This window comes from Triticum urartu, chromosome 3A (genome assembly GCF_056163025.1).
Source record: "Triticum urartu cultivar PI428250 chromosome 3A, HENAU_Tu73, whole genome shotgun sequence".
Lineage (NCBI taxonomy): Eukaryota > Viridiplantae > Streptophyta > Magnoliopsida > Poales > Poaceae > Triticum > Triticum urartu.
Window position 1 is genome coordinate 676,840,281 of NC_141875.1, and position 72,089 is coordinate 676,912,369.

Genomic DNA, 72,089 nt, shown 5'->3' on the forward strand with positions numbered 1-72,089 from the left:
CTATCTTCCCTAAAGTTCTGCCTGGCATAAGAGATACGACTCTGAAAGAGAAACAAGAAGACACGTAACAGGTTTCACAATCATATAAGCAAATAAATGGATCTATTCTGCAAAAGGAACATGTTTTTACAACTACAATTTAAAACTGGTAGTTGTTGCAAACATCCAATCAGATGTAAACAGTAGTGGAGGAATGATGCCTATCCAAATCTATACTAGAACAAAGTTTGAAGGCTTGAGAGGGATGAACTTACATTACATGTTAACACGAGCTGGACAAAGCCCTTCTCCATGTTGATGGAAGGATAATTCAATAAATTCCCCAAAGAAACTTCTTTATAAGTGTTGCCATTATTCTACATTTTGCAAAGAGTAAATATAGTTCAAATAATATTGGAAGAAACAGAGGATAATGAAGCTTAGGTGCAGACTGATGATAGATAATCAAATAGCAATTAATTAAGTACAACGTTACAAGGCAAAACGTACTGACAAGAGGAATGCAGACATCAACGTGTGCAGTGGCATTGGCTTTATTCAACATTTTGGTAAGAGTAAATGTAGATATGATAATTTGGAGAAAGTGGAGGGCAGGGCAGATAAGATGCAGAGTAATGCTAGACAATCAACTATCTCGCGATGCAAGTACAGTAATACCACCATCGTCCATTATTACTTGTCGCTCAAATGATGTATCTAGCACTATTAAGTTATAAATACGTCCAATTGATCAACAATTAATTCGATATAGAGGGAGTACATGACAACATGTACTTACATGAGCAATCCAAAACTTCATAACCATCGTGTTAATTCTACATTTATCTAAGAGTAAATATAGATCTTATAATTTCAATCAAAGGGAGGATAAAGAAGGGAACATTTACAGTGATGCTACATAATCAAACAACAATGAGTGTAAGTATGCTGACAAAGGGCAAGAGGTACTAACAAGAGCAATGCAGAGCCCAGTATTCTTGTGAGATACTATGATCCTTTGAGCAAGGAGATCCATCTGAAATTAGTTTTCATACAAGAGAGAAGGTAAGGCACATGCAGAAATTTAGGAGTTCAAATTTTGAATTGATATCATAGACACTACTTGACGCTGGCCTCTCAGCAGTTCTAATAGGGGTTTGGCCAGTGGATTAGGGATAAAGTGTGGTACAGTTGGGCCTGTGTTTTCTGTGGCTGCTGATCTATCTGATTTAACAAGTATCACTACCTTTTCCAAATACCTAGTTTGTACTCCTTGAGGATCTGCACTCACCCTCTTCCTTTTGGACATCTATTACGAAAGAACAACATTTGACTGGAAAAACATAGTATGATGACACATGGAATAGGTACATAAAATGGATAGGTATGGCATATACTCATATATGATGCTTAAACTAAGCAGATGGTACCATATCCGTTTTCAATCTTTTCTCATCAACTTTTGGAACACCATAGTTTCCAGTTCCATTACCCTTGACTATAAGAACAAGCGTAGGTTTTCTTGCATGCATACTTTAGAGACCTTTCTTAGCATGTCCATGCGACATTCCGAATACCCCCTTTTATTCTTTTCTTGGTGAATCTCGATAATTATAACGAGAGACACTCTACCGAGAACATTCTTTTGAACTTTGAGGACAAGAACTTCTTTTCTCCTCCTGCAGTAGATTGACATGACCACTAGCAAGTAGGACGTCATCCACATGCACAGGATTAGGATGAATTTCCTATTCTATAACTTTCCACCAATACAATTGTCCTCTCATTTTCTTTAACCAAAATAACATCTAATTCTTTTAACTTTAAATGCCACTTTCTAGAGACTTTCTCTAGTCCATAAAAACTTCTTGAAGCAGTATCCCTTGTGTTCTTTACTTTCATCTGATGTAACTCAGGTCATGATGTCGATCATGATGTGCCACTAACACTCATTGTAATCTATTCATTCTCTTTGCACAAAATCTTTCCTTTGGAAACACATTGACCTTGTAGACCCTTTATAGCCTACTGTTTATGCTCCATTGGAAATTACTTATGAGTCCCAAACATCATTGGGATTCACCAATTTTATTTCATCTCATATAGTCTCTTATCATTTAGACAAACACACACTTCTCAAAGCTCGATTGAGCACTTTAAATGAGGTGGGATCAATCTCCATTTGAATTTCGCTAACATAGACTTTATAGTAATCAGAAGTATCCGATTTCTCATTCCTTGAGACCATCTGTGTCTCAGGTACTGGCACTTCTTTCATATGTGGCTGTTGTTGCTCTGTCATTGCCAAGAGGCAAATTAATTTTATAGTCTTTCATTTCCAAGAGGCAATAAGTTTTACAGGGACCTGTGTCACAAGATCCATGTGTACCCATTCATCCTTTATAGAGCTAGGATCAGGTGTTGTATAGGTCATACAACATGCTCCCCCAGATTACTCCATCTTCACTAAAAATGGCGTATCTTTAAACTTTATTATTTGGGTTTATTCTGTTAAAACTTTCTTCTTTATGGCACTTTAAGCACCGTCTTAGTATTCCTTAGTCTGCTTTCGGAACTATAAAAGATCCAGGAATATAGCTTTTTGTTTTCGTTAGGGGTATTATTATGATCGTCGTACTCCCCCAGACAATCACATTGTTCATTAATGGATATCTCATATTTCTTTCTTCCCTCGAAATGTGGCAAGAACTTTTCTGCCACAATTTCAAAAAACCATTCACAATTCTTGTGAATTGAGGAAACTTTGAGTATCTACTTCATTTATCTGATTACTTCATATGTAATGAAGTTATCTGTTAACTGGTATGGCAGTACGTTTTCCTTATTCCATTTAAAAAACTCAACAGAGTTCTTTATCATTAGTACTTTTGCAAGTCACACTTGCATATCATTCTTATCTTTAGGTTCGTCTGTAACTTTTATTATCTTTGGATTTATTGAGTGTTTAATGATAGTTACACATAAGGTGTATGGTCGATACTAGGAAAGCATAATAGCTACTCCATACTTTCTCTCCCAGAGTGGGACACATTAAACGCACATGAGTCATCATATCTCTCTCCTGTCATACATGATAAGTCCTTAGCCTACATTTCTCCTGCCATACAAGATTTTTGACATAATACTATGTCAACTTTACCCAGTTACGCAGGTATTTTCCCAGACTTTTCCCACCATGCTGTTTTAATCATAATCATCTTTTCCCGCTATGTGGGTAATTCCCTATAAGGGACATACATGTCAGAAGTGGCTCTTTTGACTGCATTTTCAATCATCAAATTCAGAAATAAATCCGAATGCTCTTTGAGACACATGCTTGATCCGATGTTCGTCAAATTAAACACGCATGTTGCTTGTTTCATTTCAAATCATGTTGACTGAAAAGTTTTCTTCATAGAGAGAACATGAAAGACATTCGTCAACCAAGACTCTCAATAATCTATCTCTTTTCTTCTGAAGCCATTCTTTAGAGAGAAGATACTCCCTCACGTTATGACCTTTCTTGGTCATCTTTCAGGTCACAAGCACCCATCCATTCGCTTTCATGAATGAAAGCATGGAAAACTTTTTGTCTGAGAAAACTTAGCCAATAATCAACAATAATGAGCATAAAAATAACCCTATGTTGGTCTGGTTAAAAAATATGCGCATTAAACTTTTTAAAACGTTCTTTTATATTCTAAATCATCGTTGGGCAGAATTAGAATAAAACATCATCCTTCTACATTAATTCCATATCACCGTTGGGTGGAAATGTAAATAATGCATATAACTCATAAACGATGTGATGATAGTATAAACTTTCTTTCATAGTGTGTCTATTAAACAATTTTGCTAAGAAATAACCACCATCATCAACTTTATTACAATGGGAACAAGAAATATACATTTCTCTGATTCAAGAGCATTTCTTGATCTTTATCTGTTCTCTGAAAATTGATCACTATGATACAAAATTTATCAGAGATTTAAGCTTTGAACATAAGACTCATAAAATTATAGTACTGTTATCATCAACGTTGGTCAGAAAATAACAATACCATATTTTAACTTTAGAACAAATATCTTTCTTTTGTCATAGCAGAAACTATCTGCATCTTATTTCACCTACAGGGGAATAACATTGCTAAGAACAATTCTTCCAATTAAATTTTTCTGTTGGTTCCAATTTAATTGGAGGATACATTTTTTAATTTGCGGCAGAAACTTTACAATATTCTATTCAGAAACAATTATGTACTCTTATATTCTCTAAGCAATTTAAACCGATTGGTTCAAAAATGCATTAAAGAAGCAACAATTTAATCTTTTACTTTAGTTCTATTCACTTTTAAAAGAGCACTTTTATTTTTATTTGCAGCGGAAAAACATTAATAAAAATTCATGAACTTTTTCTTTTTTTTTACAGAAAGTTTTCTTTGACCAAATAAAGATTCATGAACTTTATTATTTTCTTTGTAAAAATTCATGAACATTTCTTTTTCTGAAATTTTTCTATTTTCATTTTCGGAAACTTTTTTAATTTTCTTTTTAGAACATTTTCTTTTACTTTTCTATTTTCTTGACAAAAAAGAAAAACTGTATAAAGTTTGCCCAAAAACCTGGACAATAATAATAATAATAATAATAAAGAACGAAGAAAACAAAGAAGGAAACAGCCGCGCGCTGGGCCACCACGGCTGCGCCTCCTCTACTTTTGGCCCAAAAGGCCCGGCGCGGGCACACGCCTCTCTGGCCTGGTCCGCCGGCCAATGGCCCATCAGGCTTTCGGCCCAAAGGCCCGCAGCCACTCTAGGGTTTCGATCTGTGCCGTTCAATTTGATCGTGCGGTCTACCTCCTTTTTCGCTTGAAGTAAACCTGGGAGCGAGACCCCTCCGGCAGAAACCTAGCCCCATTCTTTCTCGCCCCGCTCTGCACTCGCACGGCGTTCTCACCGGCCGCTCGGCCACCGCGCCGTGCCGGTCGCCGGCTACGGCGTCGACGCCCACAACACCGCACCGCGCCGCCCTTTCCTTTCCTTTACTTTCCTCCGTTCTCCCCTTTCCCCCGCCTTTCCTTTGACAGAGAGAGAGAGGGACGCCTGCCGCGCCCTCATCTGCTCCCCTTGCGCCTCAACGGCGCCCTTCTCTGTGGAGTAGTGGCGGGGCACGGCTGCGCCGGCCGTTGCCATCGGCAGCGAACCACCGCGTCGCGTGAGCGGCCTCCCCCTTCCCTTTCTTCTTTTCTTCTCATCTACTACCGCATACAGCAACACACACACACACACACACACACACACAGAGAGAGAGAGAGAGAGAGATCCTGCGGGTTTCCGATGCGGCGCCCCCGCTGACCCCTTTGCCGGCGTGCGCGAGCACCTCGAGGGTGAACGCGCCGCCGTCAAACGGCTCGGTGGTGGTGCCTGTACTTTGCCCCTATGGGGTGTGTTCTTCGTCCCCACACCTTGGCTTGCCGATGCGTGTGGGGATCGAGAGGAACATGCACGGCCGGAGTGGCGGCGCACTTTGCCGGCGAGCCCAAGGCCTTGATCCGGTGAACTCTTTTCTTTTCTGTTCTAGGGTTCGTGGGGAAGGCTCTGTTTGATTTGATCCGAAGAATCCCACACTAATCTGGCTGATACCATTGATAGATCCATGGGATCGTGTACGGTAGGATTTCCGGTAGCCCTACCTTCTTGAGCTCCTGGCGCCAGCCATAGTGCCGGTGATGGCAGAGAGGGGTGGTGGTGGTGCTTCCCGTCAGCACTGCACTAACCCTAGATCGGTAGGAAATGTCGGTGGGGTGTACGGCGTCGCGACAAACCTCGTGGTGCGAGCCGCTGACCCCCATCTCTTTATATAGTGCAGGTGACAGGGGCCCGTCAACCATAATGGATTGAGCACCCCCAATCAGAGCGCGGATCTAAAGGCCTGGTGGGCCGTTGGGCCCACACGGTGGAGATCATCCTAAAAGAACCATGTTGCTCCATGTGTGTCGCGTCGGAGACACTTCAGATGAATGTGCCTCCGAACCCGAGGCTGACCCAGATCGCTATTTGGGATTGGCAATAGGACCTGCCTAACAGGCGAGTTTTCCGGTTCCATTTGCAATGGCGTCAAGATTACTCGGTTGATTTAGACACTGGTGAAAAGCATGACTGCTGGTACTGCTAGAAATGCCATGCCGGACTCTGTTTTTACTGCTATGTTTCAGTACACATAGTATAGCGTACATGATTCTGGGTATGGATGTGATCGACTTTTGCACCGAAAACAGGGTATATGCATGATTGACTCGGCAAGTAGCGATTACTCTACGTCAAATTGGGTGATGCTACGCGCATAACTAGCACTTCCGTCGAGAGCCACTTGTTGTCTTTGTATGACCTTGATCGGGTCATCCTTCACCACGATTAGGTCAGGTCAGGTCTCACTCCTACCAGACCTGACCTGACCTTCAGTCCTGATGTAAACAAAGAGCAATGGGAAGATGGCAACGCAACTCCCGGTGCATCATCCCCGCAAAAAAACTCCCGGTGCATCATCTATTTGCCATGCATAGTCATTTTCATTATATCACAACCTAACGTGCACCGTAAAAGGTACACGCCTGCTTGGATCCGGAATTTGCCTCTCTCCTTTGTGTGTGTGTGTGTGGCCTTCAACTTTTTCAGCGGCAAATTGATAGTGAGTTTCACTTCTACTCTCTAATAATATTGAGTTCGTGACACCTTTTACCCCCATCTATACCTGCCATATGTTGGGCCGGGCCGGGCCTAACAAAGCCCGTACCAGAAAACTTAGGCCCAGGCCTGGCCTAGCCCGGTCGTCAGGCCTAGATCTCAGGCCCAAGCCCGCCCCATCAGTGGAAAAGCCATCTAGGCCTCAGCCCGCCCCTTCCCTAAATCGCAAATATGACAAGCCCAAGCCCGACCCGGCTTGTCCATCGGGCCTAGATCTTAGACCCAGGCCTGGCCCATTGGCAAGCCCGGGCCGGGTCGAGCTTTTTTGGGCCAGACGGGCCGGGTTTCCCATGGCCAGGTATACCCTCATCAAGCACGTATTTTCAGATAGACCCTATTTAAGCAAATTTGTTCATTGTTTACCCCTTTTGATGTTTTGCTTTGTTCTTTTCGTCGGGGCCAATCACTCAGTCCCAGTCTCACGTGGAGAGATGACTGAGATGCTACATCGGTGGCATGCTCATCCGAGATGCGTCTGACATAGTAGATGGGATGCAGGGTGACTAGGTTAAGCTCGACTAGCGTGCTCGACTCAAGTGCGGTTCGACTAGCTTAGTTAGGGATTTGGAAGCATAAAGCTCGGGCTGCGGTGACTTGTCCTTGAAGGAACTGGCAAATGGTAGCGGTAGATACTGAAGCAACCCTAAAGTACATGCCAACATAAGACCCTTGCTAGGGTCCTTCTCCTCACCCCGCAATTCACCTCTGCTCCTGAACTGCCACATGGCGAAACAAGGATGGTCATCATTGACTTGGGGTGAGTCGTGTGGCCTGTTCGGCCATAACCTTGTTGTCCCGCACCGTGTTTTGTGTTAGAGACGCCTCGAATCAATGCGCCTCCAAACTATTGGTTGATCAGCTCACCAATTAGGACGATCAATGTGGTCCACCCTGTTAGGGCATAATTTTCCCTGGTTTGTTTTGGTGATTGATGACAATACTTTTGTGGACTAATCGTGTGCATTAAGCTTTACAGGTTATCTAATATAAGGGCACTATACGATTGTTTCCCCTCGAGGACTTCACTTTAGACGGATTATTTTCCCTCATTTCTTTTCGGTGGAATTGAGTCGTAGGGATAACCGTACTATCAAGAGGGGATCCGTTTCGGAAGAGTATGGGTGGAATCATCACGTACACACTCTCCTTGCACCCCCGCCTTCTTCCTGCTTCTTTGGAGTATCTGTGCTGTGCAAAACAAGGGGTGCTGAGTGCTAAGCGGTAGTACCACGGTCAGCGCGGTACTACCGCCGCCTAGCGGCGGTAGTACCGCTGGCACTATCGCCCCTGCTGTGGTCTCGATTTTTCATGTCGGGTTTCCGTAAAGGACCACGCAGGGGAGCGGTAGTAGGGACAGCAGTAGGGCGCGATAGTGCCGCTTATATTAGCGGTAGTACCGCTCCTACGTCCGCTCCAACTGCCGCTCAGCTCGCTGCCCTCCTCTGTTTTCCAGCGGCTGTAGGGAGCGGCAGTACTGCTTATCGGCGGTAGTACCGCCCACAGGGAGGTAGTACCGGCCTAGTGCATGTATTTCTCCTCGCTCAGCCCTGGTTTCCCTATGCCTGCTTGCCACAGCGGTAGTACCACTGTGGCAATGGTAGTACCGCTCCGATAACGGTAGTACCGCCCAAATGCGGGCTGCGGGCTGCATAACGGTTGGATGTGTCCGCCCTCTATATATAGGGGTCTTCTTCTCCAAGAAGACTTACCCCTTCTTCCCCAAAACTCCATTGTTGCTCCACAAGCTTATTTTCGCCTGATCTCTCTCCATAGCTAATCAAACTTGTTGATTTTCTAGGGATTGCTTGAGAAGGCCCAGATCTACACTTCCACCAAGATAAATTTGACACCCCACTAATCCCTTGCGGATCTTGTTACTCTTGGGTGTTTGAGCACCCTAGACGGTTGAGGTCACCTCGGAGCCATATTCCATTGTGGTGAAGCTCCGTGGTTTCGTTGGGAGCCTCCAATTAAGTAGTGGAGAGAGCCCCAACCTTGTTTGTAAAGGTCCGGTTGCCGCCTTCAAGGGCACCAATAGTGGAATCACGACATCTCGCATTGTGTGAGGGCGTGAGGAGAATACGGTGGCCCTAGTGGCTTCTTGGGGAGCATTGTGCCTTGACACCGCTCCAACGGAGACGTACTTCCCCTCAAAAGGAAGGAACTTTAGTAACACATCCTCGTCTTCACCGGCTCCACTCTTGGTTATGTCGTGCCTTTACTTGTGCAAGCTTATTTGTATTATATCCCTTGCTTGCTTGTGTGCTTGTTGTTGTTGCATTATATAGATTGCTCACCTAGTTGCATATCTAGACAACCTACTTTGATGCAAATTTTAAATTGGTAAAGAAAAGCTAAAAATTGTTAGTTGCCTATTCACCCCCCTCTAGTCAACTATATCGATCCTTTCAATTGGTATCAGAGCCTCATCTCTTTATTAAGGACTTCACCGCCCGAAGAGTATGGTTGACAGCGTAGACGGTGATGAGGAGCACTCCGGTGCGAATCCGTTCTCGTCTACGGCCAATGGGGGAACCACGGTCTCTCGTGAGGAATTCAATGTGGCTTTGGACACATTGAAAACCTCCATGATGACCGAGGTTGAAAGCATGTTTAATAAATCCTTAGAAGGGCTTAAACTATCTACCACACCAATGTAAGTGGGTGATCCCACTAACAAGGTGACAAATGCTAACTCCGACAAGGGGGAAGCTACTAGTGAAAAGGCTCCTTCTTCTAGTGGTAAAATTGGCAACGACATCTTTGCTCATGTGGAACCTCCACTTACTTATGGTGGACCGATTCCTTCCACTCATTTGAATCATGCCGGTCCTCCCCCTAAGATTGTGAAAAATGAGGACTTTGATTCTTGGGTTTATCGCTTTAAGCGTCATTTGAACCATGTTAATACTAACCTTTGGAGAATCATTGAAGAAGGTTTTTATCCGCATGACCGAAGCAACTTCACACCTAGAGAAGCTGCGGATAACCAATTCAACGAGAATGTTCTCTTCATCATCCAAGATGCTAGATATTGCGCATCTCCGACCATTCACCGTGGCAAAGGAAGCATGGCACCATGTTGTTTCCCTTTACAAGGGAAGCGCAAGCATTCAACGCTCCAACTATGAAGTGGTGCAAGATGAAGCCGATGAATTTTCTATGAATGAAGGTGAAGAACCTCGTGAGCTCTACCGGAGACTAACCACACTCGCGGTCTCACTCCGCGATCATGGGAGCAAGGATACAAATGACAATTGGATCAAGCGAAAATTTCTCAAAGCCATGACGCCTTACCATAAGGCCGGAATTCCACACCTTGTCCTCAAGAGAAGTGTTGGATGAGTTTGTGGCAATGAATATCTTGGACAAGGCCGCCGACAATGCGGTATTGCATTATCAAAAAGCCAAGAAGCCCAATCTTGCTTTGAAGGCCAAGGCTAGTGTGGAAGAAGAGGAGGAAGAGGAAGAAGAGGAAGAAGAGGAGAGCAACCCCGAAGATACAAAATATGATTATCATGAGCACATGGCTCTCTCTTCAAGACAATTTTGGAGCAAGAAGAACTCAAGGCCCAACTTCAACAAGAGCAACTCAAGTGGCGTCAAGAGCAAGCTACGGGTGAGGACTTGCTACAATTGCCGCAATGTGAGCCACTTTGTTGCGGAATGCACCGATGTGAAGAGGGAAGACAGTGGTGGCAAGCTCATCTAGAAGGACAATGCCAAGTCTTTCCCCAACAAGAACCACTTCACTAAGAAGACTCCTCCCAAGGGATTGGTGGCACAAGAAGAGTACAATGAGGATGATGATGAAGATGGCGAGATGGTTTCCATGGCCTCTGTGGCCATCGCAACAACACCCCGGGCGTCCCTCTTCATCACCCAATAAGAACATCACCGCCAAATGCCTCATGGCTAAAGCCACCAACAAGGTAAACCCCAACATCAAAACTACAATCATTACTTATCCTTCTTTGACGGATTGCATTGATGAAAGTGTGTGTGTGTGGGGGGGGGGATCCAACATGGAGGAAAATGAATTTGAGTCTTTTATGAGTAAGCTTAAGGGTAAATCCAAGAAGCACTTAGTTGCTCTCTTGTAACAACTTGGTGAAGCCAATGACATGATCGAGGCTCACGAAGACACCATCTCTAAGATGGAGGGGCATAGTCGTGACTATGCCGATGAGATATCGGATCTCTCTAATGCTCTTGAGGAAGAGCGTGGTCATCGCTTGGCTCTTGAGGAGTCACACAACAATGACCATGCTAAACTAAAGAAAGTTCTTGATCATGCTCTTGTTGTGTCTCGTGTGCTAAATTCCGAGAAGGCCAAACTTGGTGTTGATCTTGCTAGACTCAAGGAGGAGTTTGATTTCCTTGACAAGGCTCACAAGGCCTTGAAGAGTACTCACGCTAATCTTAAAGAGTCTCATGATCAACTCCAAGTGAGGCTAACCAAGGAGAAAGCCACTTTTCCTCATATGGTTTTAATTGATAATGCAAATTCTACTAGCCGTTGACGAGGAGTCTCAAAATGGTCGAGACGTAAAGATCGATATACTGGACGACTATATTCAGACATCGGAAAGGTTCCGAGTGATTCGAGTATTTTTTGGAGTACCAGGGAGTTACGGGAATACGGGGAAGAAGTATTGGGCCTCATGGGCCAAGTGATGGAAGAGAGGAGGCAGGGCGCACGGCCACCCTAGCCCAAACCGAATAGGACTAGGGGGGCAGACCCCTTTCCTCCCTCTCCTTCCTTCTCCCCTTCCCCCTTCCTTTCCTCCTCCTAGTAGGAGTAGGAAAGGGGAGTCCTACTCCTACTAGGAGGAGGACTCCTCCTCCTAGCGCGCCCTTGGAGGGCCAGCCGACCTCCCCCTTTCTCCTTTATATACGGGGGCAGGGGGCACGCTAGAACACACAAGTTGATCATTGATCCCTTAGCCGTGTGCGGTGCCCCCCTCCACCATAATCCACCTCGATCATATCGTAGCGGTGCTTAGGCGAAGCCCTGCGTCGGTAGCAACATCATCACTGTCATCATGCCATCGTGCAGACAGAACTCTCCCATGAAGCTCTGCTGGATCAGAGTTCGTGGGACGTCATCGAGCTGAACGTGTGCTGAACTCGGAGGTGCCGTTCGTTCGGTACTTAGATCGGTCGGATCGTGAAGACGTTCGACTACATCAACCGTGTTCTCATAACGCTTCCGCTTACGGTCTATGAGGGTATGTGGACGATACTCTTCCCTCTTGTTGCTATGCATCACCATGATCTTGCATGTGTGTAGCAATTTTTTTTGAAATTACTACGTTCCCCAACACTTCGGGTCCATAGTTATTAGCCAGATGGCTTCTTCTCTCTCTTTGGATCTCAATACAAAGTTGTGCTCGATTCTCTTGGAGATCTATTCGATGTAATTCCTTTTGCGGTGTGTTTGTCGAGATCCGATGAATTGTGGGTTTATGATCAAGATTATCTATGAACAATATTTGATTCTTCTCTGAAATTTTTTATGCATGATTTAAATATCTTTGCAAGTCTCTTCGAATTATCAGTTTGGTTTGGCCTACTCTATTGATCTTTCTTACAATGGGAGAAGTGCTTAGCTTTGGGTTCAATCTTGCGGTGTCCTTTCCCAGTGACAGTAGGGGCATCAAGGCACGTATTGTATTGTTGCCATCGAGGATAAAAAGATGGGGTTTATATCATATTGCTTGAGTTTATCCCTCTACATCATGTCATCTTGCCTAATGCGTTACTCTGTTCTTATGAACTTAATACTCTAGATGCATGCTGGATAGCTGTCGATGTGTGGAGTAATAGTAGTAGACGCAGAATCGTTTCGGTCTACTTGTCGCGGACGTGATGCCTATATACATGATCATGCCTAGATATTCTCATAACTATGCACTTTTCTATCAATTTCTCGACAGTAATTTATTCACCCACCGTAGAATTTGCTATCTTGAGAGAAACCGCTAGTGAAACCTATGGCCCCCGGGTCTATTCTCCATCATATTATTTTCATATCAACTTACTATTTCTATTACCGTTTATTTTACAATCTTTATTTTCCAATGTATACAACAAAAATACCAAAAATATTTATCTTATTATCTCTATCAGATCTCACTCTCATAAGTGACCGTGAAGGGATTGATAACCCCTTTATCACCTTGGTTGCGAGGTTCTTGTTTGTTTGTGCAGGTACGAGGGACTTGCCTGTAGTCTCCTACTGGATTGATACCTCGGTTCTCAAAAACTGAGGGAAATACTTACGCTACTGTACTGCATCACCCTTTCCTATTCAAGGGAAAACCAACGCAAGCTCAAGAGGTAGCATGCCCCCTCTCCTGGTGCGCCCAGGTGGGTTATTACCACCTGGTGGCCCTGCAGACCCTGAAACCGACATTATAAAATCCTATTTTTCCAGAAAAAATCAGGGAGAAAGAATTATCGCGATCCACGAGAAGGAGCCGCCATCACCTCCTGTTCTTCATCAGGAGGCCAGATCTGGAGTCCGTTTTGGGCTCCAGAGAGGGGGATCTTCGTTCTTCGTCATCACCAACCCTTCTCCATCGCCAATTTCATGATGCACCCCACCGGGAGTGAGTAATTCCTTCGTAGGCTAGCTGGTCGGTGAGGAGTTGGATGAGATTCATCACGTAATCGAGTTAGTTTTGCTAGGGCTTGATCCCTAGTATCCAGTATGTTCTAAGATTGATGTTGCTATGACTTTGCCATGTTTAATGCTTGCCACTTTGGGCCCGGGTGCCATGATTTCATATCTGAACCATTTATGTTATCACCATTATATCCATGTTCTAGATCCGATCTTGCAAGTTATAGTCACCTACTACGTGTTATGATCCGGCAACCCCGGAGTGACAATAACCGGGACCACTCCCGGTGATGATCATAGTTTGAGGAGTTCATGTATTCACCATGTGTTAATGCTTTGTTACAGTTCTCTATTAAAAGGAGGCCTTAATATCCCTTACTTTCCTATATGGACCTGATAACCCACAAGTATAGGGGATCACAACAGTTTTCGATAAGTAAGAGTGTCGAACCCAAAGAGGAGCTAAAGGCAGAAAAAATATTCCCTCAATTTCTATCGACCACCAATACAACTCTACGCACGCTTGACGTTCGGTTTACCTAGAACAAGTATGAAACTAGAAGTACTTTGTAGGTGTTGTTGGATAGGTTTGCAAGATAATAAAGATTATGTAAATAAAAAGTAGGGGCTGTTTAGATAAAGAAACAATAAAGTAAATATAGCGAGTATGGAAAAGTGGTGGTAGGAGTTGCGAAATTTCCCCTAAGCAATTGACTACTTTACTAGACCAATAGCAAGTATTATGTGGGAGAGGCCACTGCTAGCATGTCATCCCTAACTTGGAATTCTATGCACTTATGATTGGAACTATTAGCAAGCATACGCAACTACTAACGTTCATTAAGGTAAAACCCAACCATAGCATTAAGATATATTGGCCCCCCTTCAATCCCGTATGCATCAATTTCTATGCTAGGTTGAAGCTTCTGTCACTCTTGCCCTCCAATACATAGTCCTATCAACATACAACTAACCCTAGGGTGTGATCCACGCGCGCTCTCATATGATGGGCACCAAAGGACAGCAACATAACCACAAGAAAATTAAATCAATCATAGCAATTCGTCAACCACCGATAGGGCAACGAAAATCTACTCAGACATCATAGGATGGCAACACATCATTTGATAATAATATGAAGCATAAAGCACCATGTTCAAGTAGAGGGTACAACGGGTTGCGGGAGAGTGGACCGCTGTAGATAGAGGGGGGAAGGTGATGGAGATGTTGGTGAAGATGGCGGAGGTGTTGGTGTAGATCACGGTGATCATGATGATGGCCACAGTAGCGTTCCGGCACCACTGGAAGAGAAGGGGAGAGGGGGCCCCTTCGTCTTCTTCTTCCTTGACCTCCTCCCTAGATGGGGAAGGGTTTCCCCTCTGGTCCTTGGCCTCCATGGCGTGGGAGGGGCGAGAGCCCCTCCGAGATTGGATCTGTCTCTCTCTATTTCCACGTTCCCAGATTCTTCCCTTTCACCATTTCTTATATTCCCGGAGATCCGTAACTCCGATTGGGCTGAAATTTTAACACGATCTCTATCCGGATATTAGCTTTCTTGCGGCGAAAGAAGGGCATCAACCTCCTTACGGGTGGCCCACTAGGGTTAGGGGCGTGTCCAGGGGCAGGCGCGCCCCCTGCCTCGTGGCCACCCCGGACACCGTCTCGCGTGGATTTTTCTTCCCCAAAATTATATATATTCCAAAAAAATCTCCGTCCGTTTTTATCCCGTTTGGACTCCGTTTGATATGGATATTCTGCGAAACAAAAAACATGCAACAAACAGGAACTGGCATTAGGCACTGGATCAATATGTTAGTCCCAAAAATAGTATAAAAAGAATGGCTATGGAAATGCCATAATAGGTAGGTATGGTGGCTGTTTTGAGGAAGGTATATGGTGGGTTTATGGTACCGGCGAAAGTTGCACGGTACTAGAGAGGTTAGCAATGGTGGAAGGGTGAGAGTGCGTATAATCCATGGACTCAACATTAGTCATAAAGAACTCACATACTTATTGCAAAAATCTATTAGTCATCGAAACAAAGTACTACGCGCATGCTCCTAGGGGGATAGATTGGTAGGAAAAGACCATCGCTCGTCCCCGACCGCCACTCATAAGGAAGACAATCAATAAATAAATCATGCTCCGACTTCGTTACATAACGGTTCACCATACGTGCATGCTACGGGAATCACAAACCTCAACACAAGTATTTCTACAATCCACAACTACACACTAGCATGGCTCTAATATCATCATCTTTATATCGCAAAACTATTGCAAGGAATCAAACATATCATATTCAGTGATCTACAAGTTTTATGTAGGATTTTATGACTAACCATGTGAATGACCAGTTCCTGTCATCTCTCTAAATAGATATAAGTGAAGCAAGAGAGTTTAATTCTTTCTACAAAAGATATGCCCGTGCCCTAACAAATCTAAGTGAAGCAAAAGAGCATTCTACCAATGGCGGTTTTCTATGTAAAGAGAAACATGCATTCCGAACTTCAAATGATATAAGCGAAGCACATGAAGCATTCTATAAAGCCATACTCAAAAGATATAAGTGAAGTGCAATGAGAATTCTATAAATAAACCAAGGACTCTCTCATACCAGCATGGTGCATAAAAGAAAGATGAAAACTAAATGCAAAAGACGCTCCAAGATTGCACATATCACATGAACGAAATGAATCCGAAAACATACCGATACTTGTTGAAGAAAGAGGGGATGCCTTCCGGGGCATCCCCAAGCTTAGACGCTTGAGTCTCCTTGAATATTTACTTGGGGTGACTCGGGAATCCCCAAGCTTGAGCTCTTGCCTCTCTTCCTTCTTCTCAAATCAAGACCTTCTCGATCATCGAACACTTCATCCACACAAAACTTCAACAGAAAACTCGGTAAGATCCGTTAGTATAATGAAGCAAATCACTACTCTAAGTACTGTTGCAAACCAATTCATATGTTGTTTCTGCATTGTGTCTACTGTAATATAACTTTTTCATGGCTTAATCCACTGATATGAATCGATAGTTTCATCAAAACAAGCAAACTATGCATCAAAAACAGAATCTGTCTAAAACAGAATAGTCTGTAATAATCTGAACATTCACCATACTCCTGATACTTGAAACATTCTACAAAAATTAGGAAAAACAAAAAATTTGTATAGGAAGATAGTGCAAAAAGAATCAGAACCATTTGACGTTCCAGCAAAAAATGTAAAATCGCGCACTACAGCCAAAGTTTCTGTCCTGCACCGTACAAACCATCAAGCAAATGTAAACATCCTAAAGGCAAACCTTGGCACATTATTTTTATAATACAATGGAATTGTACAAGGGGATAATTATTTTTATTGAAAAGTTTCTGTAATCAAGATTCACAAAGTTTCCATGAGCATGAACAAAGTTCAAGGCTAGCTCCCACTTCAACAATGCTTGTCTTTCTCACTTTCGCTTTCCTTTTTGAAAAAGTTTTGGGTTCCCCTCTTTATTTTTGTTGTTTTTAAACTATATAAAAGCACTCAACAGAAATAAATGACTCTCTAAAATTTCCGGGTTGTCTCCCTGGCAGCGCTTTCTTTAAAGCCATTAAGCTAGGCATATAGTGCTCAAGTAATGGATCCACCCGGATCCCAAGGTATATCGAAGCCAATTTTAATTAACAATGATTTGTAATTTAGTGGTGAGCACAAGGTAACATATATCATGTAATGACGAAGTCTAACTCTCTTCCTATGCGTCGGCATGTCATAAAAGAACAATTCATGCACACAAAGTAACGACCAATGCATAGTATAAACAGTTTCTTGCAATTTTATCATATTGGAAACATAGAGAGGTGGAGATATAGTTCCTCTCTTATAATAATTGCAAGTAGGAGCAGCAAGCACATGCATATTATATTCATCAAAATCATCATGTGCAACGGTAAAAGGCAACCCATCAATATATTCCTTAATAAGAGCAAACTTCTCCGATATAGTGTAGTTGGGAGAATTCAAAAAGATAATAGGACTATCATGCGTGGGTGCAATAGCAACAATTTCATGTTTAGCATAAGGAACTATAGCAAGTTCATCTCCATAAGCATAATTCATATTGGCATCTTGGCCACAAGCATAGCAAGCATCATCAAAAAGGGATATTCCAAGAGAATCAACGGGATCATAGTAGTCATCATAGCAATCATCCTTCGGTAACCACGAAGGGAAATTAAACAATGTATGAGTTGAAGAGTTACTCTCATTAGAAGGTGGGCACGGGTAGCTAATCTGCTCTTCCTCCTTTGTTCTTCGCTATCTTCCTCATCTTTTTCATCCAATGAGCTCACAGTTTCATCAATTTCTTCTTCCATATACTCCTGCAAAATATTAGTCTCTTCTTGGAAAGAGGAGTAGTCCTCAATATATGGTTCAACATAGGAATTAGAAGCATAATTATCATAGCAATATGTAAGTATGTCAAAATTTTCAGATTTGTAAAGAGTAGCATCATACGTTTCAATCAAAAAAGCAATTTCATAAGCACCCTTAAAAGCAACAAATTCTTCAGTTTGTTGAACATCATAGTAATTATAAACACCCTTAGCATACGAAGATACGATTCCATTATCACTAAACTCACATTGATAGGGAAGGTGTTTCTTAGGGTTTTCAGAACAACAAGTAAAATCATATATTTCACATAAATTCCACGCATAGCATTGTTCAGATATTCGGTGTCGCACATAAAAAGCATGCTCATCTAAGGATTTTCCCTCAACTAAGCTAGTTGGGGTTTCAGCACGAGCACATAGGGATCGAAGATGATCCAAGTAATAAGCTTCAGCAGTGTGATAGATTTTGAGTGGTTCTTCAACCATTGGTTTAGTAGGCACAACTAATTTTTTTGGTATTTTACGTTTCCTACCCATAACTAAAGATAGAAAACAACTAAGAACAGCAAATAAAAATTACTTAGTGATAAAGCAAACAAGCACACACGAGAATATTCACCCCACGCTATTGCTCCCGGGCAACGGCGCCAGAAAAAGGTCTTGATAACCCACAAGTATAGGGGATCGCAACAATTTTCGATAAGTAAGAGTGTCGAACCCAACGAGGAGCTAGAGGCAGAACAAATATTCCCTCAAGTTCTATCGACCACCGATACAACTCTACGCACGCTTGACGTTCGCTTTACCTAGAACAAGTATGAAACTAGAAGTACTTCGTAGGTGTTGTTGGATAGGTTTGCAAGATAATAAAGATTATGTAAATAAAAAGTAGGGGATGTTTAGATAAAGAAACAATAAAGTAAATATAGCGAGTATGGAAAAGTAGTGGTAGGAGTTGCGAAATTGCCCCTAAGCAATTGACTACTTTACTAGACCGATAGCAAGTATTATGTGGGAGAGGCCACTACTAGCATGTCATCCCTGGCTTGGAATTATATATATGCACTTATGGTTGGAACTATTAGCAAGCATCCGCAACTACTAACGTTCATTAAGGTAAAACCCAACCATAGCATTAAGATATATTGGTCCCCCTTCAATCCCGTATGCATCAATTTGTATGCTAGGTTGAAGCTTCTGTCACTCTTTCCCTCCAATACATAGTCCTATCAACATACAACTAACCCTAGGGTGTGATCCACGTGCGCTCTCATATGATGGGCACCAAAGGACAGCAACATAACCACAAGCAAATTAAATCAATCATAGCAATTCATCAACCACCGATAGGGCAACGAAAATCTACTCAGACATCATAGGATGGCAACACATCATTTGGTAATAATATGAAGCATAAAGCACCATGTTCAAGTAGAGGGTACATCGGGTTGCGGGAGAGTGGACCGCTGTAGATAGAGGGGGGAAGGTGATGGAGATGTTGGTGAAGATGGCAGAGGTGTTGGTGTAGATTGCGGTGATGATGATGGTGATGGCCACAGCAGCGTTCCGGCGCCACCGGAAGAGAAGGGGAGAGGGGGCCCCTTCGTCTTCTTCTTCCTTGACCTCCTCCCTAGATGGGGAAGGGTTTCCCCTCTGGTCCTTGGCCTCCATGGCGTGGGAGGGGTGAGAGCCCCTCCGAGATTGGATCTGTCTCTCTCTATTTCCGCGTTCCCAGATTCTTCCCTTTCACCATTTCTTATATTCCCGGAGATCCGTAACTCCGATTGGGCTGAAATTTTAACACGATCTCTATCCGGATATTAGCTTTCTTGCGGCGAAAGAAGGGCATCAACCGCCTTATGGGTGGCCCACGAGGGTCAGGGGCACGCCCAGGGGGGGGGGCAGGCGCGCCCCCTGCCTCGTGGCCACCTCAGGCACCGTCTCGTGTGGATTTTTCTTCGCAAAAATCATATATATTCCAAAACAAATCTCCGCCGGTTTTTATCCCGTTTGGACTCCGTTTGATATGGATATTCTGCGAAACAAAAGACATGCAACAAACAGGAACTGTCACTAAGCACTGGATCAATATGTTAATCCCAAAAATAGTATAAAAAGTTGCCAAAAGTATATGAAAGTTGTAGAATATTGGCATGGAACAATCAAAAATTATAGATACGACGGAGATGTATCAGGACCCCGCTACCACGGGAGGGTAGGACAAAAGATGTCATGCAAGTTCTTTCCATAAGCACGTATGACTATTTAGGGAATACATGCCTACATTATATTGCTGAATATGAGCTAGTGCCATATCGCCCTAGGTTATAACTGTCTCATGATGAATATCATCCAACAAATCACCGGTCCAATGCCTACAAATTTATCCTATATTGTTCTTCCTAAGTTACTACTGCTTTCATTACTATTGCACTTGTTACAAAACTACTGCTACCACTGTTACTATTACCATTGCTAATGCTACTATTATCAAAACTATCATATTACTTTGCTACTGATCACGTTGTTGCAGATAATTAATCTCCAGGTGTGGTTGAATTGACAACTCAGCTGCCAATACCTTCAAATATTCTTTGGCTCCCCTTGTGTCGAATCTATAAATCTAGGTTGAATACTCTACCCTCGAAAACTGTTGTGATCCCCTATACTTGTGGGTTATCAGGAACTACCAGGAATGCCACCAGACCGAGAGCTTGAGTTTGCAATTGACCTTGTGCCCGGGACCGCACCGTAATACAAGAAGTATTATCGGATGCCTTCCTATGAATTAGTGGAATTAAAGAAACATCTTGATGAGAACCTTCAAGGACACATCCGTCCAAGGTCTTCACCATGGGGATCACCCGCAATCTTCATGGACAAGAAAGACGACAGTCTCCGAATGTGTGTGGATTACCGTTAATTGAATGATGTCACTATCAAGAACAACTATCCGCTTCCGAGGATTGATGATTTGTCCGACCAACTTAGTGGGGCAAAAGTATTCTCCAAGATTGATTTGAGGACCGGATATCACCAACTCAATATCAAGAAGGAGGATATTCCTAAGACCGCATTCACCACTCGATACAGTCTTTATGAATATACAGTCATGTCATTTGGCCACACCAATGCCCCCGCTTTCTTCATGCACTTGACGAATAAAGTGTTCATGGATTTCTTGGATAAATTTGTGGTGGTATTCATTGATGACATCCTCATATACTCGAAAGGTGAAGAAGAGCACAAGGGACATCTCAGAGCAGTCTTGCAAAGAATCCGTGACCATTAGCTATATGCGAAATTCAACAAATGTGAATTTGGGCTCAAGAAAGTCAGATTTTTGGGGCATGTTCTTTCAGCAATAAAGCATAGCCATGGATCCAAGCAAGTTGATGGACGTGCTTGATTGGACAACACCCACGATAGTAACTGAGATCCGAAGTTTCCCTGGATTAGCCGGATATTACCGTCGGTTCATTGAAGGCTCCTCTAAGATCGCCAAGCCCATGACAGAACTCCTCAAGAATGATAAGAAGTTTGTATGGTCTGAGGACTGTGAGAAAAGTTTCAATGAATTAAAGACCCGGTTGACGTCAGCACCTGTGTTGACCCTCCCAGACATCTACCGCAGATTTGATGTATACTGTGACGCATCCAGGAGAGGTATTGGATGTGTACTCATGCAAGATGGCAAGGTTGTGGCATACACATCTCGACAGCTATGACCCCATGAAGAGAACAACCTGACCCATGATTTGGAATTGACCGCAGTTGTGCACGGATTAAAATTTTTGAGGCACTACCTCATTGGCAAAAGATGTCAGATATTTACCGACCCCAAGAGTCTCAAGTATATATTCACCCAACCGGACTTGAACCTCCGACAGCGAAGATGGCCCGAATTGGTCAAGGATTATGATCTTGGGATAAATTATCATCCCGGTAAGGCCAATGTGGTTGCTAATGCCCTCAGCCGCAAACTCGCCAATCTGAACGCCCTGATGGAGTCCTTGCCTCCCGAACTCCAAGAAGAGATCGCTCAGCTTAACCAGGTTATTGTTGAGGCTTACCTTGCCAATATATTGGAAGTTACCCCTACCCTCGAAGAAGAAATCCGCATGGCCCAACAAGATGAATCAGTCCTGCAACACCATGTCAAGCATATGCAAGAAGGCAAGACCCAAGATTTCTCGAAGGATGAGTAATGTACTCTATGGTTTCCTGGACGGATTTGCGTAACTGAGAAAGCAGACCTGAGAAAGAAGATCTTGACAGAAGCGCACGGATCTTCGTACTTGATTCATCCAGGAGGTATCAAGATGTACGAAGATCTTCGTCAGGCATTTTGGTGGGATGGAATGAAGAAGGACATCACCTATTTTGTCGCTTGTTGTGATATATGGAACAAATTAAAGGCGGAACATCAGAAACCCGCCGAACTTCTTCAACCTTTGCCCGTTCCACAATGGAAGTGGGACGATGTCAACATCGATTTCATGACAGGTTTACCAAAGACTCGCCTAGGCAATGATGCAGTATGGGTTGCGGTGGACATGCTGACAAAAGTAGCTCACTTCATTCCCATCCAAACCACCTATCGAGCCGATCAACTCGCACAACTATATGTGTCTAGAATCGTCAGTTTGCATGGAGTACCAAGAACTATCACTTCCGACAGAGGTTCTCTCTTTACCTCAGCATTCTGGTCACGGTTCCATCAAGCTTTGGGGACTACACTAAAGTACAGCACTGCCTATCATCCTCAGATTGACGGGCAGACTGAGCAAGTAAATCAAATACTTGAAGATATGCTCCGAGCATGTGCTTTGGCCTAAGGGCCCAAGTAGGAAGATTGTCTACCTTATGCTGAGTTCTCCTACAACAACAGTTTCCAGACCAGCCTCAAGATGTCACCATATGAAGCTCTATATGGCCGTAAGTGCCGCACTCCATTAAATTGTTCTCAAACCAGATATAGCCGCATTTTCGAAACTGACTTAATGATGGAGGCTGAAAAGCAAGTCAAGGATATCCGAGATAGACTGCAATTGGCTAAGTCCCGAGAAAGGAGCTACTATGACTCAAAGCACCGCCAGATCAGTTTTGAGCCCGGAGAGTATGTTTACATCCGAGACACACCCATGAAAGGAGTCAAGAGTTTTCAGAGCCGAGGAAAACTTGCACCCAGATATATTGGTCCGTTCCCAGTTATGTCCAGAGTTGGTACAATTGCTTATCAGTTGGAACTACCATCTGAATTGTCAGAACTGCAGAATGTGTTCCATGTCTCACAGTTGAGAAGGTGTATCTCGCCACCCAAGAAAAGGAGTGATATGGCAGAGATAGAGCTTGCTAAGGACTTAATCTATGAAGAGAAACCGTTCCGAATATTGGATGAAATAGAAAGAGTCACTCGCAGTAAGGTGAATTTTTTATAAGGGTACAGTGGGAGCATCACACCGAGGAAGAAGCAACTTCGGAAAGAGAGGACTTTTTAAGAGCAGTCTATCCGGAATTGTTTTCTTGAGCAACCGAATCTCGAGGACGACATTCATCCTAAGTGGGGGAGGTTTGTGACACCCTGGTTTTTGCTCTTTTCTTTTTCTGGATTTCATTGCCTTTTGTTTGACTTTGGATTTTGAATCAACTCAGTTGGACTTAACCACTTGTGCATTTACTTGATTTTCACCCAAGAGAACCACCTCCCTCTCAAACACCTCATTTCCTCTTTGATATATCACAAAATGGCCATAGGAATATTTTTAATAAATGAAAAATATTCATTTCTTTGCTGAAATCACACTTAAGTCACTTATGCTCCAAAGAAATTCTCATTATTCTTGCCGACAAAAATATGAGAAACATTCCTGAATATTCCTTAGACTTTGGCACACCTCCCTGTGCAACAATATTTCATAGTTATTTGGAATATTTTTGCTACAGAAAATATTTTCTGTTCTGGCTAGAAAATGCAGTTTGTACAGGAAGTGCATTTTTCCTTGACCCAATGAAGCTGAAATTTTTAGGGCTTCATTACCCTCCTAAGAAACCCTTAACCTCCAAAGATTATCCCTAAACTCCTAGATTTCTCACTATTAACATCACAAGTTTCTGTCCAAAAACATGCCAGGATGCTACACTCCCACGCAATTGACCTGTGCTCAACTCAAGAGCTTGGATCAACCCAACCTAGCCAGGACTACACGCCAGACATGATTTTAATGAGCTGCGTGGCGTGATACCAGAGTTCACGTGGTGACCACGCGTGTGCATGATGCCAGGCAACTAGTCGACGCGCTCTGGATGCCGCCGACGTCTCTGTGGCGCTCGTGCTCGCTTCCCCGCTCGCCGCAGCTTGCCAAACCGTGCCACCATCCTCATCCCGAAGCCATTAACTCCCCCCTGGCGCTTGCCTACACCGGAGCTCGCCGCAGCAAGCACGGGCATGACGCGGCCAAGCGTACAGTGCACCCGTGCCCCTATGGTCGTCTCCACCCGAGCCCCTGTGCTCGTCTCCTCCCTCTCATAGTGGCTGCATGAACCCCGGCCTCGTCTCCCCCTCTCACTGGAGCTCTTTGTCGCCGTGCATGATACGTCTCCAACGTATCTATAATTTTTGATTACTCCATGCTATTATATTATCTATTTTGGATGTTAATGGGCTTTATTTTACACTTTATATCACTTTTGGGATTAACCTACTAATCAGAGGCCTAGCCCAAATTGCTATTTTTTTTGCCTATTTTAGGGTTTTGAAGAAAAGGAATATCAAACGGAGTCCAAACGGAATGAAATCTTCGGGAACGTGATTTTCTCAACAAACGTGATCCAGGAGACTTGGAGTGGGCATCAAGAAACAACAGAGGAAGCCACGAGGCAGGGGGCGCGCCCTCCACCCTTGTGGGCCCCCTGTTGCTCCACCGACGTACTTCTTCCTCCTATATATATCCATGTACCCCCCAAACATCCAGGAGCACCACAAACACCTAATTCCACCGCCGCAACCTTCTGTACCCGAGAGATCCCATCTTGTGGCCTTTTCCAGAGCTCCACCGGAGGGGGCATTGATCACGGAGTGCCTCTACATCAACTCCATGGCCTCTCAGGTGATGTGTGAGTAGTTTACTTCAGACCTTCGGGTCCATAGTTATTAGCTAGATGGCTACTTCTCTCTCTTTAGATCTCAATACAAAGTCCTCCTCGATCTTCTTGGAGATCTATTCGATGCAATCTTCTTTTGCGGTGTCTTTGTCGAGATCCGATGAATTGTGGGTTTATGATCCAGTTTATCTATGAACAATATTTGATTCTCCTCTGAATTCTTTTATGTATGATTGGTTTATCTTTGCAAGTCTCTTCGAATTATCAGTTTGGTTTGGCCTACTAGATTAATCTTTCTTGCAATGGGAGAAGTGCTTAGCTTTGGGTTCAATCTTGCGGTGTTCGAGCCCAGTGACAGAAAGGGAACCGACACATATTGTATTGTTGCCATCGAGGATAAAAATACAGGGTTTATATCATATTGCATGAGTTTATCCCTCTACATCATGTCATCTTCCTTAAAGCATTACTCTGTTCTTATGAACTTAATACTCTAGATGCATGCTGGATAGCGGTCGATGTGTGGAGTAATATATAGTAGTAGATGCAGAATCGTTTCGATCTACTTGTCTCGGAAGTGATGCCTATATACATGATCATACCTAGATATTCTCATAACTATGCTCAATTCTATCAATTGCTCGATAGTAATTCGTTTACCCACCGTAATACTTATGCTCTTGAGAGAAGCCACTAGTGAAACCTATGGCCCCCGGGTCTATCTTCCATCATATTAATCTTCCAACACTTAGTTATTTCTTTTGCCATTTATTTTACTTTGCATCTTTATTTCTCTTTATCATAAAAATACCAAAAATATTATCTTATCATATCTATCAAATCTCACTCTTGTAAGTGACCGTGAAGGGATTGACAACCCCTTTATCGCGTTGGTTGCGAGGTTCTTATTTGTTTGTGTAGGTGCATGGGACTTGAGCGTGATCTCCTACTGGATTGATACCTTGGTTCTCAAAAACCAAGGGAAATACTAACGCTACTTTACTGCATCACCCTTTCCTCTTCAAGGGAAAACCAACGCAATGCTCAAGAGGTAGCAAGAAGGATTTCTGGCGCCGTTGCCGGGGAGATTCGCGCCAAGTCAAGTCAAGCACAAGTCAAGAGATACCAAGTACCCATCACAAACTCTTACCCCTCGCATTACATTATTTGCCATTTGCCTCTCGTTTTCCTCTCCCCCACTTTACCCTTGCCGTTTTATTCGCCCTCTTTTCCTCTCTTCCTCTCTTTTTCTATTTGCCTTTTTTGACGCGCTTCTTGTTTGCTCATGTGTTGGATCGCTTGCTTGTCATGATGGCTCAAGATAATACTAAATTGTGTGACTTTGCCAATACCAACAATAATGATTTTATTAGCACTCCGATTGCTCCTCTTACCGATGCCGAATCTTGTGAAATTAATACTGCTTTGCTGAATCTTGTCATGAAAAATCCTTTTTCTGGCCTTCCTAGTGAAGATGCCACTACCCATCTAAACAACTTTGTTGATTAGTGTGATATGCAAAAGAACAAAGATGTGGACAATGATATTGTTAAATTGAAGCTATTTCCCTTTTCCCTTGGAGATCGTGCTAAATCTTGGTTTTCGTCTTTGCCTAAAAATAGTATTGATTCATGGAATAAGTGCAAAGATGCTTTTATCTCTAAGTATTTTCCTCCCGCTAAGATCATCTCTCTTAGAAACGATATTATGAATTTTAAGCAACTTGATCATGAACATGTTGCACAATCTTGGGAGAGGATGAAATCAATGATACGTAATTGCCCATCACATGGTTTGAATTTATGGATGATTATACAGAATTTTTATGCCGGATTGAATTTTGCTTCTAGAAATCTTTTAGATTCGGCGGCCGGATGCACTTTTATGGAAATCACTTTAGGAGAAGCTACCAAACTCCTGGATAATATTACGGTTAATTATTCTCAATGGCACACTGAAATATCTACTAGTAAAAAAGTGCATGCAATTAAACAGATCAATGTTTTGAGTGGAAAGATGGATGAACTTATGAAATTGTCTACTAATAAGAGTGCTCCTACTGATCTTAATGATACGCCTTTGTCTACTTTGATTGAGAATAATACTGAATCTATGGATGTGAATTTTGTTGGTAGGAACAATTTTGGTAATAACGCGTATAGAGGTAATTTTAATTGTAGGTCGTTTCCTAGTAATTCCTCTAATAATTATGGTAATTACTACAACAATTCTTATGGAAATTTTAATAATATGCCCTCTGATTTTGAATCTAATATTAAAGAATTTATTAGTTCGCAAAAGAGTTTCAATGCTTTGATTGAAGAAAAATTGCTTAAGATTGATGAGTTGGCTAGGAACGTTGATACAATTTCTCTTGATGTTGATTATTTGAATCTTAGATCTATTCCACCTAAGCATGATATCAATGAGTCTCTCAAAGCCATGAGAATTTCCATTGATGAGTGCAAAGAAAGAACCGCTAGTTTTCATGATAATAAAGATGAAGATCTAAAGGTGATTGATGTGTCCCCTATTAAATCTTTGTTTTGCAATATGAATCTTGACAATGATGGGACTAGAGATGAGTCAACTTTAATTAAAAGGCGTTCCAATGATTCGGAGTTTTTAGATCTTGACGCAAAAATTCTTAACAGTGGGATTGAAGAGATTAAAGCTTTAGATAGCAATGAACCCATTATCTTGGATTTCAAGGAATTTAATTATGATAATTGCTCTTTGATATATTGTATTTCCTTGTTGCAATCCATGGTAATTCTCCTGATGCTTATAGTCAAAATAAAGCTTTTACTAAACATATCGTTGATGCTTTGATGCAATCTTATGAATAAAAACTTGAGTTGGAAGTTTCTATCCCTAGAAAACTTTATGATGACTGGGAACCTACTATTAAAATTAAAATTAAAGATCATGAGTTCTATGCTTTGTATGATTTGGGTGCTAGTGTTTCCACGATTCCAAAAACTTTGTGTGATTTCTTAGGTTTCCGTGATTTTGATGATTGTTCTCTAAACTTGCACCTTGCGGATTCCACTATTAAGAAACCTATGGGAAGAATTAATGATGTTATTATTGTTGCAAATAGGAATTATGTGCCCGTAGATTTCATTATTCATGACATAGATTGCAATCCTTCATGTCCTATTATTCTTGGTAGACCTTTCCTTAGAACGATTGGTGCAATTTATTGATATGAAGGAAGGGAATATTAAATTCAAATTTCCATTAAGGAAAGGCATGAAACACTTCCCTAGAAAGAAAGTTAAATTACCATATGAATCTATTATGAGAGCCACTTATGGATTGCCTACCAAAGATGGCAATACCTAGATCTATCCTTACTTTTATGCCTAGCTAGGGGCGTTAAACGATAGCGCTTGTTGGGAGGCAACCCAATTTTATTTTTGTTCCTTACTTTTTGCTTCTGTTTAGTAATAAATAATTTATCTAGACTCTGTTTTGGTTGTGTTTTTTGTGTTTAATTAGTGTTTGTGCCAAGTAGAACCGTTGGGAAGACTTGGGGAAAGTCTTTTTGATCTTGCTGTAAAAAACAGAAACTTTAGCGCTCACGAGAATTGCTGCCCTTTTTATTTGGATAGTGCTATTTAGTTAATTCTTTTTGAAGATGATTAATAGATAAATTCCTCACGTCCAGAAATTTATTTTAGAATTTTTGGGGTTCCAAAAGTTCACGTTAGCTACATATTACTACACACTGTTTCGTTTTTGACAAATTCTGTTTTTCGCGTGTTGTTTGCTTATTTTGATGAATCTAAGGCTAGTAAAAGAGTTTATAAACCATAGAGAAGTTGGAATACAGTAGATTTAACACCAATATAAATCAAGAATGAGTTCATTACAGTACCTTGAAGTGGTGTTTTGTTTTCTTTCACTAACGGTGCTCACGAGATTTTCTATTTTGAGTTTTGTGTTGTGAAGTTTTCACGTTTTGGGTAAAGAATTGATGGATTATGGAACAAGGAGTGGAAAGAGCGTAATCTTTGGGATGCCCATGGCACCCCAAGGTAAAATTCAAGGACACCAAAAAGCCTAATCTTGGGGATGCCCCGGAAGGCATCCCTTCTTTCGTCTTCGTCTATCGGTAACTTTAGTTGGAGCTATATTTTTATTCACCACATGATATGTGTTTTGCTTGGAGCGTCTTGTATTATTTGAGTCTTTGATTTTTAGTGTACCACAATCATCCTTGTTGTACACACCTTTTGAGAGAGACTCACATGTTTGGTAATTTATTAGAATACTCTATGTGCTTCACTTATATCTTTTGAGCTATATAGTTTTTGCTCTAGTACCTCACTTATATCTTTTAGAGCACGGTGGTGGTTTTGTTTTATAGAAATAATTGATCTCTCATGCTTCACTTATATTATTTTGAGAGTCTTTTAGAACAACATGGCAATAATAAAAACTTCCATATAAGTGTATTGAATACTATGAGAAGTTTGAGACTTGATAATTGTTTTGAGATATGGAGATGGTGATATTAGAGTCGTGCTAGTTGAGTAGTTGTGAATTTGAGAAATACTCGTGTTAAAGTTTGTGATTCCCGTAGCATGCACGTATGGTTAACCGTTATGTGATGAAGTCAGAGCATGATTTATTTATTAATTGTCTTCCTTATAAGTGGCGGTCGGGGACGAGCGATGGTCTTTTCCTACCAATCTATCCCCCTAGAAGCATGCGCGTAATACTTTGTTTTGATAACTTGTAGATTTTTGCAATAATTATGTGAGTTCTTTATGAATAATGTTGAGTCCATGGATTATACGCACTCTCACCCTTCCACCATTGCTAGCCTCTCTAGTATCGCGCAACTTTCGCCGGTACCATAAACCCATCATATACCTTCCTCAAAACAGCCACCATACCTACCTATTATGGCATTTCCATAGCCATTCCGAGATATATTGCCATGCAACTTTCCATCGTTCCGTTGTTATGACACGTTTCATCATTGTCATATTGTTTGTGTGATCATGTAGTTGACATCGTATTTGTGGCAAAGCCACCGTTCATAATTTTCATACATGTCACTCATGCATCATTGCACATCCCGGTACACCGCCGGAGGCATTCACACACTATTAGGGAAAACCTTATACACAGATGTTTATCAGTAGCGCGGTTTAAAAGTGGGCGCTACTGCTAATTAGTACTAGCGAGGGGTATAAAAACCGCGCTACTACTAAATTGATAGTAGTAGCGAGGGGTATAAACCCGCGCTGCTACTAAGTGGTCTCCAACAATGCCCCCTGGATAGGCCATAGTAGTAGCGAGGGGTATAAAACCGGCGCTACTACTAAGTAAGTAGTAGTAGCAGCACAGATAAGACCCCGACGCTACTACTAAGCGTGTCCACCTCGGCCCGATCCACACTCCCACCCCACCACTCTCTCTCTCTCTCATCCCTAAAATAAAAATACTCTCTCACGAACTCACATGTTCCTCGGTCCACCCCACCCCGGCTCCTCTCCCCACGATCTCCTCGCCGCCTCCACCACCCGCGCCGGCCGGTTCCGGTGAGCATCGGTCGCGCGGAATACTCCTCCAAGCTCCACCCCTCCCTCCCTCCCCTCCGTCCAGATCCGACATGGCTGCAGTTCTTACACGGCCACCCTCCCCCCCACCGCGCTCTCGCACCACTTCATCCCGCTCCTCCGCCGCCAGGCCCGTCGCCGCCGCCTCCTTTGCCTGCGGCCCGCTACGCGCCACCGACCGGGAGATCTGAGGCTCCATCCCGTCCCGGCCGGGCCAGATCAGATCCGCGGCGCGATGGAGTGGGAGATGGTGCAGCACTTGGACCTCCGCCACGCCGGCGGCCGCCGCGGGGCCGGCGCCCCCGCGCGCCCGCTGCAGCCGCACGCCGCTGTTTTCTGTGCCTCGCAGGCCATCATCGCCGTCGCCGTCGGCACCCACGTCATTAGTACGTACGCCCCCCCTTCTCTTCGCTGCTGCTGATCTGAGCAGGGCGGCGCTCAAACCGGACCATCTCGGGTCGCGGGAATGCCTTCGCCCCGTGTAGCTTCGCTGATCTGAGTTCAACCACTTCATGGACGCGAGACTGCTGTGGCCGAGCATGGGTTCAGCTCTCGCTAGGACTACTCGAATTTGACTTGCTGGGGCGGTGGAAATGGGTGTGGACCTCCAATTCTGGGCTCCTGAGTCTACCGTGTGTAGTTGCGGTCACTGATCTGAGTAGCTCAGCTAACCCGCAAGTGAGATTGATCAACTACGAGTCCAGCTCTCGCCTCGCCGGGAGTACCATGGACCTGTACTAACTGACTAGTTAGTTAGTCTTAGTCCACATAGATCACTCGCATAGCTCGTTTTCGGCACCCAGGACTCCTCTTGGGCCTGAGCAGAGCGAGGGCGAGGCCGAGTACTCCGAGGACCTCAAGGTCTTCGTCGGATACTAGTAGTCGTTACGTCCAAGGGATGTGGCTCCGTTCAAGATTCCGGCGTCAGTTGCGTGCTGGTTGGGGGTCCATCGCCAAGGTGAAGGGGAGATTTACTTGCTCATCCGCTCTTTGATTCATTTCCCGGTCTGCTCTGTATCCTGAAATACACGCCGGCTATGTGTTAATTGGCTCTGAGATTTGCGTTTGCCAAATACCCCCTCCGTTCTAAATTACTCGTCGCAGAAATGGATGTATCTAGAACTAAAATACATCTAGATATATCCATACCTGCGACAAGTGATTCAGAACGGAGGGAGTATATTCGAGTACCTAACAAGAGGCTAATGAGAGACTTTATACAGAGTAGTTTTATCTACATCAGTTATCGTGTATTAGGGAGAACTGATACATTTTTCCAAGTCATTTCTGTCATGATTAGGATAGAGACTTCGGAGTCGGGACGTTTTGTTTCAGTGTAGTGTCAGGTTGTCCAAGCGATTAAATTGAAAAGAAAATCCTCTGATAAGATTAGCATATACGGTGTGCTTCATGCATCCAAGAGACCAATACGTCTTCTCTTCTCTGTGGAGAGAAGCTGATTTGCATTGACGGCTAATGATGATTTTTTGTGTTCCATAGTTTAAAAAGCAACCATTTTGCACTGGATAACCAAGTATTCTGCCAGGGTTAAATTTATTTAAGAATGCTGTTCTGCACTTTTGCTTATTGTACGCTCCTCCTTTTGCCCATTTTATTTTCTTAGGCAATGTACTCTGATTCAGCCAGGACATCACATGACCGTGCTCAGCGTATAGTAAGAGCAAGATACTTCAGAAACAAAACAGTAGCTAGCATTCGGAGCCGTTTTTGGACACCCCCTGCTGGGAAGCGATTATGAAGGTCAAGGATTCATATATGGCGGGTAGAAAAATTAAGATTGAAAGTGGGAACCTTGCCAGAGTCTGGTATGATCCTTGGGTTGAGAATACTACTTTGAAAGACCGCTTTCCTGATCTTTTTACTATATGTCAGGAACAGGAATGCACTGTTGCTTCTTGGGCGGCAAAAAATTATGAGCTTGGCTTTAGGCGTAGCCTGGTTGGGGAGTTGGGCGAGCAGTGGGCTTGGATGGTTATGGAAGCTAAAAAACTGTCGTTGAACGACTCCTTAGATAAGATTCTATGGGGCCTTGGCAGCAAAGGAAAATTTACTACTAAATCCTTATATGAATGGTTGGAAAGGAATTTATCAGGCCCTAACTATAAGATGGTGTGGAAAGCACCTATCCCGCTGAAAATTAAAATCTTCCTTTGGCAGCTGTTTCAGAATGCAGTTCTTACTCGGGATAATATGCGTATCAGGAACTGGTCGAACTGGTCTAGAAACCCCATGTGTTCCTTCTGTACTAACGTTGAGACAACAAATCATTTGTTTTTTACTTGCTCGCTTGCTCGTTCGGTCTGGGGAGTGTTGGGCATGACGGCTGGAGCATCCTACTATCCTCGTTCTCTCCGGCAGAGCTTCGCTTGGCTTTATAAGTTTTTTCCGGGCGGGAAGCTTTTTTACATGATGATTATTGCTGCAATATGCTGGAGGATTTGGACCCTCCACAATAAAGTTACGTTTGATAACCATGTTGTTCATTCTTATCTGGAGGCTGTTTTCACCGCCTGCTCGTTTCTGATGTATTTGGCAGGTTTGCTAAAGGAAGATGAAAAGGTGAAGCTCCAGGTTGGAGTGAAGAGGCTGGCTCACGCGGCTGCTGCGCTGGTGGACAGATCTCATCCTCGAGGCAGGCCACTCTTAGGAGACAGAGATGGGATCCAGATTGGCTAGAAGTTCAGCGCTCGGTCCTTTTGCTCGCTGTTTCCCACTGGGGTTTGATGCCCGCTGGGTTTATGTCTTCGGCAGTAGTTCGCTTAGTCGCAAAAGTTTACCAACATATCTTATCCTGGGTCTTTTGTTTCGTTGGGCTGTGGCTTGTGAGTGTCATCAGGTTTTCGCCCCATGGCGGATGGTCCGTTCTAGGATCATCCTGCGGTGGGTTTCCTGATGATGCACCAACTCGCTCCCCCCTTTCAGTTTCATTAGCTCTCAAATATAGGAGGCGGTATCTTCCATTCTGTTAGTGGTTAGTGGTTTGGTCTCTAAGACAAATTGGATACAGACTGATGTATTTCCGTTGATTGCGAAATTAATGGAAAGGGGTTGAGAGTCCGGTTGGAAAAATCACACGACCGTGCTCTGTTTCTTCTCAGGTCCAGCCTGATTCGAGCTTCCTGGACAGCCACAAGGCATGCCTTGGCCGCCATTGAGAAGAATGCCGCTGGTGGCCAGCGGCGACAGAGTGCCGTCTCAGCAGACAAGGGAGTATCAAGCGAGACATCATCATCATCAAGCGAGCATGGGAGTTTTTCCTGCAAGCAAGTATCTCATTATCCTTACCTTCATCTGAACCACACTTGCATTTTTAAATCTCTGGAGAGTCAACGTCGATCCCGGCGCTGGTGCAGGAGGTGTCCATGGGCAACGTCCTCAGTGCAAAGCTCGGCTAGGCCCCGGCCAGGCAGGCCTCTCTCCGCGTTGCCTGCCCAACACCGTACCCTGCACCACTGTCAACAAAGTCTGCTCGTCGGGGACGAAGGGTATCCATATTTCATCTCTTCACCTGCAATATCTCCGTAGTTACTTGTCGCCACTGCTAAAAAACTTATGTTGTTGCCTGTTGGCCTGCTCCTTGCTATCTGAAGTATATATTTTTTGTCTATCGCTCATTCGCTATCTGAAGAATTTTATGAAGGTAATTTTAGTGTGTGTTTAGCTTTCAGTTTTGCTTCTACTTCACAGAGTGGAAGATCGTAAGAAAACATTGGATGATCTTTAACAATTATTCATAGAAGTAAACCTGAGCAGTATTTGATGATATATTGTGAGTCACTAAAAATGTATACTGTTTTTTCTTCAAGATATGGATGACTATATGAAGGGATGCAGGTTTCTTCCCAAACTTAAGAATGAGATACCTGGTGAAACAAATGCTCCCTAGTCCCTACAGGGAAAGGTTGAGCAGCCTAGAGAATTTAGTACTGATCATGGTAAGGCCGACAAAGCCTGAAATCTCATTTTGATCCACGTTCAAAGATTACATGCTAGCATATATACTTGAAGTTGGCATGGAATATCAAAATTAAAAATACACTTTGCCTATTCCCTATTTTGAAGAGCAGTGGGAATCAATTTTCTGATGTTCTTTGTTGGCGATTTCCCTATCCATGAAATGATAAATTTTGAACAGATGTTAGCTGTCAAATATTTCAAGCATATATAGCTCAAATACACTAGTATTTCTTGAATACACCAAAACAAGAAGATAGCATGAACACGTACAGCTAGGGTATGCATTTAGTAGGTGTTTTTCCGTTTTGAAGATTCATAATAGACTAAAAGAGATAGATAATTGAAGAAAATACCCTACTGGATCTGCACGAGGTCGCGAACTAACAAGTTTTCACTTTCTCAACTGGGCGTAGGGTGATCGACGAGGACTACTGCCGCCCGATGGGAGTCGTGCTCTTCAACTACTCGGAGGCAGACTTCACCGTGAAGCCCCGCGACCGCGTCATACAGATTATCGTCCAAGTGATTGCGACGCAGGAGGTCCCCGGGGTGGAGGACCTCGACGCCACCGTCCGGAGGTCACCGAGGTGGAGGATGACGCCATCGTCCGGAGTTCCTCAAGGTGGAGGACCTCGACACTTTGTACATACATATAGAGAAGTGGTCTGGTTAGGTTGGTGGTGAAACGCTAGGGAAGGTACCAACCTTTTGATGATGCTTGTGTGCATCCTCGTGATCTCTTCGAGTTGAGATGTTCAATGTTGCATCCATGAACACTGCAAGTGTTAGGATGGTTCTGTGAAATTTATTTTGCACTGGACGTGTCTCTGATCTCCATTCATGAATACTGCATCTATTTATTTTTTAATTCCTAATTTGTTACTAGTAGCATTGGGAAAAAAGTGCCCTACTAGTATTTAGGATACTAGTAGCGCTGGTATTATAGGCACACTACTACTACTTCATTAGTAGTAGGGCGAGTCTGTGATAGCAGTAGCGTGGGTTTCACCCATGCTACTACTAACTATTAGCTGTAGCGCGATACTAGTAGCACGGGTACTCGCGCTGCTAGTAGCCTTTTTACCCACGCTGCTAGCGGCCTTTTTCCTAGCAGTGACATAGAGTCATATCTTGTTCTAAGTATCGAGTTGTAATTTTTGAGTTGTAAGTAAATAAAGTGTGATGATCATCATTATTAGAGCATTGTCCCAGTGAGGAAAGGATGATGGAGACTATGATTCCCCCACAAGTCGGGATGGGACTTTGGGCGAAAAAAAGGAAAAAAAAAGAAAAGAGGCCAAAAAGAAAAAAAAAGAGAAAGAAGGCCCAAAGAAAAAAAAAGAAAAAAAAAAGAAAATGAGAGAAAAAGATAGAAGGGACAATGCTACTATCCTTTTTCCACACTTGTGCTTCAAAGTAGCACTATGATCTTGACGATAGAGAGTCTGCTATGATATCACTTTCATATACTAGTGGAAATTTTTTATTATAGAACTTGGCTTGTATATTCCAATGATGGGCTTTCTCAAATTGCCCTAGGTCTTCATGAGCAAGCAAGTTGGATGCACACCCACTTAGTTTGTTTTGTTGAGCTTTCATATACTTATAGCTCTAGTGCATCTATTGCATGGCAATCCCTACTCACTCACATTGATATCTATTAATGGGCATCTCCATAGCCCGTTGATACGCCTAGTTGATGTGAGACTATCTTCTCCTTTTTTGTCTTCTCCACAACCACCATTCTATTCCACATATAGTGCTATATCCATGGCTCGCGCTCATATATTGTGTGAAGATTGAAAAAGTTTGAGAACATCAAAAGTATGAAACAATTTCTTGGCTTGTCATCGGGGTTGTGCATGATTTAAATATTTTGTGTGGTGAAGATAAAGCATAGCGAGACCATATGATTTTGTAGGGATAACTTTCATTGGCCATGCTATTTTGAGAAGACATGATTACTTAGTTAGTATGCTTGAAGTATTATTATTTTTATATCAATATTAAACTTTTATCTTGAATCTTATGGATCTGAACATTCAAGCCACAATAAAGAAAAATTACATTAAGAAATATATTAGAAAGCATTCCACATCAAAAATTCTTCTTTTATCATTTACCTACTCGAGGACGAGCAGGAATTAAGCTTGGGGATGCTTGATATGTCTCCAACGTATCTATAATTTTTGATTATTCCATGCTATTATATTGTCTATTTTGGATGTTAAGGGCTTTATTTCACACTTTTATATCACTTTTGGGACTAACCTACTAATCGGAGGCCCAACCCAAATTGCTGTTTTTTTTGCCTATTTTAGGGTTTCGAAGAAAAGGAATATCAAACGGAGTCCAAATGGAATGAAACCCTCGGGAACGTGATATTTTCAACAAACGTGATCCAGGAGACTTGGAGTGGGCATCAAGAAACAACGGAGGAAGCCACAAGGCAGGGGGGCGCACCTACCCCCCTAGGCGTGCCCTCCACCCTCGTGGGTCCCCCGTTGCTCCACCGACGTACTTATTCCTCCTATATATATGCACGTACCCACTAGTAGAAAACAGGGCTTTGGTCCAGCCGGGTCAGCCCATTAGTCCTGGTTCAGTCCAGAACCGGGACCAATGTGGGCATTGGTCTCGGTTCGTGAGCCCAGGGGGCCGGCCGGGCCACGTGGGCCATTGGTCCCGGTTCATCTGGACCTTTTGGTCCCGGTTGGTGGGATGAACCGGGACCAATGGGCCTCGCTCCTGGCCCACCACCATTGGTCCCGGTTGGTGGCTTGAACCGGGACCAAAGGCTCCCCTTTAGTCCCGGCTCATGCCACCAACCGGGACCAATGAGGTTCCTATATATACCCCTCGCTCGCGAGCAGAGCACCCCGGTGCTCTGTTTTTCTCTGGCCGAGGGGGAGAGGGCTTGGTGGTGCTCTAGCTCACCTCCTATGCACACAAGGTGTTCGATGGAATGCCTGAGCCACACTACTTAAGCTTTCTCCTCTCCAAGCTCGACCTCCAAGCTCCATTTTCCATAATATTTGTCTAGGTTTAGCGGTCCGTCACGCCCCGTCCCCGTCTTCACCGCCGTCGATCACCCGCGCTGAGCTCATCGCCGGCACCACCGTGGTGAGCCTCTTGTTTTATTTTCTTTCTGAAAGGAAAAATATTCTTACTTGTATGTTTACATAGATACTTGTATTATTTTCTTACTTTTATTATTGCATCTTATATAGTGCGATGGTTTTGGTATCCGCCCCCGTCGGCCCTCGTCATGTCTATGATTCGGATGTGGTATATATATTATCTTTATAACTATTGGTTCATTTATTGTTTATGAAAATTATGCCGACCAACGTGACATAGATTTTATTTATGTAGGATGTATGGGAATCGGAAATGGCAACCGACCCTATTGTCGAGAGGTTAAATTTAGTTGAAGAAGAAAACAATTTGTTGAAGGAAAAAATAAAAAAAAATTGAGGAGGAGAAGATGATATTGGAGTTGCATGTTGCGGATGTCGTCGATGATCACAAGATCAAGATGGATGCAATGCGCTTGAAGATTAGAAAGATTAGAAAATATGCCATTCATACCGAGGCTTGGTATCATTATGCCGTTGGATCAATTGTTACCTTGGTTGCGATTATGATCGCATTTGTTTTCGCATTGAAATGTTTTACATAGTTTCAATGTATGGTTTAATTAATTAGATGCTCTGGAGAGCTATATGTTGTTAGATGAGAACTATGTATGCACTTTGGTTTTAATGTGATGATGAACTTCTATTAATTTGGACACTTAATTATATATAATGCACGCAGATGAACCGGCAATGGATGTACGGTGACAGACACACCCGCGAGTACATTAAGGGCGTGCATGAGTTTCTCGATGCGGCTGAGGCAAACAAGCAGAATGGTTTTATGTGTTGTCCATGCACTGAATGTGGGAATACGAGGTCTTACTCTAACCGGAAAATCCTTCACTCCCACCTGCTTTACAAGGGTTTCATGCCACACTATAATGTTTGGACAAGGCACGGAGAAATAGGGGTTATGATGGAAGACGGCGAAGAAGAAGAGTATGATGACAACTATGTGCCCCCTGAATACGGTGATGCTGCAACGGGGGGAGCTGGTGAAGATCAAGAGGAACCAGACGATGTGCCCAATGATGCTGCAACGGGTGAAGCTGCTGAAGATCAAGAGGAACCAGACGATGTGCCCGATGATGGTGATCTCCGTCGGGTCATTGTCAATGCAAGGACGCAATGCGAAAGTGAAAAGGAGAAGCTGAAGTTCGATCGCATGTTAGAGGATCACAAAAAAGGGTTGTACCCCAATTGCGAAGATGGCAACACAAAGCTCGGTACCGTACTAGAATTGCTGCAGTGGAAGGCAGAGAATGATGTGGCTGACAAAGGATTTGAGAAGCTACTAAAAATATTGAAGAAAAAGCTTCCAAAGGATAACGAATTGCCCGACAGTACATACGCAGCAAAGAAGGTCGTATGCCCTCTAGGATTGGAGGTGGAGAAGATACATGCATGCCCTAATGACTACATCCTCTACCGCGGTGCATACAAGGATCTGAACGCATGCCCGGTATGCGGTGCATTGCGGTATAAGATCAGACGAGATGACCCTGGTGATGTTGACGGCGAGCCCCCCAGGAAGAGGGTTCCTGCGAAGGTGATGTGGTATGCTCCTATAATACCACGGTTGAAACGTCTGTTCAGAAATGAAGAGCATGCCGAGTTGATGAGATGGCACAGTGAGAACCGAAAGAAAGATGGGAAGTTGAGAGCACCCGCTGACGGGTCGCAGTGGAGAAAAATCGAGAGAAAGTACTGGGATGAGTTTGCAAAGGACCCAAGGAATGTATGGTTTGCTTTAAGCGCGGATGGCATTAATCCTTTCGGGGAGCAGAGCAGCAATCACAGCACCTGGCCCATGACTCTATGTATGTATAACCTTCCTCCTTGGATGTGCATGAAGCGGAAGTTCATTATGATGCCAGTTCTCATCCAAGGCCCTAAGCAACCCGGCAACGAAATTGATGTGTACCTAAGGCCATTAGTTGAAGAACTTTTACAGCTGTGGAATGGAAACGGTGTACGTACGTGGGATGAGCACAGACAGCAGGAATTTAACCTTAAGGCGTTGTTGTTCGTGACCATCAATGATTGGCCCGCTCTCAGTAACCTTTCAGGACAGACAAACAAAGGATACCACGCATGCACGCACTGTTTAGATGACACTGAAAGTATATAAGTGGACAAATGCAGGAAGAATGTGTACCTGGGCCATCGTCGATTTCTTCCGACCAACCATCAATGTCGAAAGAAAGGAAAGCATTTCAAAGGCGAGGCATATCAACGGAAGAAGCCCGCCATGCGCACTGGTGATCACGTGCTTGCTATGGTCAATGATTTACACTACGTAATCTTTGGAAAGGGTCCCGGTGGACTAGCTGTTCCGAATGACACTGAGGGACACGCACCCATGTGGAAGAAGAAATCTATCTTTTGGGACCTACCCTACTGGAAAGACCTAGAGGTCCGCTCCTCAATCGACGTGATGCACGTGATGGAGAACCTTTTCATGAACCTGCTAGGCTTCTTGGGCGTGTATGGGAAGACAAAAGATACACCTGAGGCACGGGAGGACCTGCAACATTTGCATGAAAAATATGGCATGCCTCGGAAGCAGTATAAAGGTCCTGCCAGCTATGCTCTTACGAAAGAAGAGAATGAAATCTTCTTTGAATGCCTGCTCAGTATGAAGGTCATGACTAGCTTCTCGTCGAATATAAAGGGAATAATAAATATGCCAGAGAAAAAGTTTCAGAACCTAAAGTCTCATGACTGCCACGTGATTATGACGCAACTGCTTCCGGTTGCATTGAGGGGGCTTCTACTGGAAAACGTCTGATTAGCCATTGTGAAGCTATGTGCATTCCTCAATGCAATCTCTCAGAAGGTGATCGATCCAGAAATCGTACCAAGGCTAAGGAGTGATGTGGCGCAATGTCTTGTCAGTTTCGAGCTGGTGTTCCCACCATCCTTCTTCAATATCATGACGCACATCCTAGTTCATCTAGTCGACGAGATTGTCATCCTGGGGCCCGTATTTCTACACAATATGTTCCCCTTTGAGAGGTTCATGGGAGTCCTAAAGAAATATGTCCGTAACCGCGCTAGGCCAGAAGGAAGCATCTCCATGGGGCATCAAACAGAGGATGTTATCGGGTTTTGTGTTGACTTCATTCCTGGCCTTAAGAAGATAGGTCTTCCTAAATCGCGGTATGAGGGGAGACTGACTGGAAAAGGCACTCTTCGAAGAGACTCAATAATATGCAGGGACGGATATTCTTGGTCTCAAGCACACTACACAGTTCTACAGAACTCTACCTTGGTGACCCCGTATGTCGATGAACACAAGAACACTCTGCGCTCCAAACACCCGGAGCAGTGCGACGACTGGATTACATGTGAACACATCAGGACTTTCAGCAGTTGGTTGGAAACACGTCTCAGAGGTGACAACACTATTTGTGATGAGTTGTACTTGTTGTCCAGGGGACCATCTTTGACTGTATTGACTTACAAAGGATACGAGATAAATGGGAATACATTTTACACGATCGCCCAAGATCAAAAGAGCACCAACCAAAACAGCGGTATTCGCTTTGATGCAGCAACCGAGAGCAGAACGGACACATATTATGGTTACATAGTGGACATATGGGAACTTGACTACGGACCTGATTTTAAGGTCCCTTTGTTTAAGTGCAAATGGGTCAATCTGTTAGGCGGCGGGGTACAGGTAGACCCACAGTACGGAATGACAACAGTGGATCTGAAAAATCTTGGGTACACTGACGAACCGTGCGTCCTAGCCAATGATGTGGCACAGGTTATCTATGTGAAGGACATGTCTACCAAACCGAGAAAAAGAAAAGATAAGGAAGTGAATACATCATATGAGGAGCCAAAGCGCCACATAGTTCTTTCAGGAAAAAGGGACATCCTGGGAGTGGACGGCAAGACAGACATGTCTGAAGATTATGAAAAGTTTCATGAAATTCCTCCCTTCAATGTCAAGGCTGACCCAAGCATCCTGATAAACAATGAAGATTATCCATGGTTACGGCGCAATAAGCAAATGACACAAGCGAAGAAAAAGTGAAGACTTTCTCCCGCAACTTTGTAACACACGAACATGCTACCATTGTCCGTTTTGTACATGAACATGCTATGTGGGTGAAATTATGATACCATCCCACCGAAGGGGGCTCACACCAGTTTATAAGCCCTTCCCTCTCTGCCTTGTTGAGCTCCTCTCAAAGTGAAAATAGATGCCCTAATAGAGAAAAGTTTAACCTAAATTCATAGTGAATTTCTCTGAAATTCATAGAAATTTACTAGGAATTTAGGTTGAATTTTCTCTATAAGCGCATCTATTCTCATTTTTTTAGTAAGTTAATCACAAACTTGTGATTCAAACAATTTTCAAAGAATTCAAATTTTAACTATTCAAATTTGAAAACTAATGGCACTAACAGAAAGTTTATAATTTTTCTAAAACTAATGGCACTAACAGAAAGTTTATAATTTTGCTAACCTAAAAGCAAACAGAAATAAAAATTAAAGCAAAAAACAAAAGAAAATAAATAATGCAAAAAACAAATCAAAAAAACAGGAAAAAACTATTTTTATAGTAAAGTTAATCACAAAATAAAATAAATAAAGCAACAAAGAAAACAAAAAAACTAAAAAAGTGTTTTCAAATTTGAAAACTAATGGCACTAACAGAAAGTTTATAATTTTGCTAACCTAAAAGCAAACAGAATTAAAAATTAAAGCAAAAAACAAAAGAAAATAAATAATGCAAAAAACAAATAAAAAACAGGAAAAACTATTTTTATAGTAAAGTTAATCACAAAATAAAATAAATAAAGCAACAAAGAAAACAAAAAAACTAAAAAAGTGTTTTCAAATTTGAAAACTAATGGCATTAACAAAAAGTTTATAATTTTTCTAAAACTAAAAGCATAAAGAATTAAAAAATAAAGAAAAAAACAAAAGAAAATAAATAAAGCAACAAAAAAACAAAAAAAATGCCACCTACTGGGCCACCACGGCCTGAATACGACTAGAAACCCTACCATGGGCCAGGATTCAGGCCCACAGCAGGCGCAGTAGGCCCACAGGCATTGCAGTGACAGATTAGGCCCGAAAGCCTGCACTTGAGAGGAGCTCGGAAGGGTGGGCGCAGCAGCGCTTATAAACCACTCCCGAGCCCTCTCAACTAGCGAGGTGGGACTAAACTTTTGGGCGCGGGGCAGCACAAGGCCATTGGTCCCGGTTGGTGGCACCAATCGGGACTAAAGGGGGCATTGGTCACGGTTCGTGGAACCAACCGTGACCAATGCCCCCCTTTAGTTCCAGTTGGTGCCACCAACCGGGACCATAGGCCTCTGCTTCCCGCCCTTTCGGCTGCTGAAAAGAGACCTATGGTCCCGGTTGGTGGCATGAACCGGGACCATAGGTGTGCATTGGTACCAGTTCGTGCCACGAACCGGGACCATTGCTCTGGGTATATAAGGTAGCACTTGTGAAAATTTCGTCAACCGCTCCCATTCCCTCCCGACGCCCCAGGCCGTTCGTCGTCGTCGTCGCCGCCTCGAGCCCGTCGTCGCCCGCTCCCCGTCGCCGTCGCCCCGCGCCGCCGCATGCCTTCTCCCCGTCGCTGCATGCGCCGTCGCCGGCCCCCTCCCCGTCGCCCCACGCCGCATCGCCAGCCTCCCCCGCGCCGTCGCGGGCCTCCTCCCCGTCCCCGGCCTCCTCCCCGTCGCGCCCCAAGTGAGCTCCCCCCTTCCCATCGATCCCTGTCGCTCTGACCATCGCCGCCGCCGCTGCTCTCTGTGTGTGATAAAAATTTTCATATGTGTATGTATATGCTCATATGTATTTGGATTTGGCTATGTATGTATGTATATGCTCATATGTATGTATGTATATGCTCTCTGTATATGGATTTGGCTATGTATATGCTCTCTGTATATGCTCATATGTATGTATGTTCATATAGCATTTTTTCTATATATGAATTATTTTTTTGTTCATGGATATATGCTAAAGAAAACGAGGGGGGTGATAGATGATGATGAGGGGTCGAGAGGGGGACGAGAGGTCGAGAGGGGTCGAGGGGAGAAAAAAATGTTATCAGGGATGAGGGTCGTCGAGGGGTCGAGAGAGGGACGAGGGGTCGAGAGGGGTACGAACCGGGACCAATACTCTGTGTATATAAGCAGGACTTAGAAAGAAGAAGAGGAGAGGAAGAAGAGGAGAAATAAATAAGAAGAAGAAAAAAGAAGAAAAAGAAGAGGAGAAGAAGAAAGGAATAGTGGAGAAGAAGAAAAAATAGAATATATTCTATTTTCTCTATTTTTTCTTCTTCTCCACTATTCCTTTCTTCTTCTCCTCTTTTTTTTTCTTCTTTTTTTTCTTCGATCTTCTCCTCTAGCTATTCCATTCTTCTTCTCCTCTTTCTTCTTCTTCTTCTTCTTCTTCTTAATTTTTATTGGGAACGAGGGTGTCGAGGATCGCCGAGGGGTCGAGGGTCGGGAACTAGGGTAGAGGGTCGAGGGTCGTTAAGGGGTCAAGGGTCGAGGGTTTCAGGGTCGAGGGTTCGAGGGTTCTATAGGGTCGAGGGATCGAGGGTCGAGGGTTCCAGGGTCGTCTAGGGGTCGAGGGTTCCAGGGTTGTCGAGGGTTTGAGGGGTCGAGGATTGCCGAGGGGTCGAGAAAGGTTTCCTAGTGTCAAAGTATTGAAGAAATCCATGGCTTCATCATTAGCCGGAAGTAACCAGGGCATGACGAAGTCCTCCAAAGTTATTTTGGAATGGTGTCCCGGATAGGATAATTTGCCTTTTTGTATGAATTTCAAAAAAGGCCTTCCAAATAATGATATTTGGAAGGTTCTTGCTGAACTTTGTACCAAAAAGCGAATTATCCTATCTAGGACTCCGTTCCAAAATAACTTTGGAGAGCTTCGTACCATCATGCACCTGTTACTTTCGCCTAATGATGAAGACATGGTTTTGTTGAATCCTTTGACACTAGGCAACCTCCCGACCCCTCGGCGATCCTCTCGAACATGAGAGGAAGAAGAGGATCGCCGAGGGGTCGAGGGTTCCAGGGTCGTCGAGGGTTCGAGGGGTCGAGGATCGCCGAGGGGTCGAGAGAGAGAGAGATTTCCTAGTGTCAAAGTATTGAAGAAATCCATGGCTTCATCATTAGCCAGAAGTAACCAGGGCATGATGAAGTCCTCCAAAGTTATTTTGGAATGGTGTCCCGGATAGGATAATTTGCCTTTTTGTATGAATTTCAGCAAAGGCCTTCCAAATAACGATATTTGGAAGGTTCTTGCTGAACTTTGTACCAAAAAGCGAATTATCCTATCTAGGACTCCGTTCCAAAATAACTTTGGAGAGCTTCGTACCATCATGCACCTGTTACTTTCGCCTAATGATGAAGACATGGTTTTGTTGAATCCTTTGACACTAGGCAACCTCCCGACCCCTCGGCGATCCTCTCGAACATGAGAGGAAGAAGAGGATCGCCGAGCGGTCGAGGGTTCCAGGGTCGTCGAGGGTTCGAGGGGTCGAGAGAGAGATTTCCTAGTGTCAAAGTATTGAAGAAGTTCTTCTCCTCTTTTTTTTCTTCTTCTTCTTCCTCTTTTTTTATCGAGAATGAGGGTCGTCGAGGGACATAGATGTAGTGTCGTCGTTGTCGATATATACCCCCTCCCGATAGCTTCAACACGTGGGGGGGGGTCGATATTACCCCCTCCTTGAAGCATTCTCGAGGCCACCCCAAACCCTTGAAGCGTTGTTGAGGCCACCCCAAACCCTAGAGAAGCAGCGTCGAGGCCACTAATTAATATATATATGATTCCTTACTATGATTAGGTAGCTAGTTCTACGTTTGCCACTAATATATCCATCTGTCATGTTTGAATAATAATTGCCATGTTGTAAATATTTGTAGAAACTATGGACACCGCCCGAGACGAAGCAAAAGAAGCATTGTTGAGGGACATAATCGCAGAAGGAAGTGATGCCGTCTCGTTGTTTCTCAACGACACCGATGGTCTGGAAGGAGAGGGTGAAGAAGCTGGCTACGTTGACCTAATGCCGGTGCAAGAAGAAGAACATGCGGACGGCTCCGGTGACCCAATGCCGGTGCAAGAAGGAGACCGTGATGACGGCTCCGGTGACCGAACCGAGTCCGGCCAGGTATATATATTAGTTAAGCCTGTGCTGACTAGCTGATTGATGCATTCATTGTTTTGGTATGTACACATATTAATTAAGTCTTTTTTCTTTTTTCTAGCCCTCCGGATCGAGCACAACTTCGGTAAAGAGACGAGGCCCGAAGAAAAAGTTGAGCTCGGATGAAAGGTTTGAGATCATAGCAATCACGCCCGACGGCCAACCGATTGAACCCATCCGAACAAAGAACGCATTTGTTGCTCAGTGCGGGGTTCTGGTTAGGGACAAGATCCCGATAAGCATCCAGCAATGGTTTAAGCCGGCTACAGAAGACCCTGAGGTGTCTTATGTCAATGATATGCAGAAAAATGATCTTTGGCTGAGCTGAAGTCAAATTTCACCCTACCGCCAGAGGATAATCCAGAGAACCTAGTTAAAGAACAATTAATCAAGTCTTTTGCTCTTAAGAGGATGGTAGAACTATTTAGGAGGTGGAAGAAAGAGATGAATAAGTTTGTCGAAAATAATGAGACACCAGAATTCAAGGGGAGATATGAGAAGATCAGAGATCACTGGCCCGCATTTGTGGCCCACAAGACATCCGAAAAGAGTAAGAAGATGTCGGTGACAAACAAGAAAAATGCTGCGAAGAAGAAGCTTCACCATCGCACGGGGTCAGGTGGCTACCTCGTAGCCCGGCCTAAGTGGGCCAAGACTGAGAATGATCTGGTTGATAAAGGGATCGAACCAGAGACAATTAACTTGCCAGACCGTTGCCGGACTTGGTTCTTCAGGGCTGGCGGAACCTTGAACCCTGTAACAGGGAAGTGCATTTGGACGAACGATCAAATGGACATACCAGTCAGGAAGCTTAAGCAGTATATCGAAGCAGCGCAGGAAGGGACGTTCTTTCCAGACAGAGAGAACGACGAGCTCACAATGGCCCTCGGGAATCCTGAGCACCCTAGACGGACACGAGGCACGCCAGGCTCCATTTCGTGGAAGGTTGGGTTTCCGGACGCAGGCGGTTACAAATCCCATGAGAGGAGGAAAAAAGTGTAGCAGACCCAAATGCAGGCGCTGCAAGCAAGGGTAGACGCGATAGAGGAACGAGAAGCAAATCGCAGCAAACGTACTGCCGAAGCTTCCCCCGAAGCTACCCCGCCATCTCAGCGCAGAAGCAGCGTGGCTTCCATCGAGCTGCTTCAGCCGGAGCATGCCTTGACGGCTCCTGCTAGCTATCCCGTGGATGCTATCACGGAGTCTCAAAATTGCCACCTTATGACGCAATGGATGAATTTGAAGGTCAAGGCGGCTGTTGACTCTGTTTATCCTACTGAACCCGGCGCAACTTTTCACTGCCGGCCGATTCTAGAAGGATATGCTAGGGTTATGGTGGATGAAATAACGGAGGGATTTGAGGGCCTCCAGCTTGACCACCCTACCGGTGAAGGGGAGACTCGGCTGGGGTCTGCTCTGAAGACTCCATGCCTATGGCGGAAGGAGCTCATCAACCTTCCGAACTGGACGCCTCCGCCTCCTCCTCCTCCTCTGGCGAGTCAGGGCACTCCGCCTCCTCCACCGCCTCCTCCTCCGGCGAGTGACGATCAGGGCCCTCGGCCGGCTCCTTCTCCGGCGCATGGCGGCACTCCGCCTCCTTCTCCGCCAGCGCCGGCACGCCCGAGCAGCCAGCCTCCTCCTTCTCCGCCTCGTCAGCAAGGGCGGAAGAGACCCGCCGCCGCTCCGGCAGCTGCTCCGGCGCGTCATAGTCCTTCTCCTCCGCCTCGTAAGCAAGTAAAGAAGACAACCGCTCCGTCTGCTCGGCCGGCGTCTAGCAGTACAACCAGAGGCGGGAGGACATACAGATTCGGTCCTTCTCTGAAGAGTCCACAAAATTTACCATACGAGAGGACCCCGGGAGAGAACGCGAAGATTGCACGAATCGAAGTGGATGACTGGTTTAAAGGGTTGAAAGCAAAGAGACATCCACCTCCGGAGGAGAAGGTAGATCCGGTGAAAGTGAAGCGCACTCTGGCTGCCCTGGCAAAACCACCCAAGTCTCCGCCGAAAGGCAACTATGAGCGCATTATTGCAAAGACATGGGCCGAAGTGGAGCGGTCGGGAAGTACAGTCAGTGATCAAAGGCTGAAAGAACGACGAGCAGCTGGGAAACAAATTGCCCAGCTCGGCGAACAAGCGAAGCAATCGTGCCCCCCGCTCAAGGTGCCTAGCGACATCGTCGATCCGAGGATGGCGCCCGGTTATTGCAATGTTGACGATTACCTGCCCGACGATGTACATTATGATCCCATGGAGGTGCAGATACACAGATACGAGTACAGGAAGCCTCTCGTCAAAGATGAAAAATCTTTAACAACGATGATGCGAAGATTACATGATTGGTACTTGAAAATATGCAGAGAGTCTGGGGGGAGGAGTACTTTGTATGAGAGAGTTAAACCGGAGCATGACCTCGTTGGAATTGAACTGTTGCCTATTCCATTTGAGGAGTTCTATCAGTTTTTCAATCAATTGGCCCTCGATGAAACAACGGTCACCTGCTACTGTCTGTAAGTACTACTACTTCTGTCATTAAGTCTCTCTATATAGCTCATCTCTTTCATTGCATGTATTTATAATTATCCTCACTATATTATGCAGATTGAAGATCGCCGAATTGAAGAAAAGACAAATCGGTGATATTGGGTTCGTTAACACATATCTCATAGATGCAACTGAGGTTGAACATCGTCCTGAAGATACCGAGGCCAACTTGCTACGATCATTCAAAAAAAATGAAAACAAAGATATAATACTATTTCCTTACAACTTCAAGTGAGTGTTACTGTCTTGTGCATATTCGGTTTCCCTTATATATTAGTCCAGGTTATAGTAATGTAATTGATGAGTTATGCATGCGTGCGCAGGTACCACTATATTCTCCTAGAGATTAGGCTTGAGCGGGGAGTAGTAACTGTGTTGGACTCTAAACGAAAAGATCCCCAGGAGTATGCAGACATGACTGAAATACTCAAGAAGTAAGTTAAATCGATCATTATCCACCATATCAGCAACTTTGTTCATTTCCTAATATCAAGTAATTGTTTTCTTTGTCCGGCAGGGTTTGGAGAAAATTCACCAGAAAAGTTCCGGGACTGCCGAAGGAGCTGTAATTTAGACACCCGAAAGTAAGTACTATAGTAGCATGTTCCGCGCATCTCCTAGTGATTCAAGCGCTAGTTTCATCAATACCATTTAGCATTCTTGCTTATCAGTTTGATTGACCTCTATTTCTTGTAAAGTGGTTGTGGCAGGAACAAGGGAATGATTTCTGTGGATACTACGTCTGCGAGTCCATCCGCCACATGACCTGTGAGCGGGGCGGGTACTCTGACGAACAATATGAAGTACGTAAATAACAACATTCACAATTTTATTTTATTACCATCATTTGTGTTGAGTTTCATTCATTCATATATATATATATATGTATTGACCCCCATCTTCAAATTAGATGTTTCGGAAGCGGGATGAACTCCTAGCACCAGCTCGCATGCGAGCAATTCAAGAGGAATTGGCGGCATTCTTTCTTGACCACGTGATGGCTGAAGACGGAGAATACTATGTGGACCATGAGTCCGTATGATTATATTTGTAAGAGATAATTATTGTATATATGTAGCCGGTAGTGTCGGATAGATATATGAGAACTTGTTGTTCGACCAATCTCTCGGAGAAGGAGAGGTTGTCGATATCACTTCTCTCTGTATGCATATATGTTCATGATGATCTTCTGTTTCCTTTGTTTGCTTACTAGCTAGCTAGCGTGTCTAGTCCTCTCTATACGTATGTATAGTACGTAGCGTCGACCAAGCACGGACATAAGAGAGGACACTTCTCTCTATTAATTATAGCTAGCTAACACAATATATGAAACACCTAAATTAACCCCCAAAACCCCCAAACCCCCCCCCTTCAAAAAAAAACCCGAGCCACAGAAATGCTGACGCGTGGATGCCTATTGGTCCCGGTTGGTGCCACCAACCGGGACCAAAGGGTCTCCTGCCTGGGCTCCGCGCACAGGCCACGTGGAGGCCCATCTGTCCCGGTTCTGGATTGAACCGGGACTAAAGGGACAGGGCATTAGTACCGACCCTTTAGTCCCGGTTCCAGAACCGGGACAAAGGGCCCTTACGAACCGGGACTACAGGCCCTTTTTCTACCAGTGACCCCCAAACATCCAGGAGCACCACGAAAACCTAATTCCACCACCGCAACATTCTGTACCCGAGAGATCCCATCTTGGGGCCTTTTCCGGAGCTCCACCAGAGGGGGCATTGATCACAGAGTGCCTCTACATCAACTCCATGGCCTCTCTGGTGATGTGTGAGTAGTTTACTTCAGACCTTCGGGTCCATAGTTATTAGCTAGATGACTTCTTCTCTCTCTTTGTATCTTAATACAAAGTTCTCCTTGATCTTCTTGGAGATCTATTCGATGTAATCTTCTTTTGCGGTGTGTTTGTCGAGATCCGATGAATTGTGGGTTTATGATCTAGATTATCTATGAACAATATTTGATTCTCCTCCGAATTCTTTTTATGTATGATTGGTTTCTCTTTGCAAGTCTCTTCGAATTATCAGCTTGGTTTGGCCTACTAGATTGATCTTTCTTGCAATGTGAGAAGTGCTTAGCTTTGGGTTCAATCTTTCGGTGTTCGATCCCAGTGACAGAAAGGGAACCGACACGTATTGTATTGTTGCCATCGTGGATAAAAAGATGGGGTTTATATCATATTGCATGAGTTTATCCCTCTACATCATGTCATATCTTCCTTAAAGCATTACTCTGTTCTTATGAACTTAATACTCTAGATGCATGCTGAATAGCAGTCGATGTGTGGAGTAATAGTAGTGGATGCAGAATTGTTTCGGTCTACTTGTCTCGGACGTGATGCCTATATACATGATCATACCTAGATATTCTCATAACTATGCTCAATTCTATCAATTGCTCGATAGTAATTCGTTTACCCACCGTAATACTTATGCTCTTGAGAGAAGCCACTAGTGAAACCTATGTCCCCCGGGTCTATCTTTCATCATATTAATCTTCCAATACTTAGTTATTTCTTTTGCCATTTATTTTACTTTGCATTTTTATTTCTCTTTATCATAAAAATACCAAAAATATTATCTTATCATATCTACCAGATCTCACTCTCGTAAGTGACCGTGAAGGGATTGACAACCCCTTTATCGCGTTGGTTGCGAGGTTCTTATTTGTTTGTGTAGATGTGTGGGACTTGAGCGTGATCTCCTACTGGATTGATACCTCGGTTCTCAAAAACTGAGGGAAATACTTACGCTACTTTATTGCATCACCCTTTCCTCTTCAAGGGGAAACCAACGCAGTTCTCAAGAGGTAGCAGTGCACCATTTCCAGAGAGCTCCGGCGGAGCTCGAGACCCCTTCCCTTCGCCTATAAATACAACTCCTCCCTGGCCGCTCCGAGCATCTCAAATCACTCACCCAACTCCCACGACGCCGTAGATAAGCCGCATCCCGGTCGGGTAGGCCTCTGGCCGCCGTTCCCGACCCGAGCTCTCCACCCCTCTAGAGCCTCTTGAGCTCGACCAACTCCTCCAGCGTGTCTCTGGTGATCCTCTGGTGCTCACTGAACTTGTTGGAGCCCCTAGAACCGCCCCTCTCGCCTTCTTCTTCATCTCGGGCGAACTCCGTCCGTAGCCGCCGCTGGAGACATCGTTTCCGAGCCACTCCGGCCATCCCTCGCCAAGCCACGGGTACAGGCAGGTGCGCCAGGGCCTCCTCTACCCACCCCCCTCCCAAAACGGTCGCCAAGCCCTCCTCGCCGGAGAGAGCCCCGGTGAAGCGCCGTCGTCCTCTGTTTCGCTCCCCCTCCCCTCTAAACCAGACAGGTGGGGCCTGCTATCAGCCACCTAGCCGCTCCCAAAGAGGTATGGGTGGAGGCGCCCCGCGGGTTTACACTTTCGATGTCACCCTCTAGTTTTCTTTTATTCAAATTTAATTCAGATTTGTACCAGAAACTTTGACCAGTCATATCTCCTAAACCATAAGTCCAAATGAATTGATTCTTTTTGCATTGTGTTTGAATTGAAATATTCTAGCAACACACCAAATTTGAGATTTTTCTCCTTGTCTAAAATTTCTGGTGAATTTCAGAAGTGTTCTTGATGTTTTCTTCTTTGCTCTTTTATTTATTTTCAGAAGGAGAAGCTTGCCTAGAGGAGAACCAGGAGGAGTGTGACCCTCCTATGTGCTAAGGCAAGCAACACAAATATTTGCATGGTGTCATTTCAATAATTATGATTTTTCCAAATTGAATATGGTTTATTTCATGCTTTTAATCATTTAATAAATATTTCTTATGCTAGTTTATTTGTTATGCCTGAATTGCTTAGTTTGCTGTAGTGTTTGAGTGCATGGACTAGTGTAAGGTAGTAGAAGTATTTTTGGTGGTATGGCTATGGTTTGGTTATGATCGGTATCATTTTCACATATGGGTTATTGATTTTACTATGTTAATGGCATAACTAAAAATGATGGGATCAAAAACCAGTGAAGTGAAACCATTGAGTTAAAGTGATTAGTGGTGCAATTAGAATGATCCTATGACGGTGATCCGTTTACTTTAGTGCTATGTGGACATCATGCATGTGAGATAGTTGCATGTTCATGGCATACTATGACTCGAGTTCTTTTATTTCAAGTTAAACCTGATGATAATTCAACTTGAACATAATTAATGTTGAACGAGTCACGGTGCCACCAAATCGAACTTCCTAGTGCAACCACGTTTGCCTTTATGGGAATGCCTTTATTCGGTCTGTTGTCATGCCTCTGGTTGGTGTCTCCAACGAGGGAAGGTTATGGGCGTGCGGTACCCTGAGCCGGTAAGCAAACATAACCTTGTGTGCCCGTTGTTGTTATGGTACCTTGTCCCCGTTTGGGACCATTGATTGTTTTTCCATGACAGTGGTCGTTGGATGTCATTGGTTGACATCGAGGCCACCCATGACTTAGCCCAGAGGGGAGTTGGTCGGAGTGGCCGAGAGAGTGTCATGGCAATGGGAGGGTTCTGTTGGAATGTCGTTGGTCCACCCCGAATGAGAGTGCAAGGCCATGGGTTCCGTGGTGTGGGTACAATGTACTAACCTCTGCAGAGTGTTTACTAAATCTATCAATTGCCACGTCCTCGGTTATGGACACAGCTCGTAATTAGGTCACACCATGGATCAACATAATTAAGTTAATCTTGCACACTAAAGTTATATGGTTGGAACTGGTTATGTGATGAGATTGTTGAGACCATGAAGATGGTCGTTGTTGTGGGAACCAAAGTGTTGGTTTCGGTTGTGATCCGGGAGTGATCACCGTATTGATGATGTTGGTTATGAGGTAACCCGTTTGGTAAGAGAGTCCGAGGGACTCAGTGCACAAGCATGATTCACTTCATGAGTAGTATGTTGAACCATTGCATTTAACCTGCCTAACTGTCATATTATTGTTTGTCATTATGCTTATACTTGTTGTGAGCTTGCAAGTACATTCAATGTACTGACCTGGCGTGTCATGCCAGCTTTCAGGAAAGTCTTACAGGATCGGAGTGCTTCACGTGTCCACATTGGGGTCCCTGTGCTATGGAGTTCCACTTCGTCGTTGTTCCGCCGCAGCGTAGCTGTCGTGATCGAGGCCCCTTCATGTTCATTAAGTAATGTACATACTGTTCAACCGCATCGTGTGTGCCGCTTGGCCTTGCTACCTGATGTAATATCACACCTATGTTTCCGCTAGCATCAATAAAACGGTTGTTTTCTGTACCAAGTTGTTGTGTGTTGCCAGAAGACTAGATCTCTGGGCTGGCAAAATGCAAGGTAAACCGGTTACTCTGAGCCGGGGTGCCAAAAACCGCATGCTTATTTTATAATTTTCTCATGCTCTTTTCGGTGAATATAATTATATTCTTTATTGATGCAAAGAAATCACATCTGAAATGTTTATCCTAAAATTGGAACGTAGAAACAAGAGTAAGCTTATTCGGTCTAATAGGAAACCATAACATGCCACTATAAATTGTTATTTAGCCAGTTATCTCCTCACATAACAACCTTTGTGGAAGCTTATATGTGCTATGGACGTAAAATAAGTCTGGTTTTATAGCTACAAAGCTGTGTACACACTGTTGTGTCGCTCTCTCTCTCTCTCTCTCTGTGTGTGTGTGTGTGTGTGTGTGTGTGTGTGTGTGTGTGTGTGTGTGTGTGACATAAAAACATAAAATCTCATCGGCTGATAGAACCATATTTGCTTTCATACAATGCCCACAAAATACATATACGAGGTTATATGATTTTCGGCTAACCTCTAGGCTGTCTAAAAAATGAATCTTTGTTGAAACATACCGTGTCATGAATCTATGTAGGTCCAAGATGCGAAGTGCACCTTACTATCATAACATTTCTATGGAGTTTCTGCTGGATCAGTTAATAGACAAGTACCTTTGAGGCTACTCTGTGCAAAGCCTGCAAATTTTAATATAGAATGATGTGATGGTTATTTTTTTAGTCAATATTATTTGTAAAAATTCGTGCTATAACTCTTCGTCCCATAAAATCCCTCGTATTGGAAAGAAATGCATATGGCACTATAATCAATTTGTGAATGTACTAGGACCTATAAGAATAATTTGGAAAGAGAATTTGAGTTAGTGGGGATCGACTATTTAGTTATATATAGGATTCAGAATGAGCCGGTGTTAGAAGACACGCTACCTTCCTTCCTCCTTGCCAAGCACCATTTTCTAGACCATTAGTGAGTTATCTCAGCAAAATGCAGGTGGCTGCCCTTTTTGGCATGGGAGGTGGCTGGTCATTTAGCATTTCCCGCTACTCTCTGACAGTTCATTCAACCTTCTTACCCGCATAGCTAGAGCTATCACATCTATAGTGGTGAATGTTCTTGGCCATGTTGACCCTAGCTTTTTCATTGTTTGCTTTGATCTCTTTAGTCCTCTTTATAGCCTAACAAATTCAGCGCACGTTTCCTGAGTGAGATGCTTGTATCTACAACAACACTTTGATGCTTTTGGGGCCCTCGTATATAATAAATATCATTGATTCAGCTGCACATGCACTTGATGTAAATAATGTTTTTCCACTCTACGTTTCCAAAGAAAAACAAATATCAATAATAAACATAAACATTATGTGTTGTGAGCTAAAAGCGGCAAACCTAGCTAACAATACAGTATCTAACCCATAAATGCGCATAACTTATTATGACATGTGGTGCACCTAACGCGCGATGGGAGCCCAGAAATGGGTAAGACCAAGCCGGTTCATTCGGGGCAGCTTCATTCATTGTAGTGACATCACACCATCCAGTGTGGGGGCGGGGTGACGATGACAGAAACAAAAGACATTGTGGCGACGACGGGCTAGATGACGAGCACACAAAACGAATGAAAAATATAGGTGTGCAAGGGACTGAGGCATTGTTAGAGGAGTAGCAAGTGAGAAGTCCGAAATTTAGGACAAGGTTATCACATGAGGTTCGAAAAGGGAGACTGGCTGCTTAAACATGAACGCACACTGGTGGTTGTCAAGTGGGACTGGCGGGGAAATATTCCATAGTGGTTCTAATCTGTAGTCGCTTACGATGAGACTCTTCCATCTGTAGTCTTCAATAGGAGCCGCCTGAGTTATTTTCACATGCAGTGCTCAGCTCGAACCGCATGTGTAAATCATTTCTTGGTCGGGCCTATTGAACATGTCTTTGTTGCTCAGACTACGAAAGCCATATCCATACTAGTGTCACCACCATTGTATGATCTTAATCACTTATGTTTTATATCAATTTCTCTTTGAATATTAATCATGGGACTCGATGAAGTCTTTGAGCACCTAATATTTCTTTACAAATACAAAACCTTTTATGGAATGATCATCAATATATTAATGAAAACGATAATGCTCAACCGATGATTTTTTTTGTCATGGAGCAAACATCATTGCCCACGACATCTAGAATGTTCTCTTCATGAAGTGGTAAAATTATGTTGAATGCAACACTATATAGCCCGAGGAGTTGAGTTGTCAATTCAACCATACCTAAGAAGTCATTCCTTGCAGCAATTTATTAGTAGCACATATAGTAGTGGAAATAGCAGTAACAGTAACAGTAGTAGCAGTTTTGTAGCAATTGGAACATCAGCAGTAATAGTGATTCCAACAAACACAATACTATGGCATAGAGTAGCGATGGATATTTGGATGACATTCACCATCTAACAGTCACAACCTAGAGTGATACACAATAGGTCCAATTTGTCAATCATATGTAGGCATGTATTCCGTATATAGTCATATGTGCTTGCGGAAAAACTTGCATGACATTTTTTATCCTACCCTCCCGTTCCAGCGGGGTCCTAATGGAAACTAAGAGTAATTAGGGTGCTCCTTTTAATAGAGAACCGAAACAAAGTATTAACAAATAGTGAATACATGAACTCATGGTTGTAGGTGACGAACCAGGCTCACCGGAACTTGGACCAAATCTGCCTATAGGCCGAGCCCATTCCCTAGCTCCTGGGGCGAGGGAAGAAATACAGAGGAAGTGGTGGTAGTTGGGTGGCTGACACTAGTAGAAAAAGGTCAAATGTGAAGCACATTAGTGCCGGTTTGAATTTGAGCCGGCACTAATGTGACCATTAGTGCCGGTTCCAACGGCTATCTGGGTCGCTACCATTAGTACCGGTTCGTGGCCAAACTTTAGCACCGGTTCATGCCATGAACCTGTACCAAAGAGAGTGGTGGGAGGATGTTGTCAGTTTGGGGCCCCTCCAGCACCTTTAGTACCGGTTCCCTTCGTCCACCCGAGCTCGCTCTGTTCTTCCCCTTTCCCCTCTACTCTCTGTTCTTCCCCTCTTCCTCTCGAGCTCATCACACATTTTGCCCAAAATTTGTCAAGATTTGAAGGCCCCCATCCATTCAAATGATCACAAAGGTTAGCAACTTTGTCCTTTCATCTAGCATTGCTAGATTAGCTCTTGTAATGCTTTATATAGTGATTAATTTGTGAGTTTAGTAATTTGGGAGGAATTATATGTGCTAGTATTTGATTTATATGCAATTTGAGGTCAAAAATAACACTTATTTTGCATATGTAGGTGTGGTTTACTTAGTGCCTTATAAATCTCCGTCGTAACCACCGTCGATCGCCCGCACCATCCCGTCGCTGGCACCGCCTTGCGGTGAGCCTCTTGTTCATGAATGTTTTATATAAAAAATTGATGTTTGTGTGATTTGGATATATAGTTACTCGTATAATTATCTTACTCGTACGTTGTTTGTTATACATAGTGCCATGGTTTTGATATCAGTCCCCGTCGGCCCTCGTCCTTGTTATGATTCGGATGTGGTATACTCTCTTTTAAAACTCTTTGTTGCATTTTGTGTTTATGAAAAATTATGCCCATCAAGTTGACATAGATATTTGTATGTAGGAGTTAAGTGAACCGGAAATTCCAACCGACCCTATTGTCGACAGGTGAAATTTAGTTGAAAGAGAAAACGAGGATTTGAAAGAAAAATTGAAAAGAATTGAGGGGGAGAAGATGGAATTGGAGTTGCATGTTGCCGATGTCGTCGATGATCACAAGATCAAGATGGAGAAAATGTGCTTGAAGATTAGAAAGATTAGAAAATATGCCATTCATAGTGAGGCTTGGTATCATTATGCTATTGGATCAATTGTTAGCTTAGTTGCCATCTTGATCGCATTTGTTGTTGCATTTAAATTCTTTAGCTAGAGAGTTATTTGTTTGTTGCATTTAAGTGCTGTATGAACTTTATGTATGAAATTTATGTATGAACTTGTATTAATTTGGTCTTTTCGGTGTTGTGTAATGAAGATGAGCCGACAATGGATGTACGATGACCGATGCTCTCCCGAGTTCATTAATGGCGTGCATACTTTTCTGCTTGCAGCTGAGGCAAACAAGCGGGCAGATGGTTTTATGCCTTGTCCATGTGCTGGCTGTAAGAATGATCACAATTACTCTACGTCAAGAACCATTCACGTCCACCTGTTTGAGTCCGGTTTCATGCCCCACTATAATGTTTGGACCAAGCACGGAGAAAGAGGGGTTATGATGGAAGACAATGAAGAAGAAGAGGACGACGACATCTATCCTGGCTATGGGTTCCCTGAATACGATGATACAACAATGGGGGAAGAAGCTGAGCCGGCAATGCGGGAAGAAGCTGAAGAAGAGGCATCAGATGAGCCCTCTTATGATCTAGGTCGGGCCATTGCCGATGCAAAAAGAAACTGCACAAGTGATTTGGAGAAGAAGAAGTTGCAGCGCATGTTAGAGGATCACAAGAAATTGTTGTACCCGAATTGCGAAGCTGACAAGAACAAGTTGGGCACCACACTGGAATTGCTGCAATGAAAGGCAAAGAATGGTGTATCTGACAAGGGATTTGGAAAGTTGCTGGTAATGATAAAGAATATGCTTCCAAAGGACAACGAATTGCCCGAGAGTATGTACGAAGCAAAGAAGACTGTCTGCCCTCTAGGGTTAGAGGTGCAGAAGATACATGCATGCCCTAATGACTGCATCCTCTACCACGGTGATCAGTACGAGGATTTGAACGCTTGTCCGGTATGCGGTGCATTGTGCTATAAGATCACCCGCGATGACCCTGGTGATGTCGAGGGCGAGCGCCCCAGCAAGAAGATTCCTGCCAAGGTGATGTGGTATGCTCCTATAATACCACGGTTGAAACGTTTGTTCCAAAACAAAGAGCATGCCAAGGCGATGCGATGGCACAGAGAAGACCGTAAGAAAGACGGAAAGTTGAGAGTACCCGCTGATGGGTCGCAGTGGATAAAAATCGAGAGAAACTACAGGAAGGAGTTTGCAGGTGACGCAAGGAACGTATGGTTTGGTCTAAGCGCAGATGGCATTAATCCTTTTGGGGAGCAGAGCAGCAACCATAGCACCTGGCTTGTGACTCTATGTTTGTATGACCTTCCTCCTTGGTTGTGCATGAAGTGGAAGTTCATTATGATGCCAGTGGTCATCCAAGGCCCTAAGCAACCCAGCAACGACATTGATGTGTACCTAAGGCCATTAGTTGAAAAACTCTTACAGCTATGGAATGGAACAGGTGTACATGCATGGGATGATCACATGGGGAAGAATTTTACCTAAAGGTGTTGCTGTTCGTGACCACCAATGATTGGCCTGCCCTTAGTAACCTTTCGGGACAGACAAACAAGGGTTACCGTGCATGCACGCACTGTTTGGATGATACCGACAATATATATTTGGATAATTGTAGGAAGAATGTGTACCTGGGACATCGTCGATTTCTTCTGAGCAGGCATCCCATAAGAAAGAAAGGCAAGCATTTCAAAGGTGAGGCGGATCACTGGAAGAAGCCTCGCCACCGTACTGGTGTTGATGTACATGATATGGTCAAGGATTTGAAGGTTGTCTTTGGAAAGGGTCCTGGCGGACAACCTGTTCCGAATGACACTGATGGACGCGCACCCATGTGGAAGAAGAAATCTATATTCTAGGACCTGCCCTATTGGAAAGACCTAGAGGTACGCTCCGCAATCGACGTGATGCACGTGACGAAGAATCTTTGCGTGACCCTGCTTGGTTTCTTGGGCGTGTATGGGAAGAAAAAATATACACCTGAGGCACGGGAGGACCGGCAACGTATGCACGGAAAAGATGGTATACATCAGGGTCATGCCAGCTACGCTCTTACCAAAGAAGAGAAGGAAATCTTCTTTGAATGCCTGCTCAGTATTAGGGTACTGTATGGCTTCTCGTCGAATATAAAGGGAATAATAAACATGGTAGAGAAAAAGTTCCAGAACCTAAAGTCTCATGACTGCCACGTGATTATGACGCAACTGCTTCCGATTGCATTGAGGAGGCTTCTATCGAATAACGTTCGATTAGCCATTGTGAAGCTATGTGCATTCCTCAATGAAATCTCTCATAAGCTAATCGATCTAGAAATCATACCGAGGTTAGAGAATGATTTGGTGCAATGTCTTGTCAGTTTTGAGTTGGTGTTCCCACCATCCTTCTTCAACATCATGACGCACGTCCTAGTTCACCTATGCGAAGAGATTAACGTTTTGGGTCCTGTATTTCTACACAATATGTTCCCCTTTGAGAGGTTCATGGGAGTCTTAAAGAAATATGTTCATAACCGTGCTAGGTCAGAAGGAAGCATCTCCAAGGGCCATGAAAATGAGGAGATCATTGAGTTTTGTATTGACTTTATTCCTGACCTTAAGCCGATTGGTGTTCCTGAATCGCGGCATAAGGGCAGATTGGATGGAAAAGGCACGCTAGGAGGGAATCAAATAATATGTATGGACGGACATTCTCTCACCGAAGCACTCTACACAGTTCTACAGAATTCCGCCTTGGTGGCTCCGTATATGGACGAACACAAGAATTTTCTGCGCTCCAAACACCCGGAGCGATCTGATGACTGGATTACACGTGAACAAACCAGGAGTTTCACCGGCTGGTTGCAGACACGTACCATGCATGACGCCTCAATTGAAGATGACTTGTATTCGCTGTCCCAGTTACCATCTTCGAATATAATGACTTTCAAAGGGTACGAGATAAATGGTAATACATTTTACACGATTGCCCAAGATAAGAAGAGCACCAACCAAAACAGTGGTGTCCGCTTTGATGCAACAACCAAGACGGGAAAAGAAACATATTATGGTTACATAGAGGACATATGGGAACTTGACTATGGACGTGGTTTGAAGGTTCCTTTGCTTCAGTTCAAATGGGTCAATATGACACAAGACGGGGTAACGGAAGACCCGCAGTACGGAATGACAACAGTGGATCTCGACAATCTTGTGTATGCAGACGAACCATTCGTCCTAGCCAATGATGTGGCACAGGTTTTCTATGTGAAGGGCATGTCTACCAAGCTGAGAAAAAGAAAAGATGAGGAAGCGAATGCATCATACGATGAGCCAAAGCGCCACATAGTTCTTTCTGGGAAGGGAAACATCATGGGAGTGGATGACAAGATAGACATGTCAGAAGATTATGAAAATTTTGATGAAATTGCTCCATTCACAGTGAATATTGACCCGAGCATCCCGTTAAATGATGAAGATTTTCCATGGCTATGGCGCAAAGGGACACACGTGAAGAAAAAGTGTACACCCAAAGATCTGGGATGTGATCGGCTTCACTATCATCACTTTCTTCTGTGTTTCACACCCAGGAGGGAATCTCTGTAATAGTTAGGGTAGTTATGTGTTTTGGCATTTGAAACGCGAAGAAATTTTATTTGCAAACAAATTCTTTCATGCATTTACTGATTTTTCAGCTAAATGACCCTGAAATTGAAAAGCACTTCGAATGAAATCAGAAAAGGTTAAAAGTTGGCATGGTATCATAATTTCACCCACATAGCATGTGCAAAAAAGTAGAGAGGGTTACCGCAAAAAGTGGATGCACTTCGTGTACAAAATGGATAATCTCTTTTGAAGTAGCAGGGTTTCGGACGAAAACTCATCTGTTACAAAGGAATTTCATTTTTTAAATAACCTAAGCATTACCAAATTGAATATAATGATAAAACACACTAATATTAAACATAAGAAAAAAGAATCACTAAAAAATCTATTTTCAAAGTTAAGTTATTCACAAACAAGTGATTCACACAAATTTCAAATAATTCAAAATTTAAACTATTCAAATTTGAAAACTACCAGCACTAACAGAAAGTTAGTAATTTTTTGTACCTAAAGCAAAAATATTCACAAAGAAACTCTAAATACAGAAAAAACAACTCAAAAATAAATAAAACAAAAATAAATAAAGAAAAAAAATAAGAAAATAAAAAAGCCCGCCTATTGGGCCAGAGCGGCCTGCATACGACTAGAAACCCAACGTGTTATTGGGCCAGGATGCATGCCCGAAGAGGCCCAGTAGGCCCACAGGGCAGTAGAGAACAGATAGACCCAGTAGGTCTACTTTGGAGAGGAGTTCGAGTCAGCTGCCGCACTAGGGCTTATAAACCAGTGCGGACGCCCCGCGGCTAGCGAGGTGGGACTAAACTTGCCGCACCGCACCTGCTCTAGCGCACCCCCTTTAGTACCGGGTCATAGCTCCAACCGGTACTAAAGGGGGGGGGTCTTTAGTACCGGTTGGTGCTACCACCCGGTACTAAAGGGGGTGCGCTTCCCGCCGCTTCGCCTGGCCAAACAGATCTTTAGTACCGGTTGGTGGCTCCAACCGGTACTAAAGGGGTTTTCTATATAAGAAAACCCTTCAAAAAATTTGTCAGTTCCTTCTCCCTTTACTTCTTCTTCTCCTCTGCCCTATCGCCGCCGCCCCCGTCGCCGTCCCCTCTACCTCGCCATCCCATCGCCTCGCCGTCCCATCGCCTCGCCGCCGCCGTCGCCGTCACCCACGCTTTGAGCCCCTATCCCCGGCCCCTCTCCTCCCTCCAATCGAAGCCGCTGCGCCGCCGGCGCCGTAGGTGCACACGCGCACGCGCGTGCACACACACATGCACACACACACACACGCGCACACACACACAATTCTGTTTTCTATTTTTTCTGATTTTTATACAAATGTTTTAGATGAAATAATTAATTAGATTAGATTATTGTCAAATAGTATATAGAAATGTTAGAAATGTTAGAAATTTTAGAAATGTTAGTTTTAGCTAGATGAATTAGATTAATTTCAAATTGTTATAGAAATATTAGAGATGTTAGAAATTTTAGAAACTTTAGTTTTAGCTAGATGAATTAGATTAATTTCAAATTGTTATAGAAATTTTAGAAATGTTAGTTTTTAGTTTCTTTTAATTTTAGTTATAGAAATTTAGAATTTGCATATAAGTCACAATCCAATAATTTAAAAAATGTTACTTTTGCGGCGTATAGTGTTTTTCTTCGACGATGCCCGGCCCGCATCCTTGCCGTCGACCTGTTCACGACGATGTCCTGCTTCAGAGGACCCATGTCCGGGACTGGGCTCCACTGGGCTGGCACTGGGAGGTGCTACCTTCAGGGGCTCGCCGCTTGGTGAGGAACCCGGGTCCCGTCGTCGACTCTGATCTCCTTTGCTGGCGTTCACATGGGCCACATTCGGTGCAGAGGGAGCCGGCCCCGCCGGAGGTGGTGCGTCGCCGTGTCAGGGAGGAGGACGAGCACGTCCATCGCTACAGGGCTGCTATGGACGTCAGGTTCTCCAATACCTGACAGGTTCTTTGGGCAGATGACCGGAGATATGATCCTGTGATGGTTCCTTCTCTTTGGGTGTCCACCGCCCGCGCCCCAGGAACCGCGAGTGGCCTAGATTCTTCTGTAGTATTCGATCTTTATTAGCTACCTAGCTAGTGATTATTCGAGACAATGTATTCGAGATTATGTATTATTCGAGACGATGTATTCGAGATTATATATTATTCGAGACGATGTATTCAAGATTATATATTATTCGAGACGATGCATATTATGTACTATATGATTCAGTTTTTCCTTATTGATTGCATCCATGCATTGTAATTTGAATACTAAATTGTTTTATATTTCTTCTGGATTAGTTAAAAAAAGCTATGGCGGACAATACCGGCAGAGAGGGAGAAGAGGCCCTGTTCGAGATCATATGAGATCATACGCAACCAGATGATCTGAATGAAGCAGATGACGGCTCCCAATATCTAAACAATACCAGGGAGGGTGATGATAAGATATTCGATCAGGACGACCGAGCTGATGAAGTCATGAACTATGATTATGATTATGATGACGTAGACAATGTTGATCTTCAAATAACAAAGACTACCGGCGAGGTATATTTATATAAGCAGACATCTGGTGATCATTACATGTTTTTTTGATCTGAAGATATATTAACAAATCGATCTTTCTTCTTTTAGCCCTCTAGATCAAGCAAATCTGCTTCTACAGACAGCAGGACAAAGCGAGGCCCGGGCAAAAAGTTGAAGGAGGGTGTAAAGTACAACATCGATTCCATCAAAGCTAGTGCCGAACCCTTCACGCCTAAGAACATCGCGAACAAGTTCGTTCATTAGTGCGGAGTTCTTGTGAAGGACCAACTCCCGATCTCCATTCAAGAATGGAAAGAGCCAAAAACTAAACGTGCAGATGTTACTTGGGTCGATGACAGAGCAAAAGAAAAGCGTTGGGAATCTCTGATGGAACATTTCACCCTACCAGATTATTTCACTGATGCAAATGTGCAGAAAGTCAAGGACGCTGCTCTTAAGAAGATGGCAATTGCATTCAACACCCACAAGAAAACTGTATGGGCCATCTACCTCGTTGCAAAAAGGAAGACTCCTGAATTCACGGGAACACTGGAGAAGCAAAGAGAACACTGGCCCGCTTTCGTGAAATTCAAGAAATCAGAATTATCTAAGGAACGGTCGAGAAAAAACAAGGCCAATGCCACAAAAAAGACGCAGTTCCATAGGCTGGGGCCAGGTGGCTACGCGGTGGCAATGCCTAAGTGGGATAAGTCTAAGCAAGAGATGGAGGATGCAGGGGTCACTCTGGTTACTAGGAGCTGGCCCCCCAAGTGCAGAACTTGGTTCTATGCGCATGGGGGGCGTTGGACCCGAAGACAGGCATGGTTTCGAAGAAGGCAAGTCTAAAAGGAGCCGAACAAAAGTTACTTGACGCAATAGAAGATGCTTGAAAGGGGGTGTTCACGCCCAACAGAGAGACCGACGAGCTTACGCGCGCCCTGGAAAATCCTGAACACCCGGGAAGACCACGAGGCAAGGGCGTTATTCCCTGGTATGAGGGCTTTTCGGAATGGAACGACGACTACAGATGCCATGCAAGAAAGAAGATGGAGGAGGAGAAGAAGAAGAGGAAGCTGGAGGAGGAGCAGAGGAAGCAGGAAGCAGAATGCCTTCAAAGCCTAGAAGCAAGGCACGCAGACTTGGCACTCAAATTCCAGCGGCAGCAGCAGCAGATCGGCTCACTTAGCCAGGAAAGGGGGTCTCAGCAGTGGCAGCAACAAGCGGATGATCCAACACTGGATAGCACCGTCCAATCCATGCCGAAAAGCAGCGTTGGTTCCACCCCGGGCGACGCACTACTGGATACATACCCTGTGGATGACATCATAGAGAACACTAACTGTGAGCTACACTTCAAAATGAAGAACATATCCATGAAGGTGGCGGATGCCATTGCTTTTACAAATACCCCCGAAGAAACCTTCCATTGCACCCCGATTCCAGCGGGCTATGCTCGTCTTGGTTGATGAGGTGGTGGACCAATATTCGGGGCTAGAGCTTGACATTCCTGGAGGTTACGACGAGCACACACTGGGAGAGGCCATACATCGTATCATCCTATGGAGAAATGATTGCATCATCTTTCGAAGGCCACCGACACCGCATCAGCCGACTCCTCCTCGAAGTCCGCCACCGTGTCAGCAGACTCCCGCTCCTCCAAGTCCACCAATGCATGAGCAGACTCCTGCTCTAACTCAGCCACGGCAGCCGTCTCCACTGCCTCAGCAATCGCAGAAGAGACACACTGCAGCTATGGTGCGTACCGGTACGAGTCGAGGTAGTACATGAGGTACAGGCAGAGGCAAGCGATATAAATATGGTCCAAGCATCGCTCCTCTTCCTCAGACGCCTTACGACATGACCGAGGAGCAAAACAAAGCCATAGTTAAGGCCCAAGTGGACGCCCATTTTGAACCGAAACCGGCACCGCCGCCAAGGGAGAAAGTGCCTGAGGAAGAGATTGACCACTTTATTCATATGGCTAGACCACCAGCTCCCAAGCCTGTTGACTCAGACTATGAGTGCCAAATCAGGAAGGCACATCGAGCACGACTACAGAAGGAAGCGAGCTCGAGCTCGAGCCAACAAGCAGCTGGCAAAAAATGCGGGAAAACCGTTCCCCAGCTGGGAGAACAGGCGGCGCAATCGACCCCCCCCCCCCCCCCGCTTGTTGTGCCAACAACACATGAGAGTACGCGCGTCCTATATTATTGTGGGCAAACCATTCCCCAGCTCAACAATCTGGTAATAACCGAGGAGCATATAAGGGAGGCTAAAATTCTCGATATTAGTGTTGGACAACTCCTCGAGATCGATCCCATGTCTCCTCTTAGAGAGGAGGAAATAAAACGGAAATATGTCCGGGGCCAACCTTTGGTCAAGCCCGAGGAGGTCAAGAACCTCCCAACGAGAATGTATGAATTGCATCAATGGTACATGAACATTACGAAGATTTCCAATCGAGAGTCCCTCATGGTGAATGTCAAGGAGGACCATTACTTCCATAAGAAAGCTCTGTCCGTTGAGTATTCAGAACTATTTCAGTTATACAATCAAGACGCACTCGACAAATCTCTCGTCAGTTGCTATTGTCTGTAAGTGATTTCTTTCTGTAATTTAAGTCTCAACCTAGCTGTAGTGATCATTTTGATCAATCATTACATGTAATTATCCTCACTATATTCTTTTCTGTGGTATTATGCAGGATGAAAATGTATGAAATGAAAAAATCTGGACGCTATGGCATCGGGTTCATTGACCCAAATACCGTTAATGAATGCACATGGCAAATTCCAAGTTGTCGAGCAAGTTTAGAGGAAAGCATGCTAGAGTTCTTCAAGCGCCTCAATAGCAATGAAGATATACTACTTCCTTGCAACTTCAGATGAGTCACACTTTGTAGTACAAATTCTGTTTTTGCTTACTAGCTAGCTAGATGTTAATAATTAAGTGTATAGGGTTTAGGCTAGTTGATTAGTGTTGTGCACATGCCCGCTTAATTAAGACATGCAAACGTGTGCGCATGCAGTTCCCACTGGATCTTGTTAGTCATTAAAGTTGATAAAGAAACAGTTGAAGTACTGGAGTCACTACTTAAGAAAGAAAGTGACTTCGCCATCTTAAAGGGATAGTCGGCAGATAATTTCAATCATTATTAACTATATCTCGGCCTATTAAATTAGTTCATCATTTCCTGATATCAACTATTTAATAACTCTTTATTCATTTTCTTTGCTAGCGGGCAGGGCTTGGCCAAAGTTCATCAAGGTGACTCCAGGCAAATGGCGACAAAAGGTGTTTTGGTTTCGACCCAAGGTAAGTAATTAAGTATTACTAGCTAGCTTACCATCTCTTTAATTCTTATTTCAATACCATTAATTAATTATCATGCTTGATTAATTATTATCTGATTAAATTTCATTCTCGTAAAGGCCCTGAAGCTGGCTTCAGGGACTGATCTGTGTGCATACTACGTTTGCGAGAACATTCGGATGACGGCGTCCGAAAGGAGCAAATCTGATAGACAGGAATGGGTACGTTTGCCAGAACACTATTCACAATATTTACATCATTATCGATATCTAGTCACACAACTAATACACATGCATATTGATCTCCTTCTTAACAGTTCAAAGAGGTGCGGGAGAAGCTCCTAGAAACGGAGCGCATACTAGTACTTCAAGAGGAAATAGCGGGATTTTTGCTCGATCAGGTCATAGATCTCAAAGGAGAATACTATTACCCGCTACCGCCCCCGTAAACCACTTGTCATCGTGCTCTGAAGGCACCAAGGCAACATGTAGGAGAAATTGTGTGTGTGTGTCTATATATATATACATACATGTGTATGTGTGAATAATTAATGGTGGTTGTGAGACATTCGATATATATATATATATATATGATCGGTTCTACGAGAAAATCTATTTATATATATGCATAACGTGTACAATACGTAGTATCGTAAAATAGCAGCAAACAAAAAAGAATTAAATGAAAAACACAAAATTAACGGAAAAATAAAAAATAAAACCAAAAGCCCCCTAAACATTTAGTACCGGTTGATGTTACCAACCGGTACTAATGGTCTACCAGCACCCGGGCCTGGCTCGTGCCACGTGGTGGCACTTTAGCGCCGGTTCGTGCCGAACCAGTAGTAAGGGGAGGGGGGGGGGGGGGAGGGAGGGGAAGGCTTTAGTCTCCACTCTTTAGTGCCGGTTATAGAACCGACACTAAAAACCCTTACGAACCGGCGCTAAAACCCGATTCTGCACTAGTGTGAGGTGGTTGTAGGTGACGAACCAGGCTCACCGGAGCTTGGACCAAATCTTCCTATAGCCCGAGCCCATTCCCTAGCTCCTTGGGCGAGGGAAGCAATAGAGAGGAAGTGGTGGTAGTTGGGTGGCTGAGGTGGTGTGGACGAGGAGAAACTTGCGTGGTGGAGAAATGGAGTAGCAGCACATCGTCTCCATGGTGGAGTGGGAGATCGAAAGAAATAACGGGGGTGCCGATGGAGAGACAGTGAGCAAATAAGCGTGAAATGGATGAAGTGATGCACCCAACCATTACGCTTGATGGATAGGTCGGGCACAATTTATTGTTTCCCTTAATAATGTTGCTTTGAGAGGCTCCCATGCAATTTATGTAAACAATTGTTATGTTTCTGTATAGTACAGATCTCAAAGTTGGCCATCAAGTTGATTAACGATGTGCGGTGTTAATGCAATGATCATGTCACTGCTGCGTTGATTACTTGGTAAATCAATAATTTGACCTAGATGATACCCAATGTTGCTACCAGAATTGGTTACAATTTTTTCCGTGAGATTTGGTTGTATGGAACATGAATATTCAGATTAATATAATATGGGAACTAAAATTGAAAATACATATGATTTTTTGGATAGTCCTAAAATATTCATTATATATAAATAGCATTATTAGATAAAAATGGCTCGGAGATTTTTTCCAAGCATGTCTGACTATGAAGGTGGGCATTTTACCATACATGACTGCATGTTGAGGTGACATGTTTGGATGATGCTAAGAGAAAAATATGCTAGTGGGATTGTTGTAAAATAGTTATTTTATATAAATATCACAACTAAATAAAAATGGATGCGACTTATCCCATGCAGGGTTACATGTAGAGGTGGATCTTTTCAGTGGATGGTTATATGTTGAGCTTAGGACTAGGCGTTCGGTAGTAACCGAAAATTTGATTTCTACTATTTGATTATTTTTTAAATTCAGTTAGCTTAACAGAAAACTAAAAGTTATACAACTAAAAAATGCTAACCAAGATCTCAGTTAAACGATTCGTTCGGTTCGGTGCACACCGAAACACTAGCTTACTTTGTTCTCGTACCACTTGACAAGAGTTGTAAGCTATACTGAAAAAAGATTACTTTGTTCTCGTACCTTTGACCACTCACAACCCGTCTCCTTATGCAGCCAAAGCTTTTGCACCCATCTCATAGGTGGGACAAACCAGGTATTGCCTTTATTTTACAGTTTTTTTTTAGAAACGCCTTTATTTTACAGCTGGAGCACTTCACCAGAAAGCCCACGGCACGGAGTCACGTCCCTGACCGCAGGTTTAGCTTTTGCTTCGGGCCTTGTGCAGCCGCAGGCGGGCTAGTGGGCTACCTTGCTGCTGGCGTGCTTGGCGATAGGAATGTCCCGCAGTTCTTTCACCGTGTACTTCGCCGACATTTGTTTTTTGGTTGTACAGATGGTTTAGATGTTCAACATGTTTCATCAGGACAACACCGACCAATAGTTCAAGTTCCTTCACATGTTCTCCAGAATCGAGTCATGCGAGAAGTGGAGGGAGTGTCGGCTCGCTCTCGTCAAGACCAAGGAGACCTACAAGCCGGACGCGCCTGCCACAATAGTGGCAGAAGGGTGCCCTAATGGCAACAAAAGAGCCAAGGCAGCGAGGGACGCGGCACCCGCAGCCGAACGGCTGCAATCATCAATCGAGCAGTGCTTCGCCAACGCCAAGAATAACGCCGCCAAAAGGGAGGAGAAATCCGACGCGAGGTGGTCGGCGTTGATGACGAAGCTGGACGTCAAGCTCAACCTTGTCAGGACCAACATCGCCGCGAAGAAGAGGAAACACCGACCTGCCGTTCTTGATGGCGGCAGACATGTCGACGATGGTCGAGCAGGTGAAGGCATGGTACCTGGCGGAGCACGGCCTCATCTTGAACCAGATGCCAGGACCGGCGGCGCACCACCCCTACGCCCACGACGACGCCAAGACCGACGCCCAGCCCGAGCAATGAAACTATGCCGACGCCGATGCCCAGCCCAAGCAACGAAGCTAGGCCGACGCCGAGCCCGAGCACTGAAGCTGCGCCCACGCCGACGCCAATGCCGACCTCGTCTTGTCCCATGGCAGAGGGGCTTGCCGTTTGATGTGTTCCATGTCTATCATTCCTTCCTTTTGATCGCCGGACTTTTGGGTATGTTTGATCGCCGACCTGTGGCATGATGATCACCGACTTGTGGCATGTTGATCCCCGAACTTGTGGCGTTTTTTGACAGCGGGATAGACAAATTCGAATTTTTGGGCGTCTGGGGGCTGAAACCAGGGGGCGCGGCTGAAAACTCGATCGCCCCCAGAGCGAAAAAATTGCCAGCACAAACACCAAAAGGCATTCGCCGGATGCGCGGGGGGCCAAACGGCTGGAGATGCTCTAAGGGAGCAGGCTCAAGTTCTTAATCTGCGGAGGCTGATCATTGCGTCGGACAGCCTGGAAGTTATCAACAACATAAAGAAGGGAGCAACATCATCTTACGCTTCAATCTTAAAAGATATAGAACTTAGTACTACAAACTTTGATAGTGTTAGTTTTTGCTTTGAGCATAGGGCAAGGAAGGTGGCTGCCCATTTACCATTTCCCACTATTCCTCCACGGTCCACTCAGCCTTCCTAACCGCATAGCTAGAGCTACCACATCTATAGTGGTGAATGTTCATGGCCACGTTGACCATAGCTTTTTCATTGTTTGCTTTGACCTCTTCATTCCTCTTTTAGCATAACAAATTCATTTCACATTTCCTGAGTGAGATGCTTGTATCTACCAACTACACTTAGGTTCTTTTTGGGCCCTTGTATGTAATTAATATCTTCGATTTAGCTGAACATGCAATTGAAGTAAATAATATATATTTTTCCACTCTACGTTTTCAAAGAAAAAACAAATTTTAATAATCAACACGAACTTTACGTGTTGTGAGATAAAACTGGCAAACCCTACCCAACAATACACGATCTAACCCATAAATGCACATAACTTATTATGACATTTGGTTCACCTGATGCTCAATGGAGCCCTGAAATGGGTAAGACGAAGCCGGTGCTGTCAGGGCGGCTTCATTCATGGTAGCAACATCACACCATCCTTGTGTGTGGCGGGGTGACGATAACACAAACCAAAGGCCGTGTGGCGGCGACAGGCTAAATGAAGAACACGCAAAACTTATGAATAATAGCAAGCACAAGAGGAGTGCAGGGCACTGGGGCGTTACTAGAGGAGGAGCAAGTGCGAAGTATGAAACTTAGCACAAGGTTATCACACGAGGTTCCACAAGGAAGATTGGCTGCTTAAACATGAACTCACACTAGTGGTAGTCAAGTGGGATTGGCGGGGAACTATTCCATAGCAGTTCTAACCTATAGTCGATTGCGATGATACTATTCTGTCTGTGGTCTTGAATAGGTGCCTCTTGAGTTATTTTCGTATGCGGTGCTCAGCTTGAACCACATCTGTAAATTGTTTCTCGGTTGGACCTATTGAACATGTCTTTGTTGCTTGGACTACGAAAGTCATGTCTGTACTAGTGTCACAACCATTGTATGTTCTTAATCACTTTAGTTTTATGTTAGTTTCTCTTTCAACATTAATCATGGAACTCCATGAAGACTTCGAGCACCTAATGTTTGTTTAGAAATACAAAATCTTTTATGGAGTGATCATCAATAAATTAATAATAACTATAATGCTCAACCGATGAATTTTTCGTCATGGAGCAAACATCATTGTGCACGACATCTAGAATGTTCTCTTCACGAAGTGGTGAAAGTATATCGAATGCAACACTATATAGCTAAAAGCTCATCTCGGTGGAGGGATGAGAGGGATTTCTCACCATAGACTATGGACTCTATCACACTAGTCCACCATGGACTAGTGTACCAAATAGGCAGCAGGTGGCGGGGTGAAACGATTACGGTTTAGTTGTTTACATACCACTACTATAGTAGTCTTTGTTATTTGTTAATAACTCCTACCCTATATAAACCCCACACTGGTATGCAATCAATTCCACTCTCAATCGATCCAATTAATTCAATGGGAGGACACTAGAGTTGTTTCCATGACAATACCAACAAGCATCTCTCAACGAATTATGTTATGTAAAAATATGTGTTGATGCACATAAAAAAGTACACCCCTTGACAGGTAGTGCATTTGTAGATTATTTTTTAAGAACCCTTAATCAGAAA